Source organism: Narcine bancroftii, unplaced genomic scaffold (genome assembly GCF_036971445.1).
Source record: "Narcine bancroftii isolate sNarBan1 unplaced genomic scaffold, sNarBan1.hap1 Scaffold_168, whole genome shotgun sequence".
Classification (NCBI taxonomy): domain Eukaryota; kingdom Metazoa; phylum Chordata; class Chondrichthyes; order Torpediniformes; family Narcinidae; genus Narcine; species Narcine bancroftii.
This window is the reverse complement of record NW_027211903.1, coordinates 2,415,223-2,482,355: the sequence shown is the minus strand read 5'-3', so window position 1 is coordinate 2,482,355 and position 67,133 is coordinate 2,415,223. Positions and strand designations below refer to the sequence as shown.

Sequence of the window (67,133 nt, the reverse complement as noted above, 5' to 3'; positions counted from 1 at the left end):
AAATTCAGCCCGCGCCCGCTTAAGGGCAGCCTAAGCTCAGTCACCTCGTGCATTGTGATATCAGAATCGCTGCCCCAGGCGTGCGCTGGGCAGGTGACTTGAGGCAGGGAGAAAACCTTGACAGCGCCATCTTCCCATGGCTGCTCCGCCATGTGGCGTTATACACCATGGGAGACTGCGCCGCCACATCGCCCTATTAAAGTTATCAGTAAATCTTTCCACCTATTTAAATCTAATTTAATTTTATGCTATAATAGTCTATAATTCAACTCATATAAATGATTATAATTATCATCTACATTTATCCCAAAATACTTAATTTTATCCAACCGCTTAAATGTAACAATATCTGCAGTTTGCATAATCCATTCTTGTCAAAGGCATCATTTCACTCTTATCCCAATTAACCTTATATCCTGATAATGCACCACACTGTTCCAACCTTGCATGTAACCTTCCTAACGACTGCGTAGGATTTGTTAAATATATCAAAGCATCATCGGCAAATAAATTCATTTTATACTCTTCCTCATTTGCCTTAATATCTTTAATATCACCATCTTGTCTAATCATTCGCGCTAACGGTTCAATAACCAAAGCAAATAAAGCCGGTGACAAAGGACACCCTGTCAAGTTGATCTAGATAATATAAACGAAGAAGATACTTGTCCATTTGTCACCACTCTAGCCAATGGATTTTTATATAAGGCCTTCACCCAACCAATAAAGAGTGGCCCAAATTTAAATTTTTCCAATACCTTAAACAAAAATCCCCATTTTACTCTGTCTGCAAGGTAACCTTGATTAGAGAGAGGCATTAGATTAGATGTATTTTTTAGATTTAATTTTTCGAGTTGTTTTCTTTTTCTTTTTATTCTTTTGTTTTGTACAATTTATTTCAATAAATGGGTTCACCATATAGATTATTTCTTATTACATTACAACTCCGATTATCTGAAAGGGCTGTGACCAACCGGCTGCTGCCGAGAGGCCGCTCTCCTGGATGACGGCAGGACAAGGGATTCTTCCAACCACTTGCTGGGAGTGAGTGGTGTGCAGTTTGATGGGAGAGTTGGAGAGAAAAGTCAATAGGGGAAGGTAAAGAAGGAATAGAAAAAGAGAGGGGAGGGAGTTACCTGAAACGAGAACAATCGATGTTCTAATTTCACGTGCAATAATTTTTTTTTCAACCTGAGAGGTTAGTTTGTCTCTGAAAAATATTTCAGATAAATGCAGATTCCTGATTTGTTTTGGATATCTTCATTTATTTGAATTTTTGTAAACTTTTGGATAAATGAGGATTTCAGCGAATCTGATTTTGGATGATTGGAGTTGGAGTGTAATTGTTTTGGAGGTTAACAAGTCATCCTGAATGTAGTTTCATTAACTTTGTTTTCTTCGCGTGTCCTTACTCGTAATGGAATGAATTGTCACGTGGTTTTCAGATTTCTGTATGTATGCTTATATGTTAAACTCAATAAAAACATTTTACCAAGAATAAGCATGTGGTCTTGAAGGTAAAAGTCACAGTTAAAACTTAATGACTATTTTCAAATCCACTGCAAAGCATTATCTTCATCATGTGAACCATGGCAGTGAACAGAACAAAAGTATCTGGAAAAAGCAAGGCAAAACACCTTTCAGGATTGGCCCAATGAACATTGGTTCAAGGGTTGCTGAAGGCATTGCAACTGAACACATGGCACAGGGTCAATCCCCAGAGACATTCAGATTTTACACCTATACACTCAAGGCTGAGGTTTCTGACTTGAATTTGATGAAAGGCAAACCACAGATTCTTGGTGCATCTTTACGAAGAACACTCTTGTTTTGATTTCAGCTAGAAAACCGGGACTCCAGTCTTTCATCAGTCTTTCTTCCAGGGCAGAAACCAAAGGAAAGGGCACATTCTTCTGGGGGTCCTTGGTTAATATTTACTCTTAAATCACCATGGCAGAAACACAGAACATAGAACACTGCAGCATAGTACAGGCCCTTCAGCCCTTGATGTTGTGCCAACCCATATATTCCTTCCTAAAAAAAGCACTAAACTCTCCCTACTCCAAAACAATAAAGAGAATTTAATTCCTGCCTTTGACAGCCAATTGTTCCCAGAAGAAATATTAAAAATAATTATACTTCAAATGTAACAACAGAAAATGTTGGAAATAGTCAGCAGGTTGGTCACCTCCTGACTTGCTGGGAGTTTCCAGCCTTTTCTGTTCTTATTGAAATATCCAGTAATTCCAGTTTTATCATTTACACTTTAAACCTTGGGGATCCTTTGTGCTGTGAAAGGAAAGAGAATGTTTTTCATTTTAATTTACAAAAATAAGACTATCTGGAGACCCATTTATTAAGTAGGAATGTATAAATTCCAAGTAGGATTCACTTGTTGATGACCTTGTTTAAGTTTCAGAATAAATGAAGCACCCAATCTGTAGATGCTTTGGAAAAAGATAAGACAAAGCATAACTGATTTACCAACACTGAATTGGAGGTAATTAGCTGCGAAACACCAAACTCTCCTTATAGGATGAGTGTCTGATGTTTACGTGAGTAATGAACCTTGTGCACACAGTACAACTTATGTTCATTTCGACATTGCCTCATAGAAGGTTTCACACGTGACCGAGAGTACCTGCTGCGTGTTTTCTTCCCTGCGGTCGACATTGAAGTCTGACGATTCCTCCGCAGCAACTCGGGAATGAAACCACCTGCCTCTGATCTTCTTGCAGCAGTTGCACGTCATTCTTTTCCGAGGAGTGAGGGATCTCCTACTCTGCTCCTCTTCCCCAGCCACTCGTGCCACTCGTAGACAGCACAAGGCATTGCCCATTCTCCTGCAAGTCACACGCGAGGTGTTTCCAGTGACGTGTGATGTAGTAATTCAAATACGTCACCACCGTGAGCCTCACTTGGCCAAAAAGCCCTGGTATTCGGCAAAGACTGTGCCACGCGCTCGCACCACGTTCAACCCTCACAATGAACACGACTGCAGTCTCAGCAACTGGGTTTGCTGGCTGTGTGATGTCATCAATGGGTTTATTGTTACACAATAATACAGAAAGACAAGTGAAACCATGGCAATCTCCCAATATTTACTCTCTCGCTATGATGTCACAATGAGACCCCAACCCCCCCACATTCTCGGAATGAATGTACTCAAGGGGCAGTTTATATTTGAGGGTCTCCCGCCAACCATTGTTGTCGGGGCAGCCAGGTGGACTCCTCTTGTCATTGCCCCTCCCTCCCAGGTAGTCTGCACCCACCTGGATCGGGTGCCAGGGGGCTATAAGGAGATCGGGGAAGTGATTGATACCCTCCTCTATGAGGGGGTGTGATAAGACAGCCCAATCTGGCCTGTCTGTAATAAAAATGGCACGTGGTGTATGATACTGTAAATTGGACAAATTCACTCCCCACCCCCCCACCCCCACCCCCCCCCTACTCACTCTTGCTGCGGTCATTTTCGATGTGGTTAAATTGGTGGAGGATATCACGGGCAGGGGCGACAAACCCTGGTATGCCGTGGTCAACATCGACAATGTGTTCTTCTCTAACCCATTAAGCCCCAACTCCCAGGACAATAGTGGAATCCTACACAGGTGTTCTGTGGGCACTGCCCTTCGGGCAGGTTGACCAGGACAGCAGCATTCAGGGGCTGAAATACCTCTCTTCCATTTATGGAACACCAGAGGATTGCACTGGCTTCTTGCTGGGAAGATCACATTCGGAGAGTACAGTTTTGGTTGGACGTGAAGATGAATGGAAGATAGTAAATTCTGTGACAAAGAGCCGTTACGACACATTCACATCCTTCACCGTGCTGGAGAAAAGGTCAAGATACCGTAAACCAAAAGTTAACATCGCATAGTGATTCCCAAAGTGGGTGCTGCCTCCCCTCTATGGGCATTTAAGAGACCCTTAGACTGGCACCTAGATTAGCGAATAATAGAGGGTCACAAGGCAGGAAGACTTTAGTATTTTAGTTTGGAACGAATATATGGGTCTGCACAACATTAAGGGCATAAGGGCCTCTACTGTGCTGTAGTGTTCTATGTTCTAATGACATCATTCTTTTCACCTTCAAAGAATAGGCACCTGACCTGTCTTGCCCTTCTTTATAAATGTTCTGCATTTATATAAGTGGAGAATATACTGTGGTGATATGCTATTACTCCTCTAGGTCACCAGCACCACCACCTGACAACCTCATATATAAAGCCGACCAATCCTAGGCTCCTCCATTCTGACCTGGGCTTGCACAGAGGCAAGAACTTGCTTTATATACTTGTCTATTAAAACTAGCATTTAACTTGGACTCTGTCTAATGTGGTTGATGTTAGTCACAATTTAATAGACTAATATATATATATTTTATATATATATACATATATATATACAGCTCCGCCTGTTAGTTAATTCAACGGAACCGGGATTGGCCGTGCAACCACCTGGGTTTCTGACTTACAATTAAGGATCGCGACAAGCACGGGCAGAAGGCGTACGACAAGTCGCCCTCCTGATCATGATCTACTACCAGGATCTCCTGGATGGGTTGCTAACTCTGAGACACCCCTAGCCAACCCCAATGTCCCACAGGGTGCACACGCTTGCCCAGGACCGAGTGTCCGCATGGCGAAGGGATCAGTTGGTAGGTGTCCACTCACAATCTGACCATGACATTAACCTTCCATTTGTTTTCAGGCAGCAGAGGAACTCAATCTAATGTATAATAGGGACAAGTGTGTCTTTAGCACTAGGTAACTGGCCATCCTGGGATATGTGGTACAGAACGGGGAAAATCAGCCCAGACCCTGTCCGCATGCACCTGCTCCCAGACCTCCCAGTCCCACACTAACAGAAAACCTTAAAGAGATATTTGGGACATTTTGCATATTATGCACAGTGGGTCCCCAACTATGAGGACAGGGCTTGCCCACTGATAAAAGCCTCCGGTTCCCAACCTGCCCAGCAGCTGTCAAAGCCTTCACAGATATTAAGGACCTGACTGCAAAAGCAATCCTGCCATCCATAGATGAGCCGATCCCATTCCAAGAGGAGACCGATGTATCAGATGTAGCGCTAGCTCCTACACTGAACCAGGAGGGGCGATCGGTAGCCTTTTTCTCATGGACCCTACAGTGGTCAGAGGTGAGAGACTCAGCAGTGGAAAAGGAGGCTCAAGCCATTGTGGAAGCAGTAAGGCACTGGAGAGATTATCTGGCATGGAAACCTTGTCAGGACCAATGATCTATGGCTTTTACGTTCGCCAACCAGAACAGGAGAAGATAAAAAAACAATAAAATCTTGTGCTGGAGGATAGAATTGACTACATATAATTACGACATTCTTTACCATCCAGGGAGGCTCAATGAGCCCTCAGATACACTGTCCAGGGACAACTGTGAGGCCCTCAACCACATGTCCCAACTGCAGAGCTTGCACAATGAGCTGGGCCACCCGGGAGTCACTAGACTGTTTCACTTCAAAAGGACCCAAAATCTCCCATTCTCGGGAGAGGAAGTAAGGACAGTAAACAAGGGCTGTCCCATCTGTGCGGAATGCAAACTACAATTGTACTGGCCGGATAAAGCTACACTTATGAAAGCTACTAGATCTTTTGAGCACCTCAGCCTTGTCTTTAAAGGCCCGCACCCTTCCTACGACAGGAATGTCTATTTCCTTAATGCCATAGACGAATACTCCCACTGATCTTTTGGAATCCCATGTCCCCACGTATCGGCAGCCACAGTAGTAAAGTGCCTGCAATCCATTTTCAGCATGTGTGAGTACTCCAGCTATGTACACAAAGAGGGGTTCCGCTTTATGAATGCCGAAGTCGACCCAGTACCTACAGGACAGAGGTTTTGCCACCAACTGCACCGCAAGCTACAGTTCCAGGGGAAATGGGCAAGTAGAAAGGGAAAATGCCTCTCTCTGGAAAACCATCCTGTTGATCTGAAAGGCAAAAGACCTACTCGTGACAAGATGGCAAGATGTGTTACCAGAGGCTTTACATTCTATACGCTCGTTATTGTGTACCACCACTAACACAACACCACATGACCATATGTTTTCCTTTACGAGGAAAGCCGCGACAGGCACAGTGCTGCCTAGATGGTTGATGACACTGGGACCAGCACTCCTCTGGAAGCACTGCCCAGCCCCACAAAATGGACCCACGGGTGGACCCAGTGGAGTTGAGCCAGGCGAATCCCCACTATGCATTTGTCACATTCAGGGACGGACGGGAAGACTCGGTGGCCACCAGGGACTTTTCACCGGTTGCAATCGTGGACAATGTGGGAGACTCACAGTCCCCTATGGATCAGCATGAAGGCAACAGACACTAGGACAGCCAACCATCACATCACCCCAAAGGGCCCCGCCAAACAATACACTCCCAACAACCAGTACTCGTACAGAAAACCATACACCCCCTCCCACCCTGCAACCGACAGGAATCCCTACACCCCCTCAGCATACTCCCACCTTGCAACCGACAGGAAGCCCTACATCCCCTCAGCATACTCCCACCTTGCAACCGACAGGAAGCCCTACATCCCCTCAGCATACTCCCACCCTGCAACCGATGGGAAGCCCTACACCCCCTCAGCATACATCCACCCTGCAACTGACGGGAAGCCCTACACCCCCTCGGCATACTCCCACCCTGCAACTGACATGAAGCCCTACACCCCCTCAGTATACTCCCACCCTGCAACCGACGGGAAGCCCTACACCCCCTCAGCATACTTCCGCCCTGCAACCGACGGAAAGCCCTACACCGTCTTGGGTAAACTTATACCTCTCATTTTGTTCGTTTTAGATTGGTCACAGTGTTTGAGCTACCGAAAGAAAATAGACACACACACACCGAGAGCAGTTCAGTTTATACAAGGCTTTATTACTAAATTTAAATCTGAATTCACACTACAAATTGCAAGCCCTTCCCAATTATACATCAACACCTGGACTGGTCCCAACTGCTGAAGCAAGGCAACGACTGCACATTTGTAGAAGGTTGTCGGGGCGCTGGTAGCAGCTTCTCCACCTCCCTTGACCGGGATGTTAGCTGGATTCTTGAAGTTCTTCTTCTTGCTGAGAGATGTTGCCACCTCTTGGAGAGTCTCAAACTTCAGCAGTGGGACCATGGCTTATATTACCCCAAAAGTTGTTTACTTCAGATCTTATCTCTTTGAATAAATTATTTAATTATCTTCAAGGTCTCCTGACAGTCTGCGACCAACAAAAGACAACTGCATCTCTGGGCCTCATGAGGGAAGTTGGATAATGTCTACTGATTCATATGCATCCCTGGGCCCCATAGTGTAAATTTAGATAATGTCTACTAATTCATATGCAACAAGCAGGTTCTCAGCCTTGCAGGAGCAAAGGCTGCAAAAGTAAGAAACATGGTTTAAATCTTCCATTACACACCCCCTCATCATGCTCCCACCCTGCAACCGATGGGAACACCCCCTCAGCATACTCCCACCCTGCAACTGACGGGAAGCCCTACACTCCTTCAGCATACTCCCACCCTGCAACCGATGGGAAGCCCTACACCCCCTCAGCATACTCCCACCCTGCAACTGACGGGAAGCCCTACACCCCCTCAGCATACTCCCACCCTGCAACCAATGGGAAGCCCTACACCCTCTGAGCATACTCCCACCCTGCAACTGACGGGAAGCCCTACACCCAATCATCATATTCCCACCCTGCAACCGATGGGAAGCCCTACACCCCCTCAGCATACTCTGGGGAGCAGGGCACCAGAAATGAAGAGAACATCCCTGTTAAGAAGGTGAAGCTTGGGATATGATTCCACCGGCCAGTGACCATAACAGTGGATCAGAAATGGGTTCAGCGGCTAAAGGAGCCACACAGGCTGCACATGAGTTATGTTCATGGGAACCGCTCAGGCTGCGGGCTGCTGGAGACTGGCTCATGGGAATCCCCGTAGGAAATGGGATACGAGAGGGTGCTGAGGGCAAAAAGGGCTTCTGAAGGGTCTCGGATGCTGAAGGCTTCCTGATCATGTCGGAGGTTTGGATCTGGAGCTTGTGTTACACAACACCAATCGTTGTGGACCCTGACATCATCAACAACACACTGCCGCAACTACCTGTCCTAGCGGAGCTAGATGCTGAATTTACCATCACCGATGTCATAAAAGCAGTCCATTGCATGAAAAATAACAAATCACCTGGAATCAATGGTATCTCTTCTGAGATCTTGAAGATTGGTGGCGAAGCACTTACCTCCGAGCTCACAATACTATTCAAAACATGTTGGCTCCACCGTTACATCCCCAAAGATCTGCGGGACGCAAATATTGTGACCCTTTCCAAGAACAAAGGTGACCACCAAGACTGCAGTAACTACCATGGCATCTCACTGCTCAGCCTTGTAGACAACATACTCTGTTGTGCAATCCCATTCAACCCCCCCCCACCCCCACGTCGATTTGGCCTTCGACTTCCAACAACTGCAAGAGAGATACATTAAACAACGCAAACCTCTCTATATGTGCTTCATCGACCTGACCAAGGCCTTTGACTCACATCTATTCCATGTCTTAAAACATCTTGGCTGCCCTGACACACTACTGTCCATCATCGTCCAGTTTCACAACATCATAGAGGCCACTGCCCAATTCGATGGCTTGAGATCAGAAGAGTTCCCAATCCAATGCAGCATAAAACAGGGTTGCGTACTCGCTCCAGTTCTGTTTGGCATTTTCATCTCTGCTCTTCTGCGCCATGCCTTTCCAGAAGCTTCAGGCACAGCGCTGCACACAAGGAGCTCCAGAAAACTTTTTAATCTGTCACGGCTCCGGGCAAGGACATAAATCAGAAGAGTTATGATTTGAGAACTGCTCTATGCAGATGATGCTGCCTTCATGGTTCACTCCCAGCCAGAGCTGCAAGTATTGTGTGATGCATTTGCATCTGCCTGCACTGAATTTGGTCGGAAAATGAGCCTGGGCAAGACGGGCATCTTTAGCCAACAAACCCACGACACTCCATCAGTTACGATCAATGGGTCAGTGCTCGCCAACATAGACAAATTCTGCTACTGAGGCTTCACTGTGACAACAACGAACTCACTTGATGCAGAACTGGACACAAGCCTGGGAAAAGCATCCACTGTCTCCATGCCCATGTGTGGGAAAACTGCCACCTCTCCACCAAGTTGAAAATCCGAGTCTACGAGGCCTGCGTGCTGAGTATGCTTCTCTACAGCCTTGAACCCTGGGTCACATACATAAAGCATGAACACTGCCTAACGCATTCCATTTCTGCTGCCTCAGATCCATCCTAGGCTACTCATGGCACGACAGAGTCACAAACGTCCAAGTCCTGGAGAAGACTGGAGGTACGGACCTCTACTCAATCATTCGCGCTCACTGCCTGCGGTGGGCTAGCCACATTGTCTGTATGCAGGATGGCCGATTGCCCAAAGATGTCCTCTACGGTGGGCTACCAGATGCTCCCCGCAATGTTGGCCGCCCACGTTTTCACTACAAAGACGTAATCAAGTGCAATCTCCAGTCATTCCATGTCAACCATACTGACTGGGGGGACCTCACCAAAAAAATCGCACTGCATGGCGTCTGCGATTCGCAGTGGAACATCACAATGTGCCAACGACTACAAAAAGTTCCGTGAGGGCAGAAGAGCGACAAGACACTGTGTTCATGTTCACTTGCGAAGGGATGGGCCACGATGTTGTCAATGAATTAAACAGGAGACTGTGCAGCCGCAGAGGCTGAGGGAGCATAGGAGGAGAATTCACAGACCGTGGCTCTGAACAGAGGTTGTTTTGATTCCCTTTCTACTCCAATAGCTCAGTGCTTAGAGCACTGGCCTTGTCAACCATTCCTTGCTGGGGCCTCATTTCTGCAAGGGGAGCTGGACAAAGTGGTGACTCTCCGTCTGCCTAAAATAAAAGGAGTCTTGAACCTTGAACCTCAGTCAGAAGTGAGGAGCTGTTTGGAAAGGCTGGGTGCTGAAGCCTATCAGCTCCTCTCTGAGCGGTGAAATGGATCGGTTCCAATTTGCAATCGTAGCAGTAGGTCTATGGTGGATGCCATCTCACTGGCACTACACAAAGCCCTGGAACTCCTGGACAGCAAAGATGCATACTTCAGGATGCTTTTTATCGACAACAGTTTGCCATTTAACACCATCATTCCCTCAAAATTGATCATCAAACTCCAAGACCTTGGGACTCAACACCCCACTGTGTAATTGGATGCTGAATTTCCCTCTCCTCCTGTCCACAATCAGTGAGGATCAGTAAGAACATCTCCTCTACAATCTCCACCAGTACCAGAGGGCTGTGTTCTTAGTCCCTGCTTTCTCTCTATAAACTTATGACTGCGTGGCTCAGTACAACAAAGCCAATGCAACTGATGCTACCATGGTAGTGGATTGTATATAATGGGGCGATGAGACAGCATACAGAAGGGAGAATGAAAACTTGGCTGAATGGTGCATGAACAACCAACTCCCACTCAATGCCACCAAAACCAAGGAGCTGATTGTGGATGTCAGGAAGGGAAATCCAGAGTTGTATGGTTCAGTGATCATCAGGGGATTAGTGGTGAAGAGGGTGAGCAAATTTCAGATCTTGAAAGTCATTATCTTGGACCCAACACACAAATGGCATTGTGAAAAAAAGACGTCGACACCTGTACTTCCTCAGGGATTTGCGGAGCTTTGGTACGACATCGGAAACCCTGGCAAGTTTCTACGGAGGTGTGGTAGAAAGTGTGCTGATCGGCTCCATCCCAGTTGGGTATAGGCACATCAATACCCTTGACTGAAAAGCCCTCTGAAAGGAAGTGGACACAGCCCAAGACATCACAGGCAAAACCCTCCTCACCAACGAAAACATCTGGAACTCTGCCATCGGAAGGCAGCATCAATGTTCAAGAATCCACACCACGCAGCACACACTCAGGAAAGAGATATCGGTGCCACAAGACCCGCACCATAAGGTTCAGGAACAGCTGCTACCATCAGACTCCTCAACAACAAACTCAGTTCAGGGACTTATGTAAGGAGGGTACTTTTACACTTTATTGATGTTTTTCTCTCTGTATCGTACAGTCGGTTTGTTTAAATTTCTTTATTTGTTTACATCTCAGTGTTGAGTCAGCTTTATATGGCATTGCCAAGAAGGGTTAATTCTGCATGGCCCACAGCAAAAATAATTTCAGGGATGGATGTGACGTCATGTATGAACTCTGACAAAAAATCTGAAATCCGAAATTGGAAATGTCAGATGTTTTACACGTCTGGACATGGCAAAAGAAACCTTTTCAATGCACTGTTGCCAAAAGTGACTTTAGTTAGGGAATATTCTGGGATTTGGAGCTTTCATAATGTGACAAAGACAAGGCCATTTCCTAACCCCTGTTGATCTAACTAATGTGAATTAAACATCTGCGATCCTAGCTCCATGAAACAAGCCTTTGATAAGTTGGGTCACTCTTATGGTGCCATGTTTTCCCAGAGTAAATCATCTCTGATACCAAACTTTTTTTCCCCTCCCAGAGCAGTTTAATGATTTTGGGAGATGTAATGGTGTCAAATAAACATTCCATCATCTGGAATCCAATGAAGTGGTTCAACCACATCGGAAACGACCACAGCAAGAGTGAGTTGAGGAGGGGAGTGAATTTGTCCAATTTGCAATAACATTCACCACGTGTCATTTTTCTTACAGACAGGCCAGAATGGGGTGTTTTTGGGGGGCACGGCGGGTCTTATCACAGTCCCTCATAGAGGAGGGTATCAATCACTTCCCCGATCTCCTTATAGCCCCCTGGCACCCGATCCAGGTGGGTGCAGACTACCTGGGAGGGAGGGGCAATGACAAGAGGAGTCCACCTGGCTGCCCCGACAACAATGGTTGGCGGGAGACCCTCAAATATAAACTGCCCCTTGAGTACATTCATTCCGAGAATGTGGGGGGGTTGGGGTCTCATTGTGACATCATAGCGAGAGAGTAAATATTGGGAGATTGCCATGGTTTCACTTGTCTTTCTGTATTATTGTGTAACAATAAACCCATTGATGACATCACACAGCCAGCAAACCCAGTTGCTGAGACTGCAGTCGTGTTCATTGTGAGGGTTGAACGTGGTGCGAGCGCGTGGCACAGTCTTTGCCGAATACCAGGGCTTTTTGGCCAAGTGAGGCTCACGGTGGTGACGTATTTGAATTACTACATCACACGTCACTGGAAACACCTCGCGTGTGACTTGCAGGAGAATGGGCAATGCCTTGTGCTGTCTACGAGTGGCACGAGTGGCTGGGGAAGAGGAGCAGAGTAGGAGATCCCTCACTCCTCGGAAAAGAATGACGTGCAACTGCTGCAAGAAGATCAGAGGCAGGTGGTTTCATTCCCGAGTTGCTGCGGAGGAATCGTCAGACTTCAATGTCGACCGCAGGGAAGAAAACACGCAGCAGGTACTCTCGGTCACGTGTGAACCCTTCTATGAGGCAATGTCGAAATGAACATAAGTTGTACTGTGTGCACAAGGTTCATTACTCACGTAAACATCAGACACTCATCCTATAAGGAGAGTTTGGTGTTTCGCAGCTAATTATCTCCAATTCAGTGTTAGTAAATCATTTATGCTTTGTCTTATCTTTTTCCAAAGCATCTACAGATTGGGTGCTTCATTTATTCTGAAACTTAAACAAGGTCATCAACAAGTGAATCCTACTTGGAATTTATACATTCCTACTTAATAAATGGGTCCAGATAGTCTTATTTTTGTAAATTAAAATGAAAAACATTCTCTTTCCTTTCACAGCACAAAGGATCCCCAAGGTTTAAAGTGTAAATGATAAAACTGGAATTACTGGATATTTCAATAAGAACAGAAAAGGCTGGAAACTCCCAGCAAGTCAGGAGGTGACCAACCTGCTGACTATTTCCAACATTTTCTGTTGTTACATTTGAAGTATAATTATTTTTAATATTTCTTCTGGGAACAATTGGCTGTCAAAGGCAGGAATTAAATACTCTTTATTGTTTTGGGGTAGGGAGAGTTTAGTGCTTTTTTTAGGAAGGAATATATGGGTTGGCACAACATCAAGGGCTGAAGGGCCTGTACTATGCTGCAGTGTTCTATGTTCTGTGTTTCTGCCGTGGTGATTTAAGAGTAAATATTAACCAAGGACCCCCAGAAGAATGTGCCCTTTCCTTTGGTTTCTGCCCTGGAATGAGATGAGATGAGAGACTGGAGTCCTGGTTTTGTGGCTGAAATCAAAACAAGAGTGTTCTTCGTAAAGATGCACCAAGAATCTGTGGTTTGCCTTTCATCAAATTCAAGTCAGAAACCTCAGCCTTGAGTGTATAGGTGTGAAATCTGAATGTCTCTGGGGATTGACCCTGTGCCATGTGTTCATTTGCAATGCCTTGGGCCAATCCTGAAAGGTGTTTTGCCTTGCTTTTTCCAGATACTTTTGTTCTGTTCACTGCCATGGTTCACATGACGCAGTGGATTTGAAAATAGTCATTAAGTTTTAACTGTGATTTTTACCTTCAAGACCACATGCTTGTTCTTGGTAAAATGTTTTTATTGAGTTGGAAGGTTGGAACAGTGTGGTGCATTATCAGGATATAAGGTTAATTGGGATAAGAGTGAAATGATGCTTTTGACAAGAATGGATTATGCAAACTGCAGAGATATTGTTACATTTAAGTGGTTGGATAAAATTAAGTATTTCGGGATAAATGTAGATGATAATTATAATCATTTATATGAGTTGAATTATAGACCATTATTACATTAAATTAAATAAGATTTAAATAGGTGGAAAGATTTACCGATAACTTTAATAGGGCGCTGTGTTGGCACAGTCTCTCATGGTGTATAACGCCACATGGCGGAGCAGCCATGGGAAGATGGCGCTGTCAAGGTTTTCTCCCTGCCTCAATTCACCTGCCCAGCGCACGCCTGGGGCAGCGATTCTGATATCACAATGCACGAGGTGACTGAGCTTAGGCTGCCCTTAAGAGGGCGCGGGCTGAATTTGAATAAAAACATCATTAATGGCTTTCAATGTGGTGGCTGAGTCTTTCTTGGTTGTGTCCAGCACGACAGTGTTTTAAAATGAATTTTTTCCCCCGTATTCAGTATTTTTGTCAATCAATTACATGTGGGATTCCTAAAAGGTTTTAAGGATTTCCATGTGCTGGGAAGATCTTTATTATGAAAAGGTAAATAGGCAAGAGTATCTATACAAAAATTGACTTGGAGTTTTATAATTACCACATTTTCAGGATTATTATGAAGCGGCACAATTCAAGTTTATTAATAGAATGGTTGGATCACAACAATCTTTACGTTGGGCTAAAATCCAAATGGCTCAGCTTCATGAACAAAGAATGCAACAGTTTATTTATAAATGGAATGCTCAACTTTTCCAAAATTATCCTTTACCGGTGTTAAAACATTTCATGGAAATATGGTATCGGACCAACGTTGCTATTGGTGCTGAGGGCAAAATTTCGGCTAAAACCCTTTGTATTAAAATAAGCTTTGTATTAAAATAAATCACGTATTCCTGAATATTTGGGAAAAGAAAGGTATTATCTTGGCCGAAGATTGTTATGAAGCTGGAAATTTTGTTTCATATCAGTGATAGAATGAAAAAATGGATCAGGTCCATGCTTAATAACTTTGTTACTAGATAATTCTGGACACAGTTTGAGATTACCTAGAAGGATGAGATTTGAATGTTTAATTATTGAAGGAGGGGAAATGGGATTGATTACACAAATGTATGCTTTATTACAAAATAAGATGCCTAAGTCGGATATTTATAAAGTGAGAAGTAAAAGGAAGGAGGATCTGTCGGTTTTAATTTCTCAGGATGATTGGATGACATTATGTGAGGACAGTGTGACTAAGCCAGTAAACGTTATATAAAGATTCGTTCATTATAATTTTATTCATCAACTTTACTTAACACCTGAGAAGTTGAAGAGGTATAGATTTATCTCTTTGGATATGTGTTTTCAATGTGGAGAATAGATAGGGTCTTTTTTACATTCAGTATGGTTATGTGATCAGGTGAAACCCTTTCTGAATGGAATTATGGAACTTTTGCAGGGGTTGTTTAAATTTAAGCTTTCATTAGAGCCGTTAGTATTTTTATTGGGACATATGAAGTAAAATGGAGTTTGGAAATGAAATTGGATACATTTCAAATTGCATTTATTCAGTTGGAATAGGCAGTAGCGAGAAAATGTAAAGCTATAACCTGGAAAGATGAAATTGAATTAAGTATTCAGAGATGGCAAATGGACTTGCAATCATGTATTCCATTGGAAAAGATAACTTACAATTTACGCCATCCGTCTACCATTTTTGTTAATGTGCGGGTCCCTCTGTGAAGTGTATGGGTCTAAATATGTCATGGTTGATTGGTGACATCAAACCCGACTATGATGGTTTGTTTCTTTAGTTTGAGGTTGTAGAGGATGGGAGGGAGCTAAGAGAGGGGGTGGGAGGGGGGTATATATGGGGGAAATTTTTGTATGTTAATATGATGTATTTTATTGTGGATTTTGAATTTGATTTTAAATAAAGTATACAAAAAGAAGGTTACTTTGTAGACCACATGCTAATAGTTCCTTTCATTGTTGTTCAATAACATCTGATCCTTTCCTGCTTCTAAACTGTATTTCTGTGAAATCTCCACACAGCGGCTTCTCTGTGCATTTCCGGCACTACCTGATCCAATGCACTAATTGATAAGGTGGTGTCTGCAACCTATCTTAAGCAAGGCTGAGACGACCACAGATCGCTAGTGATTGTTGTTTACTTTCAAGCAAAGTTGGCTCGGCCAAGGGTTCTTCTCAGATCTCTGAATGTGCAGTGTTTTCAAGAGTTTTAGAGGTAGCTTGGAATGAATTACTCGAGCAGCTTCCACACACACACATTTGAAAAGCCAGAATTTTAGCAGGATTATTGCATCCTGCTTTTTGCAAAGGAGCAACAAAGTATCCACATACAGCTTGCCTAGGAGAGCATGTGGCGTTAGCAGGCAGAGTTAGAACAGCTTTGCTCTCAGAGAGGGAGGGAGTGAGAGAGAAGGAGTCAGTGAAATCTGTTCCAGAGGGACAAGCTGCCAAACTTTGGAAGGCTGCCTGGTCAAAGGAGAAGACTGGTGGTCTGAAAGATGACCTGAAAGAAAAAGGATCATCCGGAGAACCCTGAAGGGGGAAAGTTCTGTCAGAAAGACTAATTAAGAAGAAATCAGTTGCAGATGCTCTGGAAATGGAATCTCTCTCTCTGAAAACCAGCAAGAGCCCTTCTGAGTGGTAACCATTTGTCTGTTAAACACCAAAGCTTGGTGAACTTTGTTAATGCTAATGTATGAGCACTGTTGCAAGAATTGCCTGCAACCAGGACTGTGATCCAAAGAACTTTTCTAATCTTCAATACACATTACACTCACCTGCACTTAGTATTTGAGGGCGGATTAAGTGGGTTAGGTAGGTTAAGTAATAAGTTAAAGTTCAATTCTGTTTTCATGTTCAAATAAAATTCTAAACTACTTTTGTTTAAATAACCCTGTGTTGTCGTGCATATCTATTGCTACTGGTTTTTGGGGTCATCTGGACTCCGTAACATTTTATGGGGGCTCATCCTTTAGGATTTGAACATTGCAGTTTCATGATTTATTAGTTGATTGGGATGTTTTTGCAGGCTATTTTTACAAGCTTACAGAAAGCTTGTGTCTGGAAAAACTGCAGCAATGGATGTTGATACATTTTTGTTACAACCATCACCTGCAGAACTGCAGAAGGTGAGAAAATAGGAACTGATGGCTATTTCTGAGGCATTTAAAATTGTTGAAGTTAAACATTGGATGAGAAAAGTACAAATGTAGAGGATTATAATAGTGAAATATTACATGTGAAGGAAAATTTGTTGAGGAAGACTCACAAAAGGACATTCCAGAATAATAGGCATTTTCAGAGAGCTCATGTGGACCAGATTAATAAACCTGTTCATAAGGTTAGGATGGAGCAGGATAGTAGGGCTGAAATAAAGTCTGGAGAAAATGTTCAGTAAAAAGATGAAGGAAAGGTAGGAAAGGACAGAACTTCTGTATTTATATGCCATTTGTGTAAGAAAGCTGGTCGTGTGACTGTCTAGTCTTGAAACAGAAAAGGTAAAAACAGGTTTAACCAGAACCATGTATACAGAAACAGTGGAATTTAAGGAGAGCAGAGGTGCATAACCTGATCAGTAGGTCATGGATGTTTTCAAGCCTTTTGTGTCAGAGGGCTTTGTCTCAGGTTCCAGTTAACATTCTTAGAGATACTGAGGCTGCTCAGTCATTGTTGTTAGAAACCGTTTTAACTGTGGATCAAAGGACAGACACAGAGGAGACAACTTTGATTAAAGGTGTTCGAGATGAGGTAGGGTCAATATTGCTTCACAAGGTTGTGCTAAATTCAGAATTAGTCAAAGGAACTGTTGTAGTAGGAGTTACCCATGCAAGGTGTCTCGTTTTTGCTGGGGAATGATTTGTCAGAGAATAAAGTTGGGTCAGTTTTAAGATTGACAAATTGGCCTAGTAAGGATGTGGTTAGAGAGGATGGTGAGATATATCCTGCATGTGCGGTAACTAGGTCTGTGACTAAGAAAATGATGACAGCTGAAGATGATCCAGTTGGGGGAGTCACGTGATGGAGTAGTGGCCGGTCAGGGAATTCCAGCCCTCTCCGGAAAAGTTTAAAAAAAACACACAAAACACAAAGGTACAAGATTAAAATTTAAAACAAAGTAAAAATAAAGGTGAGAAGAAAATGGCAGCGAAGAGAGAAAAGTCGAAAACAACGGGAAGAAGAGAAGAAGAAAGAACGTCGGAAGAAGAAGGTGAAGGCCTTACCTGTCCGAGGAGGCCCGCCGCGGAGAGAGAAGCCCGCTCCCTCTGGTCAGTGGAAGTCCCGGGCTCGGGACTACAAAAATGGCTCGCAGAGCCGAGTAAAAGTGCGCAACCGCGCAAGAAAAAAAACACACTGACGGGAGGGGGAAACAGCTGCGGAGTCGATCTCCACAGCTGAGAGAGACACCTGCAGCACAGCAGCTGGTGCAGAACAGAGACAATAATGACAACAAGAAAGAAGAAGGTAAAAAGAAAAGAAGGAAACAACAGATGGTCAATCCAGAGGAAGAAGAAGAAGAAGAACAGAAAGAAGTGGAAGAAGAAGAGAAAGGCAAGACAATGGATGTATCTTTTTTCAAAGAATATATGGAATCAGTGAAAGAATGGCAATTACAAGAATTTAATGAGATAAAAAGAAGAATTAAGAATGCAGAAGAAAAAATGAATAAAATAGAAATGGTCATATCAGAGATAGGAAAAAGAGTGGAGAATGTGGAAGAACGAGAAATAATCGTAGAAATGGAAGTAGAGGACAAAAGAGAAATTAGAAGAATCTAATAAAAAAGTTAAAGAGGCACACGAGCTGTAAGCTCAGAAGACAGATATAATGGAAAACTACATTAGAAGAAATAATATAAAGATAGTGGGCCTTAAGGAAGATGAAGAAGGCAAGAATATGAGAGAATTTATAAAAGATTGGATCCCCAGGGTCCTAGGAAGACCAGAATTACAGGAAGAAATTGAAATAGAGAGGGCACATAGAACATTAGCCCCGAAACCACAACCGCAGCAAAAACCAAGATCCATTTTAGTAAAATTTTTAAGATATACAAGAGAAAATATATTGGAGAAAGCAATGAAGAAAATAAGAGAAGACAAAAAGCCACTGGAATACAAAGGTCAAAAAATTTTTTTCTATCCAGACATAAGTTTTGATCTCCTGAAGAAGAGGAAGGAGTTCAATACAGCAAAAACGATCTTATGGAAAAAAGGATATAAATTTATGTTAAAGTACCCAGCGGTACTTAAAATAGTTATTCCAGGGCAACAAAACAGACTATTCTCGGATCCAGAGGAAGCACGAAAATTTGCAGAACAACTACAAAACAAGCAGAGAGATGAAGACATGTAATGAGAGTAAAAATGACCACGAACTATATGTATGTGTGTATATGGGTATATGTATGTATATATTTTATATATATATATATATATATGTAGATGTGTATGTATGTGTGTGTATACATGAATGTATACGTATTTAGAGGAAAATATATAGAGTATAGATAAGAATTAATAAGGGAATGAAAGGGAATAGAGGGAATAAGGAGGGAATTAAAAGAGTGACCTTTGTTACATATGAAAATTGAAATCTTTTCCGGGGGGGGCTGGGTGGGGATGAGTTACGGTCACTGCAAAATCAGTTGACATTTGCGAGTGAATTCGCAAATCCAAATGGAGAGGGGAGATGTGTTTGCCCAACAAGGGATAAAGGGCAACGCAGGAGGGGGAGGGGAGAATGGGGTTAAAGAAGTTTTAAGTAGGAGAATAAGGAAAATGTTTGATGTTTTAGAAATGTTGTCTTATAAAGTGTTCAAAACAAGAAAACAGAAATGGATAAGAAGGAAAGGTGATGATGGAGAAACGGAAAGGGAAGATAAACAAAGTTTGAAATGGCTACGTTGAACTATATGACTTTAAATATTAACGGAATACATAACCAAATCAAAAGGAAGAAACTGCTAAATTTACTGAAAAAAGAAAAAATTGATATAACATTTGTGCAAGAAACACATTTAACTGAATTGGAGCACAAGAAATTAAAGAGAGATTGGGTAGGACATGTAACAGCAGCGTCGTATAATTCAAAAGCAAGAGGAGTAGCTATATTAATCAGTAAAAATGTACCAATTAAAATAGAAGAGGAAATAATAGATCCAGCAGGGAGATATGTAATGATAAAATGTCAGATATATTTGGAGTTTTGGTATCTACTCAATGTATATTCACCTAACGAAGAAGATCAAAAGTTTATGCAAGATATTTTTCTGAAGATAGCAGATACGCAAGGGAACATATTAATAGGAGGGGATTTCAACCTTAATTTGGATTCAAATATGGATAAAACTGGGAAAAAAATTAACAGAAAGAACAAAGTAACCAAATTTATAATTAAATCGATGCAAGAAATGCAACTTTTGGATATATGGAGGAAACAACACCCAAAGGAAAAGGAATATTCATATTATTCGGGTAGACATAAAACATACTCAAGAATAGACCTATTTCTGTTATCAGCTCGTAAGCAAGATAGAGTAAGAAAAACAGAATATAAAGCTAGAATATTATCGGACCATTCACCCTTGATATTGACAACAGAGTTAGAGGACATCCCTCCAAGAATGTATAGATGGAAATTAAACTCCATGCTACTTAAAAGGCAGGATTTTAGAGAATTCATTGAAAGACAAATTAAAATGTACTTTGAAATAAATACGGAATCAGTGAAAGATAAGTTTATACTATGGGATGCAATGAAAGCGTTCATTAGAGGGCAAATAATAAGTTATGTAGCCAAGATGAAGAAGGACTATAATCAGGAAACAGAGCAGTTGGAAAGGGAAATAGTAAATATAGAAAAAGAATTAGCAATGAAGGAAGATACAACTAAAAGAAGAGAATTGGCAGATCAAAAAATAAAATATGAAACACTACAAACATATAAGGTGGAGAAGAACATAATGAAGACAAAACAGAAATATTATGAACTAAGGGAAAAAACGCACAAAATCCTAGCATAGCAGCTTAAGACAGAACAAGCTAAGAAAATTGTATTGGCATCAAGGAAAAAAGACAAACAAATCACATATAATCCAACGGAGATCAATGAAAACTTTAGAGAATTCTATGAACAATTATACCAAACTAAAAACGAAGGGAAAGAAGGCAAAATAGATGAATTTTTAACTAAAATTGAACTACCAAAATCACAAATAGAGGAATAAAATAAATTAACAGAACCATTTGAAATAGTAGAAATACAAGAGATAATAAAAAAAAACTACCAAATAATAAAACACCAGGAGAGGATGAATTCCCAATAGAATTCTATAAAACATTTAAAGATTTATTAATTCCTCCCCTCCTGGAAGTAATCAACCAGATTGACAAAACACAAAGCTTACCAGATTCATGTAAAACAGCAATAATTACAGTAATACCAAAGCAAGGGAAAGATCCACTCGCACCAGCATCATATCGACCAATATCATTACTTAACACAGATTATAAGATAATAGCTAAACTATTAGCAAACAGATTAGCAGATTATGTACCTAAAATGGTAAATCTAGACCAAACTGGATTTATTAAAAAAAGACGCACAACAGACAATATTTGTAAATTTATTAACTTAATTCATGCAGTAGAAGGGAGTAAAGCGCCAACAGTAGCAGTTGCTTTAGACGCAGAGAAGGCCTTTGAAATGAAAGGGGAGGGATTAGACGAAGGGGCCCGAGAAATGAAGGCAGTGTTAGGGAGACATGAGCAGGGAAATGATGAAGCGGAATTCCGTCGATGCCCGTGTGTGTGTATAGGAGGCTGGTCTTTAGTATTTTCCATCCTTTTCGTATTGATCCAAGACTGGGCAAGACCACGTGTTGCCCATGTGCATATTCCGATGAAATGGTGTGGAATGGCCCCTGTTTATAAACAGGCATCTTCCACTCAAGTGGTTTCACATCCTCCTCAATCCCAAGGGTTTGCAAATAGATGAGGGAATATGGAATTGCTGCCAGGAAAGTACAACACGTCTTCAAACTAACAGGATTTTGCAATTTGTAGGAAACAACAGAAGGTCACCTACAAAAACATAAGAAGACAGTAGGTGATCTTCTGAAATGGTTGGCAGTCGAGGGTCACTATGGAGTTCATATCACCGAAGACGAATTCTACGCATTAGGTGATGGTTTCCAGATGGAGGAAGAGGACGATGCGATGGGGTCATTTGCTGAGATGGGCGAAAGACTGAATGACCACCAGCAAGGCCTGAAGGTATGAACACTTCCAGGTGTTTTGGATAAGTGTATATTCGAACAATTGTAAAAATATTTTGGATTGGACTTTTCATCAGAACCTCTGATCAGTACAGATTTGATGAAAGGCGACTGACTAAATTTCATTTAAATAATGACTAACACAATTTCCAAATAATGTTGAATTGAATTTTGACGATCTTCTCCCAATCCTATTCAAAGATCTAGCAGATCCTCTTTCTAACTCAGTCCTACTTTCTGTTCTTTGCTCTGGCCCAGTCACGCAAGTGATGAGAGATGACGGGAATATGATTAACTCACTAATGAAGGGGCAGTGATTGACGATGGTCACAGAGGCCCTTCACTAACAATCTCACCATGGCAGCTTCTTAACAAAAACTCTTCACCTCAGTAATGCTGTATTCTCAGATAATGTGGATCTTGATGTTGTAAAGGGAAGAACCTCCTCCCCTATTTTGATAACTCCAGCACCCACTCATGTGATTAACTCTTTATAACCCATTGAATGGGCCATGCAAGCTATTCACAACCAAAAAGGGTTGAGGAAGCATACACCACCGGAATGAATTCTGGCGTAGCAACGTCACTGTTCGTCCACTCAACCAGGCCAGATCCTTGTGCAGATCTAGGGATTGGTTTGGAAAAGAGAGTGAGTAAGGCTACACCCCCTCACTACCACAATTTTCCTGTTGTTGAGGCAACTGTTGGTGACAGCAGGAGCAGAAAGACTCATCCCATGTTTCTCCAGGGGCTCCCTCAATTCTGATGTGTGGTAGCACCATTGTGCTAAATGGGATAGATTCAGAATAAATTGACAGCTGGAATCACAGTGGCCAAAAGGTACGATGGGGCTTTAACATTTGCAGCAGGAAAGTGTTACTTACCATCGTTAGTTCTCCCATTACAACCAAGACAAGTCATCACCATGGTTTAATAGGGAATGCAGATGCACATGAGGTGCCAGACTGATAATCTTACAACACTGGACAGTGGGCAGGCAATGCAGAAAAAAAAATAACATTCCAAAGACAGAATTAACCGCTGATGAAATTTGAGCTCTGTCGTCCTTCCGGCTGGGTCATGAACAGTAAACAGGAAAAGAGGGACCAACGGTCTCCTCATTCTCAGTGGTGGTAGGCCTCAGCTTCTGAATAACAATGTTGGGGTTAAGACACTTTCTAGCATGTTCCATCAGGTTCTTCCGACACCATCACAGAAATCACTTTCACCCTATTTGATTTACTTAGGAACACCAAGTGCAGCAGACAAATAGGACCAGACTCCATCACATTCGAAGTACTGGAGAAGTTCAGTCTAGATTTTTTTGCACCTCTTGTCACAGTTGATCCACTGACATCCTTCTGACAAAGTGACAAATTCTTCAGGTATCTGGTCCATCTACCAAAAGCAGGACAAAGCCATACTTTATTTAATCAGCTGCCCGATGGAAAGTGTGTCGCACACACTGTGACATAAAGTGGCATTGTTCACCAATAACCTGCATAATGGTACTTCAATTGGGTTTTGTCACATGACTCCAGGTCTCCTTCTCACTGTGGTCCTAACATGGACCAGCCACTTTGAGTACTGTGATAACTAAAACAGATCAGAGGCTACCTGTCAAGCAGTAGGTGGCGAACCTTTGCTCCGCACTTGACTGGATGAGCACAATTCCCAAAGGGCCCAAGGACCTCAACAGCAGAGCAAAGCAGTTGGCTTGATTAGCCCTCCATTCATTCTCTCCACTGAGGTAGTCCTGTATTCTATCAACGGAGTGAACGACATCTACTCGACTCCAAGAATATGTCCAAAGAGGAGCCTTCTGACATGGAGAGGGACGTGCATTAGGTCCGTAGGAACATTACTACCTGCTGATTCCCCTCCACACTCCTCTCCCTTCTAACTGGGAAAGATATTGCCGTTCGTTCAGTTTGGGCCCTGGCAGGGACACCTGCATCTTGAAGCACTAATGTGAAAATGATAATTACCCAGAATGTTTTCACTCAAATGGGGATAGATTTTCACGTTTGTCATTCCTTAATATGCAGTGCTCAAGTCAGATTTTCATCGTTAAAAAAGAGCAAAGATCTTTAAACATTTACCAATTGATGTTATCTTCTTTTCGTAAAGCATTGCTTAACATGTATGCAAATTATTGCCCTGTGTGTGCTTGACAGCCTGGTTTGTTTTGGAATAAGGCGACTTGAATAAAGTCTTGTCAAGTCCAAAGGAAGTTGAACCAAATGGTAAAGATAAATACAATAAAGTCACCGTTATGTCTCTGTGTGGGAGGCTTCTTAAATAGCAGAAGTAAAATCTCTTCTGCTATTTGAATCTTGCATCTTCTTAGAGATGCAAGATTCAAATAGCAGAAGAGATTTTACTTATTGATGCCTTCCACCATGCCAGGAAATGTTCATACTCACATAGACATGCACCCCACATTGGTGCACGACATTTACGACAGTGAGACGGGTGTGTTATCTCGTCAGGATCATGTGAACTCTTTTGTAACTTCCTAGGAATACACCCTTCTCACTGTGGTAACCGTCGTGCACTACTGGGGGGCACCTATACATGAGTATGAGTGTGAACAGTTTCCTGAGATGGTGGAAGGCATCAGTAAGTAAACTCCCTTCTGTTATTTGAATCTTGCATCTTTAAGTTATTTAAGAATCCTCCCAGGTAACACGGAGACAGAACATGTTGGCAGTGGTCGGTCTGAGAGAACAAGAATAAAACTATAAAATGGATTGGAAGTGACTGAAATCTGAAGGGGAAGAAGAGAAAAAGTACACCTGGAAATGAATGGCTGGTGCAACAGCAGTTCACCCAGTGATGGACGGGAGGCTGAAGACATGGTTGAATCGTTTAAAACGTTTCAGCAGATGTACAATTTAGCAGTGAAAAGCTATTTTAAAAATGCAACAGCGAGGAGAAGGTTAGTTCTATACATGTCTGGACAGGGGAGCCAGGCCGTGACTTATTTAATAGCTGAGAGCTTACGGGGTGGAGAAAAATGATCCAGAGCAGATATTTGCAAAGGTTGTTTCTCACCTTGAACTCAGCTCTAATCCTAGACTTGAATGCAATGAATTTCAAGGTTTTGTGTAAGAGACTGATGAGACTGTTACTAACTTCCTTACTACACCAAAAATTAATGCTGCAAAATGCAGATGGAAGGATATAGAGGAAAGATTAGCTGATCCACTAATATGCCCATCCTGAAGTGCAAAAGTCTCTTCTAGGGAAGGATAGCTTGAAATTGGCCAAAGACTCTGACACAGCCAGAGTCTTCAAAGCCACGAGGACGCAAATGAAATCCCTATCAATGCAGACCCACCCACAGCAAAGAGAAGGAAGGGTTGATGCTATAAAAAATACAATCAGAAAAGTGCCACCCCCAGGACCTGTAGGAAGGGCAGCGGACAACACCCCTCCGTGACCAAAATGATTGCCCCGCATACGGTTCTGAATGTGGAGCCTACGGCATAGCAAACCACTGGGCGAAGATGTGCAAGTCTGGCGTGAAGGAAACAGTGATACCAGTGAAGAAAAAAGACAAGAAGATCCACCATCTCTTAAAAATGTTGACACACTCATATACATAGACATCCACCCCACAGTTACTTCAGTGAGAAGGGTGCATTCTTACACAGTTACAAACTAGTTCACATTCTCCTGACTAGATCACAGTCACCTCTCGTTAGATTTCACGTGTTCTCTTTTACATCATGAAAGAATATTAAATCCCTGAATTGAAAGTTAAGGATGAGATCATTCAAATGACAAAAGTTTAATGTGCTTAAGTTTAAATAAAAGTAAGTCTGTTTGACAGGGAAGGGACTGTGTACAAATACTGAAGGAGAGGATTTATTTTCTTGTCAGTCAAATTAAATATGGAATATATTCTACTCCATCTCAGCAGGATTCATCCTTTGACACAAGCAAAGAATTGTAGATCAAGGTAGTTGATTAAACCTCCGAAAGCATAAAACCATTTAGATTTCTGGACTTGAAGTATGTTTCCTGTGTGTATTTAAGGGTGTTTTGGTACCCTGATTTTTAATAAATTGGGAAACTTGAATATTTTATTTCAATTGCAAATGCAATAAATAGAAACCTTACCTCCCCCAAGACAACTTGGAGCAATAAAAATGAACCTAGGATTGTTTCTTTTCTAGGAACATCGCCAAAAGTTGTCCCAGAAAGAGCAAGAGTTGGTTTTGGCCATAGAGGCAGCTCAGACTTTCCTGGAACAAAATGTCCAGGACCCTTTGCGAGACGAGGAAGTTGCACTGCAGCAGAACTTGAATGTCTTGATGGAGGAGTACGAATCCGCTTTATCAAGTGCAGATTCTCAATTAAACGTGATTGAGGATCTGCATCTAGAACTGCAGAAGTTCCGAAAAGGTGAGGGAAAGTATTCATTTATTTTCCAGATTACTATAAAATACTATTTACTGAGAGTTAAAAAGAATTCTAAGTAAGACAACTGAAAGCTACATGTGGTTTGGAATAACCCCAACTTGTAATTATTACAGGATCCTGTCAATGTGTCAAAGTCTATATAATCTGGTATTATTTGATCATTTTGATTATTTCACCATTATATTCCTTTAAACAGATAATGATGAATTTGAAACATTAATGATTCATTCAGAAAAGGAACTACAAAAAATAAAAGCTGAGGAATTTGACTCCACGTCATTGACATTCAAACTTAAGAAGCAGAAATTCCTCTTCAATGATCTTCAGTTTCTCAAAGGGGATCTAAGATACCTCAGACGATCTTGGAAAAGTCTCTTCGATGCTGCCTTTCTCTTTGAAATCAGGAATGCAATTGAAAGCTACAAGATCCCAATTGATCCTGATGCCATAAGCCAACGTGTGGAGGAGACGGTTGAAAGCGCCGATGCTCGCTTCAACGCACTTCGATCAGAAGTATGACATATCTCCTTTTTTTTGACTAATAGCATTTAAACTCCAATTTTACTTTAGATCAGTAACATGAGAGCATTTTGATAGACTGAGCAACTTGTGTAAGTTTTAGTCTTATAAGAGTGGCTCTGGAAAAGGTTTGCGGCTGTGATTAATAATACCCATGAAGAACAGGAACAATGATCAAATCTTTCCAGTATTGTGGAGCTCTCTTGGTGGCCAAACTCACTCGAGTTGGACAGAGACCACTGCAGAAAATAAGTCATGAACTCATTTCCTTTTAATAAAATCAAATGTCGAACAGATCATAATTGGTGAAGATTTTCCAGACTGGCCTCCCACGTGCATTTGTCACTGAACACGGTGTAATGTGTCCAATCCACAAAGGTCACCTCGCTGGCTCAGTATGTCCTAAACCCAAGGGTTAGGCTTGAATGGCATAACAGAAATGCAGAGTGTTCGGCTGGAACAAGCCCAGCCCCAAAAGAATTTCTGTCTAATCTTCACTGACACACTAAATTTGTGAAGGTTTTCAATGCTTCTGATATATTCCTGACCATCAGTTTATTTTGAAAGCAAACTCAAAATATTAATTAAAAGATTTATTGACATAACAAGAAAATGGAACAGTACGGCAGGGTAACAGGCATTTCACCTTTGGTGAGGAGTGAACATTGCCTTTTTGTCTGTGACCCTCAAAAAACTTGATGCAGGGAACAAAAAAATGATAGTTGGCATAAGTAATGGACCAGTAATGTATCGCTTGACCCATTTTGGATCGATTGGACACTCGATATTTGATCGCATCACAAAATCGTACATTTTAAAAATCCACATACTCATTCATTTCTTTCACTCTATAGTGCATTGGACTTGGAATCCGTCTTAGCACCAAGGTATTTGAACAATGGCAAGAGAAGGCAGATGAGCTGCGTTTGTGGCTAGAGAGAGTAGAAAGAGAAAGACGAATGGTTCAGCTGGAGGCCATCCCTAATCCAGAAATCTTGCAGCAAGAACTTGAAAATATCATGGTAAATTAAAGTTGTTATTTCATAAATCACTGTGTAATGTTGCTTATTCTAATTTACGAGTAGAATGATGAATGCTTTGAAATAATGATAATGTGCACATCCAATAACAGTGGTTAAGGCCACATGGGAGGTTGTAAGTTTGGCACCTGAAATAGGAAGTTGAGCTCCATTCATTCCAACTTGATCAGGTTTTAATGGGAGCCTGATGAAGATCCAACAGCCAATTTGTTTCCAGATGGTGGGGGCGAGATTGGAAACTGTAACAAAGAAGCCAAACAGTTCTGCTCTCATTGTGTGTCTATTTTCAGTATGGGTTTCCTCAGACCTTATCCATGTTTAATGGGGGCCTAAGAAAATGGTGGCAGAATTTTGGACGACCTCCAAGATTATAACAGCAGAGCAAAAAATCTCAGCAAATCATTAATGGGATCATCAGGTGCAGAGACGATAACTCCATAGATGGGGGTTTCAGGAACAGGTGAAGGGGGGTGGGAGGAAAGTGGTGATTTGGAGCACATTTGGAGGTAAGATTTGTTTGCAAAGTGGCAGAGATTGATTTATTCCAAAGAAGTATTCGAACCATAGAACCTTACAATATTACAGAACAGAAACAGGCCCCTTTGGCCCTTCTTGTCTGTTCCGAACCCTTTTTCTGCCGAGGCCCTCTGACGCACCTAGTCCATAGCCCTCCATACCTCTCCCATCCATGTACCAGTCCAAATTCTTTTCAAATTAAAAATTGAGCCCACAGTCACCACTTCAACGGACAGCTTGTTCCACTCTCCCACCTCTTCACTCTGTGTGAAGACGTTCTCCCTCATGTTCCCCCTAAATTTATCCCCTTCACCCTTATCCCATGTCCTCTGGTTTGTATTTCACTTGCTCTCAGTGGAACAAGCCTACCTATATTTACTCTGTCCTCCACATCATTTTAAATCTCTCTCTCAATTCTTCCCTCATTCTACACTCCAGGGAATAAAATCATAACCTGTTTAACCTTTTCCTACAACTCTGCTCCTGACGTCCAGGCCACATCCAAGTCAATCTCTGCACAATTGCCATCCTTCCTGCAGTTAGGTGATCCAAACTGCACACAATAATCCAAATTGTGTCTCACCAATGAAAATTATACTTTATCCTTTGATTGATCAAGGTCAATGTGCCAAAAGTTCTCTTTGCAACCCTATCCACATGTGACACCATTTTCAGAGAATGAGGTGTCTGTATTCCCAGATCCGTCTGTTCTATCATACTCCTCACTGCCCGACTGGTTACCATGTATGTCCTTTCTTGGCTTGTCCTTCCAAAATGCAACACCTCACACTCATCTGCATTAAATTCCATTTGTCAGCCCATGTTTCCAGCTGGTCCTGATCCCTCTTCAAGCTTTGAAAACCTTCTTTAGTGTCCACAACACCTGCAAGCTTACTCATCCAATTTACCCCATTATCATCCACATAGCCTTCCTGGTTTCTTTCTTGAGGTTTTTTCTTGCATTTTCTATACTCTTCAAGCACCTCATTTGCTCTGTGATGTCTATACCTGCTGCACACCTCTCTTCTTCCAAACCAGATTCCTAAGCCTGCTAATCTTGACAGGAACATGCAAAGTCTGTACTCTCCAAATTTCACCTTTGTAGGTCTTCCACTCACCCCGCACATACTTTTCCAGGTCAACACCTTCTCATTCCTTTCTAATTTCCTCAAATTGGCCTTTCTCCAATTTAAAATCTCAACCCGAGTCCCAGACCTATCCTTTTCTATCATTAACAAAACTAATGGCATCATGTTGACTGGAGTTGATGTTTGAGGAATTGGAATTTGCATCAGAAAGACAAATCAGAAAGTTTTGCTTTATTGAGGTGGAGGGCATTTCTGGTCTTGCAGTCAGAGAAAAATCGGACCATTTATTGCAATAATGGCCTGGGATTGATGGTCATGGAGAAAAGCTGTGGGCCATTAAGTGCTCGAGAGAATAGGAGTTGCAAACGGGTCAGATTGCTGAGGGAGAACACATATTTACCTTTGAAGGATGATGGATTGGGGAGAGGGGTCATCTGGAGTAAAAGTAGACAGGGAGAAAAACGCTAATGCAGAATAACCCTCTGCAGCCAAATCTATGTCCATTAGTGGTGAAAAGCCAAATGAGTTCTTCAGCATTATTTTATCAATGCTGATGTAAATCTAAGCATCAGAACATTTTTAAATATTTTCTTGTGACCTTGATGGTTTGCAAGGGGACTTCAGGGCCGGTCAAGAGATGTAGACAAGATAAAGATGATGAGCTCAACAGCATCAGAAAATGCTCAAACATCAGGCGTATTAAATACCTCGAAGCATTAATGAGTAATGAGTAATGATCAATAGAAAGTTTGATCTGGTTGTTTGAGAAAATTCCAATATCCTGTGGTTATTGGGTCCTTGAAAATGTTCGCCTCCTCACCCCAAAGCAGGCCAGAGAGTTGTTGGTATTTATGATAATTTATAGAATCGCCTTCACAGGCTGTTTATCTCCTTGACCCAAAGACAATATCGAAATTAACCAAGGCATCGGCAAATCTAAGATATACAGAAATAAATATTAATTTTATTGTGAATGAGTCATTGTGTCATTTTGAAATCACAGGTTCTTCAGGGAGAAATTTCTGAACATGAAGATGGTGTCGAAAAGTTACAGGAGGCAGCAAAGTGCCTGCTGAATTTGAGCAATGACGTTGTTCCAAATATAGTCCAGCTTCGAAAGACCACAGGTACCATTTCAACATTTGATGTTTAGATCATAAGGTGGTTCTCTAATTCCAACAAATACAAGTGATGCTTCCAGCTGGTAAATTAGACATTTTCAAATTGTGCAAATTACCAGTGGGGACCCACCAACCTCTTTGAACCATTCTAAAATATTTCTTGCAATTGATTGGATTTCAAATGTTGAATCATCTTTACCTAGCACGTCATAAATAGGCTATCATTTCATAAACAGCTCTGAAAATGACCATTTACTAAAGAACTGTGCACACTTCAATGTTTGAATAAAATGCAGTATTTAAGAAAGTTCAATCGAACTTTCTCCACTGAATTGTGGTCAGTGATTCAGACTCGTAGGCCAGAATCGCAATAGTATTGCAAAATGTGTGTTTATTGAATGAAATTTCTGCTCGAGTGGTGCATCTTAGAAGTGTTGGGTCTTATAAAATTGTTGCATTAAAGGTACTGAATTGAGAACCATATTTGGAGCGTTGGAAATGAAAATGGCGGCAAATGGGAATTCTTGCAGTGAATTCGTTGAAAGTGATGCTCTGCGATTATTTAATAAAGCAGCCAGGCTCCAGTCATGCATACTTGTCCGTGGCTCATCAATTAAAGAGAAGATTGAATGATTGGAAACCAGACAACTTCCAATCATAGAAACAAGACTGGAAATAGGAAACATATGTTAAAATATGCCAGCAAGGCGGTGAAGTCACGAGCTCCATCGAAATGTTAATGTTGCTTTTCTTTTTTCCAGATGCTCTATCAGCTCATTTATTTTTATACATTTTTGTTTCCTTTCCTAAACCTCAGAAATTCTATATTTTCCGTTTGTCTTGTTGATCAGTTATTAATAGAAATAGAGGGTATGTAGAAATGGTAGAAGGTTAAGCAGCGGCCATTTACCAAGTGTGAACATCTGGCAAACATGCAGCCAAGGAAGTGTTTAGGGCTGTGATGTCTCAAAGACCCCCCAATGAGAGGGGATTTCTCATGCTGTGCTGGGAGGGCACTGAAGATCCATGCATCTGAGCACCTGAAGGGCGGGATACAGTTCTGGTGAGAACGGTTGCAGCTGCTCTCAGAGTCTTCTCTATTCAGCAGGGTATTCTTTGTTGTTCCTGCTCCTCCCCGGCCCCAGCTCCCCCCCACTTCACCTGCTCCTCTCGATGAGTAAAAGGCCTTGAAGTCAACATGTTTTCAACAGAGTTGCACAACTGTCCCTCTCTTTCTCTCTCCATTTTCTTTTGCAAATGTCCCTTCCTTTTCACTGTTCTTCATTTCACTTGTCTGCTATTTCACGTTGATTCCCTCCAAACTTTTTTCATTCCTTGCTCACCTTTTCTCTCGTCATCTTCTGTTCTGCATTGCTTTAAATATTACTAAACCCACAGTTCTCTCTCCAAACCAAAAAAATGTGTTTGTTGGGAAGAAAACACCGGAAACATGGTAAATCTTTGAAGACATTTTTAAATGTATGTGTAACAGAACCTTGTGTTCATTTTAGCTACCATCGAACAGAGATTCCAGCGTTTGCGTCAGGAAACATCAGAGCAGAAGAGGACGTTGGAACGGACAAATGTCCAAGTGGAAGATCTTGAAGGTTTACTTTTACCTGGCACTTCTCACCACTGCGATTTTGGAAATGTTTTATTTCTGGATTGATGAAGCAGGATCGTTGACCTAGTTGAGAAACATTGCTATTTTGCACACATAACTGGTCCCTAATAGCAATGCAGGATTGACCAGATGATGTTGATTGCAAGATAAATCTTGGCTGAGACAATTACAGTCCAGATACAGGACATCTCGGCCCCTCGAGTCCACACCGATTTAAGTGGGCTACTCTAGCCCCACTTACCCACTCCCTGTCCATAACCCTCCAATACCCTCACATCCAGGCAGCTATCCAACTTGTTCTGAAATGACACAGGAAGTTACATCCCAGACCCTGGCACCAATCTGTTTCCTTAATCGTATCCACAGAATCCACAATTTGTCATCCTGACCATCGAATCCCCTATAACTATTACCCTCCTCTTCCTTTCCCTACCCTTTTGGGCAACAGAGGTTGACCTTGTGCCAGAGATACAGCCACTGATTCCTTCCCCAGCCTGAATGCTCCTCAAGGAGGTGTACCATTTGTTGAGTGCTTCAGTCACAGGTGCCCCCTCCTGTATCTGTCTCTTCCCTTTCCCCTCTCCTAACTGGAACCCACTGATCCTCCTCCTGTGGCCCTGTTGAGACCACCTGGCTATAGCTCCTATCTATGATGGCCTCACTCTCACTGACCAGGTCGAGGTCATTGAGCTGCAGCTCCAATTCCCTAACACGGTCCCTGAGATGCTGCAGCTCAGTACACCTAGTGCAATCGTGGATGTCCAGGAGGTCGAAGACTCCAGGACCTTTCACATCTGACACTGAAAAGAGCAAACTGCTCTCACACTCAACCCTTCTCTCTTCCCCCTCACCTTAGAAAGAGAAAATAACAAAAAAAATATAGTCTTACCTTAATCTAGATACACTCGACCTCAGCCTCTACTCGCTGAACCCTCTCGAGCCAAAGCCTCGAAACCCCACTCTTTCACCAGGCCACTACTCACTGGGCCACTCCTCGCTGGCCTCTCCTTTGCGTTTCCCTCCTTTTATCGGCCTTGACCAATTAAACCTGTCACTCTCAACTCGCTCCACCTCCGAACACTGCCCAAACTCTGGTCTCCGCCTCCTCCGACTCACTGCTCGAACCGACTAGGCCCGAGGCCGGGTAAAGAACAGAATTTATTGTACGATAGAATCTTGTATGTTCTTTAAAAACCATATAGGATGTGGTTTAAGGTCTCATCCAAAGCAATTGCATCCACTCATGCAATTTGATTTCACTACTTCCCCAATGTGCCATTTAGAAATGCACAGAATGACGTGGATGTTGCTTCTCTTCACCATCTGAAACAAGTAAATGGGTTCTTACTATTAAAGCTTCTGCCTCGCATGTTCGAAGTTTGAAAAAGATCAAAGCTGGTGCATAGTTTCATGCATCCACAAGTGTATAAAAAATGGGTTGTGGCAAATCATCGGCAATTATCCATGCCTGCTGCATCCAGGCATATTTGAAGATTGGAGCACGACTGCAACGCCATGTCAACTGTGGCGGATTAACTACCACTCCAGGCTGAGCTTTAGTAAAGCCCCCCTAACCTTGCCTCCCTGCCCCACTCTTTGCTGAATCGAATAAAGTGACATTAAGTTACTTTAAATAACATATTAGGGGTCTCCAAAGTGGTCGATATCGACCCTTGGTGAAGGGGTGGGGGGGTGGGTTGGAGAGGCAGCAGCGTGACCCAGATGTGTGGGGGGGGGGTGAGACAGCAGCACCACTCACGTGGGCAAGGAGGGAGATAGACGGCAGCGCGACTCGGGTGGATTGGAGAATGGTAAATAGAGTCCCCTTGTTTAAAAAAGGTAATAGGGAGAATCTTGGGAATTAGGGTTAGTCTTACATTATTGGTGAGTAAACTAATGGAAGGGATTCTTAAGGATGGGATCTATGAAGATCTGGAGAAATACACTCTACTCAAGGATAGTCAGCATGTCTTTGTGAAGGCAAGCTTGGGCCTCACAAATCTAACTCAGTCTTTGGAGGAGGTTACAAAAGAAATTAATGAGGGTACGGTGATAGATGAGGTCTACGAGGATTTTAGCAAGGCGTCTGAGAAGGTCGGTCACAGGAGACTCCTTCGGAAAGTCCTGAGTCATGGGATGAGCGAAAAATTACCTGCATGAAATAAAAGCTGTCATGTCGGAAGAAAGCAGAGTGTCGTAGTGGAATGAAAGTATTCTGCCTGGAGGTTGGTGCCGCAGGGATCTGTTCTGCGACCCGTGCTCTTTGTGATTTTCATGTCACCTGGATGAAGAGGCGGATGGATAGGTCAGTAAGTTTGCGGATGTCACGGAGGTTGGTTTGGAGGAGTTGTGGATGGAGATGAAGGCTGTTAAAGGTTACAAAATGATGAAGGTGGGATGCAGAGTTAGGCAGAAAAGTGGTGGATGGATTTCAATCCAGATAACTGAGAGTTGATGCATTTTGGAAGGACAAACCAGAAGGCTGAGTCCAGAGTTAATGGTCAGTTACTTAAGAGTGTGGATGAACAGAGGAACCTTGGGTTGCAAATCTACACATTTCTCAAGGTTGCCGCACAGTTTGATAGGAGAGTGAAGAAGGATTATGGTGTGCTGAGATTCCTTCATAGGTGGTTTGAATTCAGGAGTAGAGTTGTCATGTTGCAAATCTATAAATCTTTGGTATGACTCACTTAGAATATTATGTTCAGTTCTGGTCACCTCATTATAGGAAGGAGAGGGGACAGAGGAGATTTACCAGGATGCTGCCTGGATTGGGAAACAATTCTCATGAGGCAAGGTTCACAGAGCTGGAGTGTAGAAGGATTAGAGGAGACTTGATAGAGGTCTACAAGATCTTCGACATCCTCCCGTGAATTCAGGGACCAGAACACTACATAATATTCCAAATGCGGCGAACCAAAATTTTATACAGCTGTAACTTGACTCACCAACTTTTACACTCAGTTCCCCAAATCATGAAGTCCAGCAGGCTGGATGTTTTTTTACCATCCTCTCCACCATGTTGTCTCTTTCAGGGTGCAGAGAGCGTTCAGCTCAAAATCCTTCTCTCCATCAATGCTAGAAAGGATATATTGTAGACTTTCCCTTGCATTTGACCTCCCCCCCTCCCAAATCCAGCACCTCACTCAGGGGAGGGAGAGGGGAAGAGGAGGGAGAGGGGAAGGAGAGGGAGAGGAAAAGAGAGGGAGGGAGTGTTGTCGAGGAAGGGGGAGGGATATAGTGAGAGGGTGAAGGGAAGAGGAAAAAGAGAGAGAGTGGGGAAGGAGAGGGAGGGAGAGTTGTCAAGGAAGGCGGTGGGATAGAGGGAGAGAGGGTGAGTGGAAGAGGAGGAGAGGGAAAGGGGAAGGAGAGAGGAAGAAATGTCGAGGAAGGGGGGAAGGATACAGGGAGAGTTTGAGGAGAAGGAGAGGAAGTGGAGAAGGAGAGGGAGAGAAAAGGATAGGGAGGAAGAGTTGTAAAGGAAGGGGGAGGAATATAGGGAGAGGGTGAGGGGCATAAGAGAGGGGAAGGAGAGAGAGAAGAATGGAGTGGGAGGTAGACTTGTCGAAGAAGGGGGTGGGTTAGAGGGGAAGAGGAGAGGGAGAGGCAGGGAGAGTTGTCAAAGAAGGGAAGGGATAGGGGAAGTGGAAGAGGAGAAGTCGATGGATAGGGGAAAGAGAGGAAGAGGAAAGAAGAGGGAGGGAGAGTTGTCGAGGAAGGGTAAGGAATATAGGGAGAGGGTGAGGGGAAGGACAAGGAGAAGGGAAAGAGGATGAGGGATAGTTGTCAAGGAAGGCAGAGGGTTATAGGGAGATTGTGAGGGGAAGGGAAGGAGAGGGAGGGAGGGAGAGTTATCGAGGAAGGGGAGGGATATAGGGAGAGAGTGGGGGAGGAGAAGAAGATGGAAAGTGGAAGGAATGGGAGAGGGAGGGAGAGTTGTCGAGGAAGGGGAGGGATAGTGGGAGGGTGAGAAGAAAGAGAGGGAGAGAGGAAGGAGATGGAGAGGGAGGGAAACTTGTCGAGGAATGGGGAAGGATATAGGGAAGAGTGTGAGGGTAAGAGGAGAAGGAGAGCGATAAGAGATGGAGAGGGAGAGGAAAGGAGAGAGGGAGAGTTGGTGAGGAAGGGGGAGCGATATAGGCTGAGGGTGAGGGGAAGAGGAGGAGAGGGAAAGGAGAGGGAGAGGAAAGGAGAGTGAGGGAGAGTTTTCGAGGAAGGGGGAGTAATGGGGTGAGGGTGAGGAGGGGAAGGAGAGGGAGGGGAAGGAGGGGGAAAGGGAGAGGGAGGGAGAGTTGTTGAGGAAGGGATAGGGATTTTGGGAGAGGGTGAGGGGAAGAGGAGGAGAGGGAGAGGAAAGGAGAGGAGAGTTTTTGAGGAATGGGAGGGATATAGGGAGAGAGTGAGGGCAGGAGGAGAGGGAGAGGGGAAGGAGAGGGAGAGGGGAAAGAGGAGGAAAGGGAGGGAAATTTTTTGAGGGGAGGGATTTTGGGAGAGGGTGAGGGGGAGAGGGAGAGGAAAGTAGAGGGAGGGAGAGTTGTTGAGGAAAGGGGAGTGATAGAGGGAGAGGGTGAGGGGAAAAGGAGAGGGAGAGGAAAGGAGAGTTTTTGAGGATGGGGAGGGATATTCGTAGAGAGTGAGAGTTAGAGGGGAAGGAGAGGGAGGGAGAGGGAGGAAGAGTTGTCGACGAAGGGGGAGGGATAGAGGGATAGGGGATTAATGGGTTTCTATTGTCTCTGAATCTTTACGAAAAAGTGAAGATGATTTTGAGCTGAAGACCATTGGTCGTCTTCGCGTGATCTTCCTCAACTCTGTTCATCTCTTCCCTTGAATGACTTTTGTTTCCACTGCTTGTAGATTCGTGAAGCGCAGAAGGGAGGACAACAACTTGTGCTGGAAGTCGAGCTGGTAGCAGGACCAACTGTCAATAAGGCAGCCACACTTGGAAACACAATCAACATGTTCAGGTATTTCTACATCCAGTCCTGGAGGATCTCAACAAAGTTCAAGGAGATTTCTGCCAACACCTAAAAATTCGACAACTCCAAAAAAATGTAGTGAACAGATCCAACCTTTGTACACGTCATTCATCACCCACACCAAAGCCTTTAACTCTGCATCAAGGAAACAACTATAGGACACCCCTTCTAGTATTAGATGAACTGAAATGGAAGTACGGATCCTGAGGCTCTTCAACAAAGGCATATTGGCCACAGTCATGGTCAACATGAGTACTTGGGAGCCTTTTTGCATGAAGTGAAGAGTAAACAAGGATCTGTGTCAGGTCACTCGCCTGAGTGCTACTGGTACCATGTAACCCAGTACTACCTGTCGCATGGTCGAGTGGTCGGCGACTAAACCGGCTCCCCCATCAGGCTTGCCTGGTGAGGAGGGTGGCTAGACACCCTGCAGGATGAAAAACAAGACCTGTCAAAGGGTGGATGAACCATGGACAGAAAGGTCTGGCAAACCATCATCTGAGAGGGAACAGCAACCTTTGAAGCCAGCAGATGTGCAGAAATAGAAGAAGATGAGAGGAGAGGCCGTACCAACCCAAGCCTGATCTGCCATCTGGAACAACCTGTCCTGAATGCAGAAGAACTTTCAAAGGCAAGATTGAACACAGAAGCCACTTGATAGCAACGAGGAGGAGAACTTTCTGACAGACAGCGCAGAATTCAAACTGAGGTCCAGTCCTGACCACTGGCCATGTAAAGGCATTGCCCTAACCACTACATCAACCGTGACACCCTGCTCAGAGAAGCCGGCTGGAATCTCGAGCGTCTGGAGGAATCGATGTGTCAGGCAGCAGTGGGGAGGGGTCGGGGATCAGCGGCGGCAGTGGGGAGGACTCGGGGATCAGCGGCAGTTCCTACCACACCCCCACACACACAAACCCTGACGCACACGCCCCACACACACACACACATACACACTCGATTCTTTGAAAGATTTTATTTAATATTCTCAAATTACATAAAGAAAATCAAATACACATAAAATAACTGTAAGCTACATCCCCTCCCCCTTACTAATACAATAAAAACCAAAAAAAGAAAAAAATAACCAAAATAAAGAAAAAAAAAACAACCTCTCCTCCCCCAAAACCTTAGAGAAATGTATCAAATATTCCCTGATTGGTCTGCCAACATTACAACATTGATTTAATTTCTATAGCCATGTGTTTCAAATATAAACACCACATATAAATAAAAAAGAGTAATTACTTACATTATATGTTAATTTTTCTAAATATAGACAAGAGTGCAATCCGTTATGCCATCTTTGCAAGTTTATATTCTTCCATGTGACAGCTATATATTTTCTCGCTACTGCTAACCCAAATCTTAACAAAGCCAAATATGGTTTAGGCATTTTGAATCAACAAATGGAACATTAACATAACCCAACAAACATATTTTTGGATCCATTAAATATCCCTTTGAAACAAATCCCTCAAAAATTTTATAATTTCCTCCCAAAAATGCTTAATTTTCTTTCACGACCAAACTGAATGTACAAAAGTAACTTTCTGCTCTCTACATCTAAAACAGAAATCTGTTAAACTGAATCCATATCTCTTCAATTTCTCAGGGGTTGAATATAATTGATGCAAAAAATTCTAATTGACCATAGTATACCTCACATTAATTAACTTGGTAACACCGTCAACACACAGTTTTGACCATTCCTCCCATGTCAAAATAATATTTAATTCTTTCCCATTTGTCTTTTTCCATTTTCTCCTGCAACAAACTATACATATCAGAAATAAAGCATTTTTCACCTTTATCTGCAATTAATAATTCAAATTTCTTTTGACCTGGTAAATTTATTTCCTTCCCATAATTCTTCTTTAAATAATCTCAAAGTTGGTAATAAACAAAAAATTTGATGCAATACCATATCTTTCCTGCAACCTTTTAAATGAACAAAACCTCCCTGCTTCAAAACAATCTATTACATTCACTAATCCTTTAATTTCCTAATCTTTTAAGTAAGGATTCTATCATGAAAAGGGAATTAATTTATTCTGATATAATGGTGATCTTATCGAAATTATTCCGATAGAATCAAGAATTAAATTGCGATTTTACCAAATATTCATTATATGTCGAAAAACGGATAATTTAAATTCTTGTAACAATAAAGGATTCAATTTATATATGAAATGATTAATATTATTTTCCAAAATCTGAGCCATCTTTATCTTTGCCCACCTAGGAGATTGTTGATTATCAAATAACCAATTAATAAACTTCATCGGTGCCACCTCATAATAATTATAAAAACAATGTAATTGCAAACCACCCAATTTATAATGCCAAGTCCATTTTTGGAAAGAAACCCTCGATAATTTACCTTTCCATAAGAATAACCCAACTATGCAAGGAATAGATTGAAAAAAGTATTGTACTCGAGCATAAATGTTCATCTTTATGCAATTCACTCTTCCTATTAAGGTCAGTGGTAAATCTTTCCACTTATCTAAATCAATTTTAACCTTATTTAATAAAGGTACATAATGCAAAATAAATAATTCATGATCATTTTTATTTACAACTATTCCTAAATATTTAATTTTATTTGACCATCTAAATTTAGTAATTTGTCTACAATCCATAAAATCTTCTTCTGCTATTGGTAAAACCTCACTCTTTTCCCAATTAATCTCATATCCCGATAATTTGCCATACTTATTCAACAAGTCCTGTGATAATTTTAGTGAAGTTTTTGGATTAGTTAAATATACAAAAACATCATGTGTAAATAAGCTAATTTTATTTTCATTTTCTCTCACTTTAAGTCCTCTAACACCAAAATCATGTCAAACAGCCTGAGGTAAAGGTTCTGTCACCAAAGCAAGTAAAGCAGGTGAAAGAGGAAAACCCTGTCTTGTAGAACAAGATAAATTAAAAGATTTTGAAATCTCACCATTCGTTATTACCCTTGTCGTAAGTTCTGCATATAAAGCCCTAACCCAACCCCTAAAAAATGGAACAAAATTAAATTTTTCCAATACTTTAAACAAAAACTTCCACTCAACTCGATCAAATGCCTTCTCAGCATCCAAAGATATATCCGTTGGTTGATTATCTTGTTGTTTTTAGCATTAATTAATGAAATCAATTTAACTATATTATCTGATGACAATTTAACTATATTGTCTTTGACAAACCCTACCTGATTGTTACGTAAAAAAATTTGGCAAATAATTCACTAACCTATTATCTGAAACTTTTGACACCAATCTATAATCAACATTTAATAATGATATCGGTCTGTAAGGTGACACTTTTAAAGAGTTCCTTTCTTTTTTTAGGTATAACTGTAATCAATGCTTTTGAGAAAGATTCTGGAAATACATCCATTTTAGTTGCTTGTTTCAAAACATCTTTATATAATGGAAATAATAAATCATTAAATTTTTTATAAAACACCACCTTAAATCCATCCTCTCCAGGAGATTTCCCATCAGGCATCGATTGCAAAGCTTCTCTCAATTCTAATTCAGTAAATAAAATATCTAAATTCTTTACCTCAAATTCATTCAACACTGGCAAATTTAAACTAGATAAAAATAAATCAATTTGATCCATTTTTTGATAACCCTCTGACATATATAAATTTTCATTAAATTTTAAAAATTCATCAGTATTCATTTATGTAATTTCTCCATTCTTCCTAATAGCATTAATTGTCCTTGATACTTGCTCAGTTTTATGTTGCCATGCCAAACCATATGCACTCTTTCTCCCAATTGATAATAACATTGTTTAGACTGCAAAATCATTTTCTCATATTTATACATTTGTAAATTATAATGTAATTTCACTTTAGATAAATTTATCCTTTCATCCTCTGTATAATTTTTTTTAATTTTTTTCTCCAAGCCTTCGATTTCCTTTTCCAAATTTAAACTTACGAATAAATAGTTTTTTTCTCTCTTAGTTGTATCGCTAATAATTTGTCCCCTCAAATATGCTTTTAAAGCATCCCACAAAATAAATTTACTTTGAACTGAATTTTCTTTCATTTGTATTAAAAAATAATTTGATCTCTCATCTACTAAATGAAATCCGGTCTCTTCAATAACTTTTCATTAAACCTCCATCGATAAGCTGTCTCAGTTAATTCAGTCCCTAAACATTTAATGAAGGATATGAGAATAACCTACTTTTATATTCTGCAAAATTAAATCTACTTGTAAATGCACAGAAATCAAAAATACATTTATTCTAGAGAAAGAATTATGCCGAGCTGAATAAAGTGAATAATCTTTCTCAGTTGGATTTAATTTCCTCCAAATTTCCACTAAATTTAAATCCTCCATCATCTTAAACAGTCTTTTTGCCATTTTAGTTCTTTCAACAATTTTTGGAGATTTGTCCAACAAGGGATCATAACAACAGTTAAAATCTATTCCGACTAACACATTCCCATATGCCTGATTCGAATTTAAAAATGTCCCTGAAATAAATGTCTGATCATCTTCATTTGGTGCATAAACATACATTAAAGTCCAACTTTCAGAAAAAAATCTTCCAATTAACAATCAGTACTCTTCCAACATTATCAAAAAAAAAATCCACAGCAAAAAGTTTATTTTTATTAACTAATATCACCACGCCTCTAGTTTTAGAGTTTAATGAAGAAAAAATTACATGTCCTGACCAATCTCTCTTCAACTTCAAATGTTCTTTTTCTGTCAAATGAGTCCTTTGCAAAAAGACAATATCTACTTTTAGCTTCTTTAAATTTTTATTTTTTCTGCCTTTTTCTCCTTTGATTGTAATTCAAAAGATACATTTTTACGTTTCAAAATAGCTACATCTTTAGCCTTAGAATTAAATGAAGAAGAATATACATGCCCAACCCAGTTCCTTTTTAATTTCACGCTTTCCTTCACATTCAAATGTGTTTCTTGTAAAAAAGCAATATCAATTTTCATTTTCTTAATATATGCCAAGACCCGCTTACGTTTAACCTAACTATTTAATCCTCGAACATTAAAAGTAGCAAACCTCAACTTTGACATATCTACTATTATTACTAAATACCAATAATATCTTTATATAAAAACTCAAATTAATGTATATAGGCCCTCCAATAAAAAAATCACAAATTAAAAAATAAAAAAAAATTAAAAATAAAGAAAAAGGAAAAAAAAAGAAACCCCCCCCCAAAAAAAAACTACCAAAAGGTAGTAATCCCCTAAACAAAAATTGGGTGTGGGTCACCCACCAGTGGCTGATGACTAGTAAAGAAAGTCCAAATCTCTCCTTGCCCAGCCAAACAGTCAGTAACATCAAAATATTATAAGAACAAAAGAAAAAATAGAATAAGAAAATTCTTTTAACCCAAAAGACTCCAATCTTGAAAATCCCATTTCAGAAGTTGGACTCTTTCCATTCCTGTTTTTTTCCCATTTTTGCCATTTCTTCCTTTTCCAGAGCTACCAAAGTTTTCTTTAGGAGATAATGCTGGACTATGTCTTTGTCCTCTTATATCTGGCCATGAGTCAGCAAAAATCATTGCTTCACAATCAGTTTCAAAAAACCAAAATTGATAGACTCCGTAAAACACCTTCAACACTGCAGGGTAACAAAAAGTAGACTTATAACCTTTATGCCACAAAACTTCTTTAACTGGATTGAATCGACGTCGACCTGATGCATTTCCAATAATGGAGACATTTTCCTGTGTGCTCCCTCCATTGAAATCAAAAGGCTTTCTACTTCTTGGGAACACGCACCTTCTTCCGGGGAATGGGTAATTCCAGCGCCATCCTTCATTTGGTAGCAATAGATTTTTTTTCAGCCCGCACAGGAAATCTTTGGGGTCTAGGCAATGAAGAAATTGAGCCAGGGGCTGTTTCAGGTCGTCTAGTCCCCAGATCCTCAGCACTTCGAAAATGGATATTCTTATGAACTTGAGGTTTAATCTTTTTACCATTAGTGGCCATAATAATTGCTTGATACTTTAAACTAAAATTTAAAAAGTTTAAACTTGAAAACAAAGGGTTAAAAAACAGGTATTTAAAAATCTGGCCAGAGAGGTCGAGATTACATGTCTAGACTCCACGCTATCTTGCCACGATCCCTACTTTTAGCTTCTTAATATAATCTATCACACATTGCCTTTTTATTGGGTGATTTAAACCCTTAACATTAACAATTGTAAAACTTAAATTACTTATTACAACTTACACAATGGCACCCAATCTTTCACAATTAACTTAAACAAAAACCCTCAACCAACAATAAAAAACACTAGACTCCCCCCCTGAAAAAACTGCAACACACTCGAGACACATACCCCAGACACATACCCCAACAATCACACACCTCCCACACACACACCCTACACACAACCCCCAACACGCATCCCCAGACACACATTCCACACATACAAGCACCGACTCACACCCCCCACAATCACACACCTCCCACATGCACACCCCACACACACATACACATCCCAGGAACACACCCTCACGCTCACAAACTCCCACACATACACTCTGCGCACACACACACACATATCCCCCATACACATACTCCCCCACACACAACCTCTGACAGATATACACAAACACCCTTCGACACTCATACACACCATCCACACCCTCACTCCACAAACACCCAATGCACCCACAGTCCCCTTCCCACACACCACACCTACACGTATACCCCGACGCACAACCCAGAAACACCGCCCACATACACCCCTCACACACACCTTCACACATGACCACCTCCCACACACAACTCACAAAATCAACTCCCAGCCACACATCCCACACATAAACGCACACTCACACTCACCCGATACAACCCCTGGACAGATAAACCTCCCACACACATACCCGTACACACATCCTCTCACACTCAGTCCCCCCCACACACACCCACCCACACCCCATATACCTCTCACACACACCCCCAAACACACACACACCTTCACACTTGACCACCTCCTACACACAACCAACACAAAATCAACACCCAGCTACACACACACATACACGCACACTCACACAATACAACCCCTACACAGATAAACCTCCCACACACATACCCGTACACACATCCTTTCACACACACAGTCCCCCCCACACACACCCACCCACACCCCATATACCTCTCACACACACACCCAAACACACACACATTCACACTTGACCACCTCCCACACACAACCAACACAAAATCAACACCCAGCTACACACACACATACACGCACACTCACACAATACAACCCTACACATCTGCTCCAAAAAACATGGCCCCAATGGACATCCCCCACTCACTCCCCACATACACACCCCACACAATCATAACCCTACAGACTTCCCCACAAAAACAATAACATACCCGTCCCACACACACCCAACACAAACCACACACACACCCATTCATAGACCTCCACCCATCCCCAAACACATACCCCACATACACACCCAGCACATGGACGCCCCTCCATATTCACCACCGCATTCACACCCCTGCACACACAACCCACGCACAAACCCATTCCCAATCATGCCCCCTACACACTCCCTCCCTTGCATGCACTGCCACACTTATTTCTCCGCACACACACCCTTCACACCCTTGACACAAACATTGCCAGACAAATCCCACCATGCACACGCACTAATGCGACCCTGCACAAACACCTTCCCACACAAGTCCCTCACACATGCACTCCCACTCACATGGCCCTACACACACATCCCGAACTACATACCCCTACACACACACACCCCATAAATACGCCCACACACACACTCCCTCATACAACCCCCTCACACACAAAACCGCAAATCCACCCACCCACACCACCCCACACATATTTCCCCCACACTCATGCGCTCACACACAGACACACACACATTCCCTCCACGTATATCACACACACACACACACACACACACACACACACCAACCCTCCATATGCAAACCCCACACAAGCCACACATCCCATACCCACACACACACTCTCTATATTCAAATCCCACACACACACAAACCCCACTCATAAACACCACACAAGCACAAAACCCCTAACACACACAAACTCACACACAAAAACACCACACAAACACAAACAACCCCCACACTCAAATCCACCCCACACACTAACCCACCACACACACTAACCCACCACACATACACACCATACACACATCCCCAAACATCAGAGACTTACCCAAATTCCCCACACACACAAACCCCAAAATAGCGCCCATGGTGGAAGTGAGGGCATTGGTGCAGTCGCTGACCCATGGGGAGGTGTGGGTGAGGGCATTGGTGCCATCGCTGATGGAGGGAGGGGGTGGTGCCGTCGCTGATGGAGGGAGGGGGTTGGTGCCGTCGCTGATGGAGGGAGGGGGGGTGGTGCTTTCGCTGATGGAGGGAGGGGGGTTGGTGCTGTCGCTGATGGAGGGAGGGGGGTGATGCCTTCGCTGATGGAGGGAGGGGGGTTGGTGCCGTCGCTGATGGAAGGAGGTGGATTGGTGCCATCGCTGATGGAGGGAGGGGGGTTGGTGCCATCGCTGATGGAGGGAGGGAGGTTGGTGCCATCGCTGATGGAGGGAGGGGGGTGGTGCCATCGCTGATGGAGGGAGGGAGCTTGGTGCCATCGCTGATGGAATGAGGGGGGGGTGGTGCCATCGCTGATGGAGGGAGGGAGGTTGGTGCCATCGCTGATAGAAGGAGGGGGGTGGTCCCATCGCTGATGGAGGGAGGGTGGTTGGTGCCATCGCTGATGGAGGGAGGGAGGTTGGTGCCATCGCTGATGGAGGGAGGGAGGTTGGTGCCATCGCTGATGTGTCAAGGGGTGCAAGATGACGTCGTCATTGACAAGTATGGGGATGGAAGTAGCGCTGACAAGCGGGGTGGGGGCGCATGCAATGCTTGCCATGACCTATATACGTTGGTGCCCCACACAGACACTGACACACACACTCACCCTGCCACACACACCCACTCACACATACACACCCCCACACACACCCCAAACCCGCACCCCTCAAACACTCCCCATACACCCATCCCCCACAAACTCACACCCCTCACAACCACACACACACCCCTCACACACACCACACATAACCCACACCCACACCCCTCATACACACACCCTCACACATGCCCCACAACACACACCCCTCCACACCATCTCTCCACCCATCCCACACACTCTCACCCCCCACCCACACATCCACACACTCAGACACCCCCACACTGCCCCCTACACATATTCTCACAAACACACATCTACACACACTTCCCACACACACCCATCCCTCACACACACACACCACATTAACACACCTTACACACACCCACCCCCACACACCGCACTCCCTACACATCCACCCCCCACAAACACACATCCCTCACAAACACACACCACACATAACCCACACACACATACCCCTCATACACACTCCCACACACATACCCCACAACACACTCCCCTCCACACCCCCATCCACCAATCCCACACACTCTCACCCCCCATCCACACACTCAGACACCCCCACACAGCCCCCTACACTAATCCTCACATACAACCCACACACTCCCACTTACACACACCCCACACACACCTCTCACACACACCCACAAACACACTTCCCACACACTCAGACACCTTCCACACTGACTCCACACTACAAACAGACCACACACAATTCCCACACACACCCCACACACCCACATACTTACACACACTTCCCACACACACTCCCACTTACACACACACCCCACATCCCCACACTTACCAAACACTCACCCCACACAAACCTCTCACATCCACTTGCCACACACTCAATCCACACACTCAGACAACTCCCACAGTGACCCCACACACACACACATCCACACTCCAATAGAATCTCTTTTCTCCCTCTCCCCTTAATCCCGTCTCCGAACCAGATTCTTGTATTTAAAGTAGACTTTGTTCCTAGACGAATATAATATGGGTCTGGAAGTCGGGATTTAGAATGAAAGGTTCTGAAAATCGTTCAGGATAGGTCCCCCCAATTATTTCGGGGCAAATTGGAAGATGTTCTTTTATATCAGCGACATGTTCTATCAGTGAGATAATTTTGTCGAGTTCCTTCCATTTGACGTCGATGTTGTGCTTTGTACAAATGTCTGCATATATTTGTTCACTTATGGAAAATGGAAAGAAGGAAATGCACACACGCACACATACCCACTCCCACACCCTCCCACACGCACACATACATACACACAACCTCCCTCACACCCCTTCTTACACACGCCCACACACATACCTACCCAAAAGGACCCAAGCACATACACTCCACACATATCCACCACACAATCCTACCCACACACCCCACACACAACCCCTCACCCATTCCCTCCATAACCCCACATGCAGACCCCAAACACACACCCCAATCCCACAAAACTCCAGACACACATCCCAATGATTTTGGGGCAAATTGGAAGATGTGCTTTTCTATCAGGGACGTGTTCCATAAGTGAGTTAATTTTGTCGAGTTCCTTCCATTTGACGTCGATGTTGTGCTTTGTGCAAATGTTCTGTATATATTTGAGCGTTGATATATTTGTATATATTTGTTCACTGTTCTGTATATATTCTGTATATATTGTATATATTCTGTATATACTTTTTCACTGTAAACAAAAGCCCCACATATCTGCACACACACCCTCACACACACACCCTCCCCCACACCCCTTCTTACACACGCCCACACACATTCCCACACACATTCCCACCCACAAGCAACCATGCACATATAACCCACACACATCCACCGCACAATCTCACCCACACACACCACACACATCCACTCACACGTTCCATCCAACACCCCAATACCCGAACATGCAGTCCACAAACACACACCCAATTCCACACAACTCCACACACACATCCCAAATCCCACACACAACCCCAACTATTTCGGGGCAAATTGGTAGATGTGCTTTTATATCAGGGACGTGTTCGATAAGTGAGATAATTTTGTCGAGTTCTTTTCATTTGACGTCGATGTTGTGCTTTGTACATATGTTCTGTATATATTTGATCATTGATATATTTGTATATATTTGTTCACTCTTCTGTATATATTCTGTATATATTGTAAATATTCTGTATATACTTTTTCACTGTAAATAAAACCCCCACATACATGCACGCACACACACACTACCACACACACCCAAATGCCAACAGACACTCCCACTCCCTCACACACACACACACACACACACACACACACACACACACACACACACACACACACACACACACTGTCCCTCACACCCCTTCTTACACACGCTCACACATATACCCACCCACAAGCACCCATGCACTTATACCCCACACACATCCACTACACAATCTTAAAAAATCAAACAAAAGATGAGAAACATTAAATCGGACTGACCCGACAGGACGGAGGAACTAAGGTCGTTTGGAATCAGCAGATGCGATAGAATCGGCAATCTCCGTCAGGCCGAGGGACCTTGAAACACCACACAAGTACAAACTAAACTGGATGAGAGGGTCCTTGCAGAGAAATGGATTGGAGTCAATCCACAGGACCCTCAGAGCAACAGAGAGGATCACTGGAGTCTCCCTCTTCCCCATCAGTGTGATCTAGCAGGATCCTTGTCTGAAGAGGCCATGCCAAATCCTGGAGAAGCCCTTTGACCCTGCCCACAGCATCTCTCAGCTGCTCCCATCAAGGAAGAGAAAGAAGGATCAGAACCAGCATCAGCAGGATGAAGAACAGCTTCTGTGCAGGGGTCGGGAGAAGGTTGAAGCACCAAAGGAACTGCTCCCACTCACCATCCGAGTGCAAACAGAGAGCGCATGTAAAATGTTCAATGATGGGAATGTATGGACATGATACTAAGGGCTGAAAGAGACTTGGAACAGGGTTTTTTGTGGTCGATCATTTATTACGAATAAAGTCTTACACGAAAGGGCAAGAAGCAGCTAAGGTTGTTCTTTCCACACAGATCTACTGTTAGTCCTCTAATTCTATGGGAACTGTCGCAGGGTTGTAGCTCCCAGTTGTTGGGATAGGCTGACACAAAGTGGTAGGTCCAGGTACTAATGAGGATGCCATCAGATGGTTCCCCACCCCCCACTCTCTCCCCACCACCACTGCCAACATCAGTTCTTTGTATTACAAATAAAGATGAGTGAAACACAGAAGTCTGCAGACGCTGTGATTATAATTACAAACACACTGACATGCTGAAGGAACTCAGCTATTCTTTCCAGCATTCAGGCCTGAGCCCTTCTTCAAGGAATAAACAGAATAACCCAGAAGCAGGAAATCTCAGAAAGGCTCAGAATTCTGGTTAGGGGACAAATCCAGCCCAACAAAAGGTGTTAATTGGATGTGATAGGGATGAGGTTTTTCATAGCAGGCCGAGCGACCATGTGGTCAGGCGGGCCGAATCGCTGTCCCAGTCAGTTGGTACAAGATGGCATAGGCCCCCCTTCCCTTCTCATGAGAAGCATGCATTTGGTGACACATGTTGCCTGGGAGATGTCGCCACATCCTGGTTGCAGCAACTCCGCAACGCACTGACATCACTCCCCTAGACCAGCGCACCCCAGAGAGGAATGAGGTCGTCCCCTAAAAGCAGCACGAGAGGTTCATATAAAGGCAGTTACTGGTTCACTTCATGCTGTGTGGAGGTGCTTCATTTCAGTAGCACCACCTTTTGCAGTCACGACAAGACCATGAACAGGCTGTCAGCAAGAGAATGGGATGGGGAATTGAAGCAGGTGGCCACTGGGAGATCCCCACTCTTGTGGCGGACATGGAGAAGTTTGTATTTATAGGATAGCTATAAATTCCGATGAAAATACAACCAGTATAGGTTTTACTCACTCACAGGCTTCCAGAGTGGGTGAGAAAATACAAGTCTTTAGGCCAGCAAATCTTCCAGACAGGGTTCAATGATCAATTCTTCCCAACAGGGTCCCAACCTCCAAAAGGCAGCCCATTCATATATTGGTTTCCCGCCCAAACACAGCTGATTGAGTCTATTACCTATCAGATGTGAATTGTCAAAAGCTACAGTAAGCGTTCAGTAACCTTAACAACACCTTCCAGTGCCAGCTTGAAATTGTTTCTGCTCAGAGGTTTCGCCCACCATTGTTCACAGACGAAGGTGAATGATGCTTGTCAGTGACACATGGGTCTCTCTGGAGGTTGAACTGATCCCAGGGCACTGAGTTCTGGAGAAATGACCACACCAAATTTGATGTTGCTGAATGGAGGAAACACTTTCGTATGTCGCATGGCACCTTTCACTTCGTGCTGGAACTCTAAGAACCTCACCTGAAGCCGCATAGACCAGGCGCAGCAACCATGGAGCCGGGATTTCGATTAGCTGTGGCTCTGCGCTGGTATGCCACCCCTTGTGAGTATCGATCCATCAGTCCCATCTTTGGAATAGGCATCAGCACCGTGTGCATGGTGGTGCAGGTGGTGACGGCCGCCTTGACGAAGTTCCTCGGTAAACGTCTCATGTCCCTGCCCATTGGAACACGTCTCCAGGAGACCAATGACAGCTTGGTGCAAAGGGGATACCCAATGTGTGCCGGTGCCATTGATGGATCACATATTCCCATTATTGCCCCCAGCTTGCATGCTGCAGCCTACTACAATCGCAAAGGCTGGCATTCAATGGTTCTGCAAGCAGTGGTTGACCACAGATTCTGGTGAGCTAAGCCTTTATTGGTCTTTATCACATCACATCTCAATGTCTATCACTTCACTGTGCTTTCCATTCACGTTACAGCTTCTCAGATGTGTTTGTTGGCCGGGCAGTACCCATGATGCCCGAGTGCTTACCAACTCTCCTCTGTATAGAAAGGAAGAGGACCAGGGCGGATACCACTTCCCACCTGACGTGAGTGTTCACCCTACAAAGCTTCATGTGTCAATCTTATGTATGCTTATTGTGTCAACGGTCATGAGTATGAATTAACAACATTCTCCATTGTTGTGCCTGCAGGTGTCCAAGAATGTTAATGGAGTAAAGGTTCCAGCGCATCTTGTGGGTGATCTGGCATATCCACTACGAAACTGGCTGATGAAGGGGTTCACACAGCACCAAGGACTGGATCTGGATCAGCAAAGATTTAACAAGGCCCTTAATTCTGCAAGGATAGTGGTGGAACATGCATATTGCCGTCTAAATGGCTGCCGGTGGTGCCTATCCAACCGTCTGGATATCTCTACCACCTTAGTCCCAGGTGTTGTGTTTGCTCGCTGTGTCCTGCACAATATATGTGAGATTAACAAGGAAGACTTTCTGTCAGAGTGGACGTTGGTTGAAGCAGATGGTCCTGCACCCATTAGCACAGATTGTCACAATCAGCAGGCCCATGGGCACCAGGCCATCCATTCTGCCATTTTGTCCATCCTGTAAGGGTATGACCCTGCCACCTAGCTCCTAATTTCCACAACTTGTTCCCCCCTCCACCCTCCCCACCCAATGCGACAACATGAGCCTACTGCCTGGCATGTTATGTGTTCTCGTGAAGTAATGGTTGCATATAAATGAGACTTGTGTGCTTGTCAAAAATGTAATAAAAAACATTTTTTGAGAAATCTTATTGCTTCATAAATATCTGAGTTCGATATAGCAATGTAAACATTTCACATTATGTTTAAACTAGATGTAAACCATGGAACGGACAAATCACATTGCAAATACACTCCACACTTGAACACCGCAGAACAAAAACAAAAATGGTAAACACAACAAACACCTCCACCCGGCACCACAGCATTTCTGTGTTGTGCCGATTATACCTCTCGGAGGAGGGTTACCAAGTTCATTTGGCAGGCGCATCCTGCGCATTCAGGTGGCCTTCCGGCAGCCCATATTGCCATTATATGCGGCTTTACAAGTGGGGCATTTGGCCACCTGAAAGTGCCTTTTCTAAGAGTTCCTGTATCTGGCTCATTCCTTGAAGAAGGGCTCAGGACTGAAATGTTGGGAACATATCTTGATCTCCTATGGACACTGAAAATCCGGGCTGAGCTCCTCCAGCTTAACGGTGGGTTTTTAAGCACCACATATAGATGCACATCTCAAGACAAGGCCACAAAAATGTGCCACCTGGGAAAATTGCATAACAGGGGCATCTTGTGGTTCCACTTGGCTGCTTCTTACATTATTTGGCCAGGACTTTCTTTGCAAATTTCCCAACACCTATTCTGTGTTTTCTCCAGCCTGTCAATTCAAATACACTTGTTTTCTTACTTCTCCAGTTCTTGGTTTCTCTGCTTCCTGACCTGCTTTTTCCAGCAGTTTTGTATAACTTATATTCCAGCAGTTGCTGTGGTTGAACTTTTACTGATTTAATGAATTGTTTTCATCAGAATCTAAATGTGCTTGAGTCCACGGTCAGCCATGTAAGCATTGAAATGGGTGGCCACTGGGAGATCCACCCTGTTGCAGCAGACAGAGTTGAAGTGCATTAAATGCACCCAATGATTTGGTCACTGCAGCCACCAGTTAAAAAATTCAAGAGGTTCTGCAGTCTGTGTGTCAAGAAATCCCTCTGCACCTCTGTTTTTAGTGGGAATCCTTCAACCCTGAAGTTGTGCTCTCTCGTCCTTGACTCCTCTAACATGAGAGATAATTTTACCACATCTACTGTATCCAGGTTTCTCAACATTCGAAGTGCTTCTTAGGACCCCTACCACTCATCATTCTTCTGAACACCAAGGAGTATAGTCCAAGATCCATCAAACCTTCCTCATATATTAATCCTTTCATTCCAGGAATCATTCTTGTGAATCTTCTGCAATGCCAGCACATCCTTTCTTCAATAAGGAGCCCAAAACTCTCTCCGCTACTGCAGGTGCTGCCTCGCCAGTGCCTTCTTAAGCCTCAACATCACATCCCTGCTCTTATATCCTATTATTTGCGATATGAATACCAACATTCCAATCAGCTGATTGACCACCAACATGGAAGTTAACCTATTGGGCATCCTGCACGGCGATGCCAAGGTCCATCTCCCCCAGAATTTTGAATGTTCACCCTATGCAATAATAATCTGCCCTTTTATTCCTTCTCCCAAAGTTCATGACCAGACATTTTCCTACTTTGGAATTCACTGGCCTCTTCTTTTTCCATTCTCCTAATCTATCTGTCTCTCTGCAGCCTTGCTGTTTTCTCCCAGCTACCTGCTGCTCTGTAACGGGTGAAGAAAAAGAGATGGCCCCCAGAATTGTTTCCCAGCATTTCTGCACACCTGCAGAAAGCCACATAACACAGCAATTGCCTTCTGGTCGTTCCCCCTGATAGTACAGATTCTAACACCAATGTGTATCTGTCCAGAGTGTACTGTAGGATGACTGTGATTGGCTGAGAGTGTAGCCACACCTACTGGCAGGTCTTAAAGGATTTCTCCTAGCCAGACCAGGTCATTCTGGACTGGTCGACCCACTTATGATATGCTCCAGTCTTTTAGTTAATAAAAGTCTTGGTTTGGATCAACAAGTGTTTGGTTCTTTCGACGCACTCTGCAATGTTCCCCCTTCCTGCACCTTTGCTCTCTGAGATGTGTCACCAGCAGTGTCATTTCCTTCTGTTCCTCAAAATAGATACTTTATTTTCATATTTCAATATGTGCGCAACTCGGAGTTCACAATATTAGCCAAGAGCTGTTAAAATTCCCGGGAAAACATTGCAAATTATAAAATCTTCTCAAACAATGAAAAACCATGTACAAAAGTGAAAACAGTGACTCCTGGTGGGCCAGGTAAAAACTATCGGGAGATACATAAAAAGGTGCCTTTTTAGAATCTTTTTCTGCTCATGTAGAGAGGGTTTTGAAGGTTAATTGGAAACTATTTTCAGAGGCTTGGACTTGGATGAATTTGTACGGACTGAATGAAGATGATGTTCACTTTGTTCCTGATGCATTTTTATATTTGAATCAATCAATGAGAATATTATGGTTGGAGGAGATTTTAATTGTTGTTTGGATCCGTTGTTGATTAAATCTCGAAAAATTGTGAAAAAAAAACAAAATGGCGAAAAGAATAACTGAGTTGATGGGGGATTTAAATTTAGTGGAAATATGGGAACAGAGGAATCCGACCGAAAAGGATTTTTCCTTTTATTCTCACGTCATGATTCGGTTTCAAGAATAGTTTTTTTTGGTATCAGCCCATTTGCAGGGTCGAATCAGACAGGCTGAGTATAAGAGTAGGATTCTGTCAGATCACTCATTATTGTTAATTTCACGTAGTATCGCAGAGATGGTGGAAACCTGTTATTGTTGGTGATTTAATGAAATGTTGTTAAAAAAAACCTGAAATTATTACGCTTGTAAGAGATCAGATTAGGTTTTTTTAGAAACGAATAAGGGATCAGTTCAAAGTAATTTTATGTTATGGGATACTTTAAAAAAGATATTTACGAGGTCAAACTATTACTTACACAGCAAAAGTGAAGAAACAATATATAGCAGAAATTCAGGACTTAGAGAAAGAAATTGCAACATTAGAGAAGACATTTCAGAAAAATTCAACTGAGGATAATAAAATACAGTTGTCCAAATTGAAGCTTTGTTATAATACAATTGTGAAAAAATAATTCAATGATGGAAACAGCTCTACTATGAGTTGAGGGACAGAGCACATACGGTTTTAACTTAGCAATTGGAAACTGAACAAGTGCCTAGAATGCAGTTAGGAGAAATTCAGAGATAACATAAACCACAGGATATTAATGATGAATTTTGTACATTTCATCGGGACTTTATCTGAAGGGAATTCGGATATGGAGCAGATTGATTGTTTTTTGTCGAATTTAAATTTACCTTTATTAGAGGAAGAGGATATTAAGACTTTGGATGGTTCATTTACTGATTTGGAACTTAAGGAGGCGTTACAATCTATGCCAAGTGGAAAATCACCTGGAGAAGATGGATTTACATTGGAATTTTAGAGAAATTTTTATGATTTGTTATTTCCGGAATATTCTGATGTACTGAAGCTCGCCACTGATACAGGTTTATTTCCAGAATCGTTTTCAAGGGCATTAATAACACTCATCCCAAAGAAAGACAGAGATCCATTAAAAGTTGTGTCATACAGACTAATATTAATAAATAATAATATTGAATGTAGATTACAAAATTGTAGCAAAGGTTTTAGCAAACAGATTGGCTAACCTTTTACCGCAATTAGTACATGTGGATCAAGCAGGATTTATCAAGGACAGGTATTCAGCTGATAATATTACTAAATTAATTACAATAATTAATGCTTCAAGACAACTCAACCAGACAATGATATTAGCGCTAGACGTGGAAATGGCTTTCCACAGTGTGGAGTGGAATTTTTATTTAAGGTGTTAGAAAAATATAAATTTGGACCACTCTTTACCAGTTGGGTTAAGGCATTATATACTAATACTCCTGCTCGGGTGGTGACAAATGGACAGATTTTGCAGGCATTCAATTTGTTTAGATCCACTAGACAGGGTCGTCCGCTGTCACTAGCCTTATTTGCATTAGTTATAGAACCAAGCAATTAGGCAAGAAATGAATATTAAGGGAATTACAATTGGTGGGCAAGAGTATAAAATTAATCTGTTTGCAGATGATGTGTTGATATATTTGTCTCAACCTAAGAATTCTTTCGAACCATTACAAAATTTGTTGAAAAGATACGGGGTAATGTCAGGCTATAAAGTAAAGTGAGATATTACTAATATCAGATGGAGATTATTCAGATTGTAAACAACTTATGAAGTTTAAATGGTCAAATAAAATTATTTGGGCATAATAATGGATAAAGAGTATCAAAATTTATACAGCTTAAATTATGTACCATTATTAAATAAGATTAACTTTGATTTAAATAGATGGAAGGAGTCACTGTTAACACGGGTAAATTGTATTAAAATGAGTATATATCCACGCATTCAGTATTTGTTTCAATCTATTCTGAGTGTTATACCGGGAAAGTTCTTTCAGGAATTAAATAAAGCAGATTGTTTCTTTCTATGGAAAGGTAAGTTGTCTAGAGTCTCTATGCAAATGTTGACATGGAGGTATGTTTTGGGAGGTCATCAATTCCACATTTTCAAAATTATTATCAAGTAGCACAATTAAAGATGAATAGATTGTTTGATATTGACCAACCTCCGATGTGGGTGAATGTGGAGATGGATCAAATACAAGAAAGAACAATACATTATTTTATATATAAATGGAATCCTCTGCTTTTGCAGTAGTATCAACTGACAGTATTGAAACATTTGATAGGAGAATGGTATAAATGGAATCAGTTTATAGGATCGAAAGGTAAGATTTCAGCTAAGACACCATTATATCAGAATCAGACAATTTCATTTTCTATGAATAATTCTTATTTGAAAGATTGGGAATCAAAAGAAGTGATATTATTGGAGGACTGTTTTGAAGTAGATTCACTTCTTTGGTTTAATAGACAGAGAGAAATTTGGAATATCACAAAATACTTTATTTGCTTACTATCAAGTACAAGATTTATTATTAGAATGCTTTGGTAGAAATTTTAGTATAACCTGGTCAAATGAAATTTGAGAGATTAATTGTTGATAAGGGGAAAGAAGGGATTTGTTTCCGAAATGATATGTTATTACAAGAAAAGATGAAAAAGGTAGATATATTTAAAATAAAGGATAAATGGGAGAAGGATTTATGTGTTCCTATTTCTGTGGATGAGTGGTCTTACATGTGTTTGGTTAGTGTTATGAAATTAATTAATGTACGATATAGTTTAGTTAGTTATAACTTTCTGCATCAGTTATATTGAACTCCTGAAAAACTGACAAAATATGGATTTAGTGGGTCAGATTTGTGTTTTTGATTTGGTGATCAGACAGGTACTTTTTTTATACTCAGCGTGGGAATGTTTAAAGTTGAAGCCCTTTTGGTAAAAAGTGATTAAATTTTTGCGAGTTCTTTTCAAATAGATTTATATGTGGATCCATGGGTATGATTACTGGGATACATGAATACAATTATGGCAAATTTACGCTTGGAGAAACCTCAAATTGCATATATTCGTTTAGAATTAGCAGTGGCTAGAAAATGTATAGCTGCAACTTGGAAAAATGATGTCGAATTGAGTATTTATAGATGACACAATGAAATTCAATCATGTATTTACTTAGAGAAAATAACGTATAATTTGCAAAATAATTATTCTTTTTTTATAAAGATGTGAAGTTGGTATTTGGAATGTATGGGTTGAGATGTTAAGTAAAAGCCTTATACGTGTTGCAAGATGTAAATGGATGTCACACCGTAACAGTCTGTTATGAGACGATGCTATTGAGTTTTTTAATATAAGCTTCGTAGGGGTGAGGGTTATAGGGGCTGGGATAGATTAGAAGGGGGAGGAGGGAGGTGGGAGGTAGTAGAGGGTAGTTTTAGATTAAACTTTGTATTTTTTCTTGGTTCTGTAAAATTCTTAAATAAACTTCCAAAAAAACTGCATCGAGATAAATGTCGAGCCAGGCTCATCCATTGAACAGAAGACAACATAACACATCAATTGCCTTCTGGTTTTTCATCCACTCTACTCCAAACCTTACAATTTTGACTCCATGGGTTTCCTCTGGGTACTGATGTCCTCTCACATCCCTCAGGTAGGTGTAAATGGCAGCTTGATGATTGATGTGGATTGTTTTATATTTTAAATACAACATCTATATTGTACATGTAATGGCAATATCATTCAAAGAATTAGACTCCACTACAAAACTGGGAGGAAGGATGTGAACCTGAAAGATTTAGTTATGGTCACTGATTCTTAAACAATTTGGTGAGAGGACACACACATGGATATCGGGATGAACCCAGGCATGAGAGGTTTCAGAAAGGAGTAGAGACTGTTCTTGATCAATCAAGAAATTTTAGAGATCACCCAGTAAATGTTATGAGAAGGCACATGAGCGCGCGATGCCATAAAATGAGTTACGTTTATATTGCATATTCGGTTAATTTTTAACTTAGACATACAGCACGGTAGCAGAACATCTCATGCCCTGAAGCCATGCTGCCCAATTTACACCCCATTGACCTACACCCCCTGCACATTTTGAATAGATGGAGGAAACCAGAGCCCCTGAGGAAAACCCACGCAGATACAGGGAAGACTTTCAAACTCTTTATAGACAGTGCAGGACCCGAACCCAGGTCCGGTCCCAACCATTGGTGCTGTAAAGGTGTTGTGCTAATTTCCACACCAACCATGTCATCCTTTAGATGCCATCTTATTCAGAATAAAGAGTGTTTACTCTTTCTCTCCTTTAACCATCTTGAACACAATGGCAAACTGTTTCATTAACCTCAAAAACAATTGATCAGAAATAATCTATAGAACACCGTCAAACCCATTAACTGAAATAAATTAAATAGAAGGAAAAAAGAAAAAAAATTAACTGCTAAAACGAAAAAAACCTAAAAATTAGGTCTAATCCAACCTCTCCCTCTAATCAAAGTTACCTTATGTAGTGAAGAAAAGAAGAATAGTGTAGAACCACTGGTAGCCCCCAGAGAACAGGCGATGAATGGCCAAACCACACATTTAGTTCCTCCAATTGTAGTTGCAAATTTGTCACCTGAATATTCAAATATTAGGCTTCAATTTGTAATAAGGTCTTTTCCATCCCTCTAGTCATGTGAGATTCTCCTCTAAGTTGTAAAATTTTTATTTAGATGTGTTAGATTTCCTCGCCACCGCAAACTCTGGGAAAGCGGAGGACTGGCACAGGGCACCAGAAAACAAGACCACACCCCACCAACATCTGAGAAGCAGAGGATTCAATCCACAGGTCGGTGACCATGGAAGCAGACCAGCGAGACGTTCTGCAGCTGAAGGACCCACATAGGTGGCAAGCTGTTCGTGACTTGAGGAGAGTAACACACGCAGGCTGTGGGGTTCTGGGGAAAGCAGTCAAGGAACTCACACCAGGCCGTTGATTGCAAGAGATTGGTTGAACTGGCTAAAAGAGTGTCAGGTTTCAGCCCTGGGATACGAGTGGGTGCGAAAGAGTTCCTAATTGTGTCAGAAGTTCAAAACTGGAGCTCGCATTGCCAATAACTTGGATTGGTCTGTGAGCATTGAAAGAGAATCCACAGACCCTCAGTGACTTGGCCCAGGGTTCAGGGTGGTGGGGGTGGGTGGGGGGAGAGCACGACTCTCTTTTGCTTCTTTCTCTGAGTGCAAGAGGCATTTCAAGCAATTTCTTACAATGGCGAATCTGTCTGCCTCACAGCAGGAAAAAAGCAATTTTGTGTGAAATGACACTTTTTCATTACATGACAGTAAATTGTCTCCTGAAATAGAGAGAGAGGTTCAAGTTTCAAACTATTACAAACTCCACTCACCAGACCTACCTGGATTATATCTCTTCCCACTTTATTTTTGCAAGGACGCCACTGATTTTATCACAACTCCTCTGCTCGATCTGTCCTGTGACAGACTATATATTTTACATTGTATTTTGATATGTTTTTGAAAGAGATGGATTGTAGGAGTCGTGTCGGTCACAAACAAACACAAACACTTCACAACACAGCTTTTAATTAAAATGCAAGAGCATTGCTGAGAGTGAGTCATGCAGACGCCAAGACCCTTGGCAAAGGCAAAACAAGGAGACTGTTTTGCAAAATAATTTCAAAAGCAGATGTTTTTTGAAATTATTGTTTTTAAAGCAACAGATGAATGGACTCAGAAGTTTGGGTGCGGTGCAGTAATCTGGCTGGTTCCAGTTTGCTGTTCTAAGAAGGCCATGTGGTCTTGCAATCAGAGGGGAGAGACCAAATAGGCTTGAGAGAGAGAGAGAGAGAGAGAGACAGAGAGACAGAGAGATGGCAAGCTGGCATCTTGTTGAAACCCCATTTTGAAAACGGGTTGTGAGTTCTCAGTTCAGCCTGTTGAAAAACCTTGTTGTCCATTCAAGAGGAAATGGCTGGCTAGAAATTATGTTTCACCTGATATAAGGGAAATAAAAGGAACTCAATGGTGATCTGCAGAAGTAGTTATCATTTGGAAAACCCTGATGGGGCAAGTTTCTTTGGCAAGATACCAAAGTGGCTGATCAGAGGGAATCAGTTTTTGTGTGTCCAATGAGCAAGAACCCTCTCTGAAACCAACAAGAGACTTCCTGAGGGGCAACCATTTACTTTTAAGCACCAGAGCTTGGTGATAGACACCAGTGAACTTGTAGGAGTGTCAAAGATCTTTATACACTTTAAATACACCTGCGCTTAGAATTAGAAGCTGTTAGGCTGTTACATTAATAGTGATGTTTGATCCTGTTTTTGTTTAAAGAAAATTAAAAATGATGTTTGTTTAAGTATCCTTTGTCTTGGTGATTTTCTATTGCTGCTTAGTTTTGGGGTCCTCTGGGCCTGTAAAAGTCCCAAGGAGGTTTTCTACTCCAGAACAGCCAAAATGTCTTCAACAAATGCAGATTCCCCCATACTGTAATTGATAAAGTCTGCACCCATATCTCCAATTCTCTTTCTGCCCTTACTCCACCTCCCCTCCAGCAGAACAAGGACAGAATCTCTCAGGTTTCTCAGTTACCACCCATCATCTGCCACATCTGACACATTATCCTTGGACACTTCCAACTTCAGCACCATCCTCTAAACTGCTACATCTAACCCACTCCACTAATATCCTCTTTTCACATGGGCACGTCTTTCTGTGACTCCCTCAATGGCACTTCCCTCTCCACTCACCACTACCTGACACACTCCCCATTGGAACCGCAGAAATTTCCAAACTTCCATTCATCTCCACTCACTTACATCCAAGGCCACAATCAGATCTTCCAGTTGAGGCAGAGTTTCCCATGCACCCCATCCAACCTGACCTCCTACATTTGGTAGACTCAGTTGACCTTGATATCACCAAGACCAAATACATTTTGCTAAATACCTGTGCTCTGTGGATCTAAACATGAGCTTCCTGTGGTCTACCATATCAATTCTCTAACCCTGTCTGTTGTCCCCATCCTTCGCCAGGGTGAGGGCACACAAACTTCAAGAAAACACATTATATTCCTCCTGGGTAGCCTTTAACTCTATAGCATGAACACAAATGTTTCTCATTTTAAGCAGTCACTCACCTGTGTCTGATTTCACTGTTTCCAGCTCTTGATCTACTGCCCATTTGAATATAATTACTCCTTTAAGGTAGAAGAGTTGACAGTGGTGTTTTCCCCATGTCGCTTGCCATTGAACAACTGGCAAAATTAAGTGCCAGTTGTTGCAGAATGAATGGTGTTATTGTTCAAAATCTGCCTGAGATCGAAAGTATTCTTGTACTGAATAGACATCTGGGCCAAATGCTATTTAAGGAGAATCTGTACCTGACTGGACATCCTGAAGTACAATGACTACTTCTATCCACTAAAGCACAACTGTCAAACTCTGGCCCGCGGGCCAAGATATAATTATATTTGGCCTGCAAGATCATATCAAAAATGTATTAGAGGTGGCCAGCTGGCCGCCGCGCCAGTATAGCGAATGCACAGTAACCGCTGTGTCCCAGGGTGAGAGAGAGAGAGAAAAATCCTGGTTCTTGAAAAGTAATGGTGGGTGGTTTTATAAACACGCTGTCATGTCCCCCCGCCCACCCCCCCACCGCAGCACGGCCTGGCCGGTGTCAGGGGAAGCCAAGGCCGCTTCCCAGCTTCCGGAAACCCAGTGGCACAGCGTTTCTTGGAGCTGCAGATGGAGTCGGGACGCCGGAGGGAAGAGTGGGGCTCCCCGCCGAGCGATGGGGGCACCGGCCGCCGTGCGCCTTCCCACCAGACCAGCGGCGGGTGCCAGGAGAACACGTGGAGAGCGAGGCTGGTCGGGCAGGTAGGGTGGAACCCCCCGCCAATCTCAGGAGTGGCGTGGGCTGGATCGGGATTAGCCGCGCTCACCTGCTCCTCTACCGCTGACCGGGATCCCAGCATGGTGCTGAGTACAGAGACTGCCCTGGAAAGGTCCTGGGACACCGGCACGGAAAGGAAAGGGGGTCCGGGAGAAACTCAGCAGGTCAAGGGTGTCCGGGTGTAACTCAGTAGGTCATGGGGGGTCTGGGAGAAACTCAGCAGGTCAAGGGAGGTCCGGGAGAAGCTCAGCAGGTCAAGGGAGGTCCGGGAGAAACTCAGTAGGTCAAAGGGGGATCCGGGAGAAACTCAGCAGGTCAAGGGAGGTCCGGGAGAAACTCAGCAGGTCAAAGGGGGTCCGGCAGAAACTCAGGGGGGGGTCTGACCTCGCCAGGACCGTTGCCCATTCCCCCTCCCTGCCGCAGGCTGACCCGCGACTCATGGTGCATGGAACATATCTCATGGTACATGGAACACAACAGAGAGGACCTACTGCGGACCTCCACCCCCTAAAATGATGGAAATAGAAGAAGATGACAAAATTTTCTTGTTTATTTTCATTGGTGATGACATTGTTCAATGGGTTTATTGTATATGTTGAATGTTTAATGGGTTTGGAGGGGGGTGGGAAGGAAGGAGGGAAGGGAGGGGGGAAAAGGGGAAAAATTACACTGTGTATATTCAAGAGGGAAATGTTTGTGTGTATTTTGGTTGGTTCATAGTGTGAAAAATAAAAAAAAAAATAAAAATGAAGTTAAACTGAAGGAATATCTCACATAATAAATTTACCTCACTCGCACAGCAATATCTCACAACAGAACCGACTCACATAAAAAGGTCACACTGTGGAAGTCACGAACAGAACCATCTCACACTAAGCTACACATTTACTTCACAAGGTTACACTGTGGGACTCACTGACTGGAATGTGGAACTCACTCACATAACAAGTCCACATTGTGAAAATCATTCATCTCACCAGGTCACACTGTGAAAACAACTCACATTACATTTTTGATGTCAAACTCATGGACATAACAAGGTCAAACTGTGGAACTCACTCACATAACAAGTCAACACTGTGAAAATCATTCATATCACCAGGTCACACTGTGAAAATCACACATAAAATTTTCAACATCAAACTCGCTTAACAGAACAAGGTCCAACTGAGGAAATCACTCACATAACAAGTTTACACTGTGGGAATACCTTACATAACAAGGTCACACTGTCGAACTCAATAACATACCAATTTTACACTCTGAGACTCACTAATTTGATAGGTTGACACTGTGGAATTCACTTACATAACAATGTCACACTTTGAAATGCACTGACATCACCAGGTCACACTTTGAAATTCACTCACATAACAATTTTACACTGTGGGACTCACGAACAAAACATTTTCAATGTCGAAATCCAATCAGTTCAGAATGTGGGACTCACTCACATAACAAGGTTAGACGGCGGGTAAAAAATCACATCACCTGTTCATTCTGTGGAACTCATTCAAATAACAAAGTTACATTGTGGAAACTCCTTCAATGTTAAAATATGGGAATTTATCACATAATAAGTTTACAATGTGGAACTCACTAGCACAGCAATGTCACACTGTGGAACTAATAAGGTCACACTGTAGAAGTCACCAACATAACAAGGTCACACTGTAGAAGTCACCAACATAACAATCTCACACTGTGGTACACATTTACTTAACAAACACTGTGGGACTCATTAACATAACATGGCTGGAATGTGGAACTCACTTACATAACAAGTCGACACTGCAAAAATCATTCATATCACAAGGTCACACTGTGAAAACCACTCACATTACATTTTCAACGTCGAATCCGTTGACATAACAAGGCCAAACTGTGGGACTCACTCACATACCAAGGCCACACTGTCAAACTCAATAACATAGCAATTTTACATTCTGAGACTCACTAACTTGACAGGTTGACACTGTGGAATTCACTTCCATAACAACGTCACACTTTGAAATACTCACATCAACAGGTCACACAGTGAAAATTATTCACATAACAAGATTACACTGTGGGACTCATTGACATAACAAGTTTACATTTTTTGACTAACACATAACATGGTTATATTGTGGAATTCATTCACATAACAAGTTTATCCTGTAGGAATCCCTCACATAACAAGGTCATACTGTGAAACTCACTCACATCCCAATGTTACACTCTGAGACTCATTAACTAAACAAGGATGACACTGAGAAATTCACTTCCATAACAATGTAACACTTTAAACTGATTCACAGAGCAAGGTTAGTGTAATAACCAGGTTACACTCTGGAACTCACTAACATTACATTTTCAATATTGAACTCACTGACACAACAATGTCAAACTGTGGGACACACTCACATCACCAGGTCACACTGCGAAAATAACTCACATAACAAGTTTACACTGTGGGACTCACTAACATAATATTAACAATGTGGGATTCACTAAGAAAACAAGATTACACTGTGGAACTCACTCTCATAACATTTTCAATGTCGAACTCACTGATATAACAAGTTCAGAATGTGGGACTCACTCACATGACAAGGTTAGAGAGTGGTTATAAATCACATCACAAGTTCATTCTATGGAACTGTAATGGAAGAATTCGACCAGATTATGCAAGAATGTATACATGTGAATCAGAAGACATGATCTAAATTCCACCATGAGGCCCAGAGATGCAGTTGTATTTTGCTAGTTGCAGACTGTCAGGAGACCTTGAAGATAATGAAATCAGTTATTCAAAGAGATAAGCTATGAGTAAACAACTTTTGGGTAATATAAGCCATGTTCCCACTGCTGAGGTTTGGGACTCTCTGAGGGGTGACAATAGCTCTCAGCAAGAAGAAGAACTTCTAGACTCCAACCAACATCTCAGTCGGGGGAGGTGGAGAACCTGCTACCGGCGCCCCGACAACCTACTACAAATGTGCGGTCGTTGCCTCGCTTCAGCAGTTGGGACCAGTCCAGGCATTGAGGGGTTGGGGAGGGGAACGGGCAGGGGAATGAGGAGGGCTACGGGGTAGAGGAAATGGGAGGTGAACGGAGGAAGGCATCCTTACCCCCTCCCCTCACCACCCGTTCCTCTGCATTTCCCCTGCCTCTCCTCTCCTCCTTGCAGAAGAAGCCAGGCCTCATTGCAGCCAGAACCTCCCTGTGGTTCCAGAGCCTCCATTTCAGGAAGTGACTTCGACGCTCTTGCTGGACAGACGTCTTGTCTCTTGATTCATTCTGTACCATTGTTATTAAATTAAAAAATGGGTTGGCTTTTTAAAGCTTGAACGCAAAAGGCTGGTCCAGATAGACAACATACAAACAAGCCCTTCGGCCCCTCTCTCCTGCTGGACAGGCTGTTGTAATCAGTCCATATTCCTCTCCCCTTTTTCATTCTTTGATCCCATCCAGCTCATGTTGCCTTGTCAATCTCACGGCCTGTGAGAAGAAGCTATTACCCTGCCTGGCTGCTCTGCTTTTATTCCTCCACATCTCCTTCCTGATGGCAGGGGGTCAAAGATGCTCTGTGCTGGATATCTATGAGTCTCTTTACAGATCCCATTCCTGCAAACAATCAGGGGACCCTTGTCTTGAGGTTCCACCCATGTTGCCTCTCCCTCAGCACTCTCTTGTCAGAACACAACTGCATCCTTCTTCCCCTCCTCCACCAGGTCTCAGTACCCCACTGACAATTCCAGTCAGCTGCCATGTCTATACCCTTCCCCACCTAAACCGATGGATCGACCAGCACCTTCTCTCCTCAAGAGTCCAAGGAATCCACTCTCTCGCAATGTTCTGCTATCGAATGACCTGCATCCTCCTTCCCCCTTTGTTTCCTCCCGTTATCAGGCACCTGGATGGACCCCAACCTGTTGAAACTAACCGTGTTCTCTCTGATCTCTCTGTGCCTCTGCCCTCCATCCAGGGGTCTTGGTTGTCATGTGGGGCTGGTGGAGAAAAATACACCAACTCAAGGAGATGGTGAGCACTTTGGAGACCCCCAGCTCCAGGAGACCAGGAGCAGTACAGAGACCCCCAGATCCAGGAGACAGCGAGAACCACAGAGATGCCCAACACTTATCAATCGGCGAAAACCTGATAACCAGGTGCAAGGTGCAAGGTGCAAGGAACTCTCAGTACTGCTGCACGTGGGACAGGTGTGGCCCTTCCCCACACCTTCACCCTGGCAATTCCGAAAACAGTCTTCCTATTCATGTGGGGGTCCAAAATGGGTAGAGTCTGGAGAAGGACCATGTTCGTCATCAATCAATGGGTGCAAGGGTGTAACCAGCATGGCCATGATTGTGTGTGGCTGTGCGTGGAACCAAAGAGCAAGGGCACCAAAAGCTGCTATGTGCTGAGGTTCTACCTGGCTCAGGTATTGCGAAAGATTTGTCTGGCCCTGGTGACACACAATGTCCCAGTCACCAGGACTTCCTGGGAATGGTTTCATCGACAAACAATTTTGACCACAAGGCCATCAGGCAGTGGTCAGCAGAGAATTGCTGACACAGTGACTCTAGGACTCAATGGGATACATAGGGGTGGTTCCCTGAGCAGAGCATCCAGAGACAGAAATCCAGAGCTGTGGAAGACCAGAAACTCGGTGAAAGATGCCCTTTGGTCTGCCTGAAATCCAGATGGGAGTAGCAAACACTATGACATCTGCCCAAAGCAAAGGGAGGAAGGTTTAGGGGAGATATCAGGGGTATCTACCCAGAGTTGTGGGTGCCAGGAATGCCTTGCCAGGAGTGGTGATGAAGGCCAAAACATTAGGGGCTTTTAAGGGGTTC

The 67,133-nt window shown here is 42.6% G+C and overlaps 2 protein-coding genes across 4 annotated transcripts; both read left to right on the top strand.

Moving 5' to 3' along the window:
• The first annotated feature begins 12,123 nt into the window (after positions 1 to 12,123).
• On the top strand, positions 12,124 to 45,688 carry LOC138750581 (microtubule-actin cross-linking factor 1-like). 2 transcript variants are annotated; one of them, XM_069912692.1, is made up of 8 exons: positions 12,124 to 12,494; positions 21,786 to 21,995; positions 26,182 to 26,410; positions 26,625 to 26,941; positions 27,802 to 27,969; positions 30,595 to 30,718; positions 32,224 to 32,319; positions 37,191 to 45,688. In XM_069912692.1, exons 1-8 carry the CDS (start codon positions 12,297 to 12,299, stop codon positions 37,196 to 37,198), a joined length of 1,350 nt encoding a protein of 449 aa, XP_069768793.1. In that variant the 5' UTR covers positions 12,124 to 12,296; the 3' UTR covers positions 37,199 to 45,688. The 2 variants fall into 2 exon arrangements, with proteins under 2 accessions (XP_069768793.1, XP_069768794.1); XM_069912693.1 differs by lacking the exon at positions 32,224 to 32,319.
• Positions 45,689 to 46,110: 422 nt separating this feature from the next.
• LOC138750575 (uncharacterized) lies at positions 46,111 to 51,990 on the top strand. 2 transcript variants are annotated; one of them, XR_011349391.1, is made up of 2 exons: positions 46,111 to 51,286; positions 51,392 to 51,990. XR_011349391.1 is itself a non-coding variant. In XM_069912681.1 (2 exons), the coding sequence occupies exons 1-2, from the start codon at positions 50,939 to 50,941 to the stop codon at positions 51,806 to 51,808; spliced, it is 765 nt and encodes a 254-aa protein (XP_069768782.1). In that variant the 5' UTR covers positions 46,115 to 50,938; the 3' UTR covers positions 51,809 to 51,990. The 2 variants fall into 2 exon arrangements, 1 of the variants encoding a protein (XP_069768782.1); XM_069912681.1 differs by having other exon boundaries at positions 46,115 to 51,286.
• The last annotated feature ends 15,143 nt before the right edge of the window (positions 51,991 to 67,133 follow it).

Bases quoted from the DNA above. Each gene is read 5' to 3' on its own strand.
- LOC138750581 (XM_069912692.1), top strand. From the start codon at position 12,297: ATGGGCAATGCCTTGTGCTGTCTACGAGTGGCACGAGTGGCTGGGGAA. The intron at 21,996-26,181 runs GTATGAACACTT...TTTCTTTTCTAG, and splicing joins ACCACCAGCAAGGCCTGAAG to GAACATCGCCAAAAGTTGTC. The intron at 30,719-32,223 runs GTACCATTTCAA...TGTTCATTTTAG, and splicing joins CCAGCTTCGAAAGACCACAG to CTACCATCGAACAGAGATTC.
- LOC138750575 (XM_069912681.1), top strand. From the start codon at position 50,939: ATGACAGCTTGGTGCAAAGGGGATACCCAATGTGTGCCGGTGCCATTG. The intron at 51,287-51,391 runs GTGAGTGTTCAC...TTGTGCCTGCAG, and splicing joins GATACCACTTCCCACCTGAC to GTGTCCAAGAATGTTAATGG.